The sequence below is a fragment of the Saccopteryx leptura genome, chromosome X (genome assembly GCF_036850995.1).
Source record: "Saccopteryx leptura isolate mSacLep1 chromosome X, mSacLep1_pri_phased_curated, whole genome shotgun sequence".
Taxonomy (NCBI): domain Eukaryota; kingdom Metazoa; phylum Chordata; class Mammalia; order Chiroptera; family Emballonuridae; genus Saccopteryx; species Saccopteryx leptura.
This window is the reverse complement of record NC_089516.1, coordinates 65763618-65832124: the sequence shown is the minus strand read 5'-3', so window position 1 is coordinate 65832124 and position 68507 is coordinate 65763618. Positions and strand designations below refer to the sequence as shown.

General features: G+C 49.2%; 5 protein-coding genes across 13 annotated transcripts in view; 2 read left to right on the top strand and 3 right to left on the bottom strand.

Annotated features, from left to right (window-relative positions):
• SNX12 (sorting nexin 12) overlaps positions 1–2338 on the bottom strand; it is an 11267-nt gene extending 8929 nt beyond the window's left edge. The window contains exon 1 of one of the 2 annotated variants that reach the window (XM_066356944.1): positions 2058–2338. In XM_066356944.1, coding sequence (XP_066213041.1) covers positions 2058–2222 — 165 coding nt within the window. In that variant the 5' untranslated portion in view covers positions 2223–2338. The remainder of the gene's footprint in view (positions 1–2057) is intronic. The other variant, XM_066356945.1, reaches the window with a different exon arrangement.
• Positions 2339–24167: 21829 nt separating this feature from the next.
• Positions 24168–30109, top strand: FOXO4 (forkhead box O4). Its single transcript, XM_066356814.1, has 3 exons — positions 24168–25083; positions 28567–29632; positions 29913–30109. The coding sequence occupies exons 1-3, from the start codon at positions 24631–24633 to the stop codon at positions 29918–29920; spliced, it is 1527 nt and encodes a 508-aa protein (XP_066212911.1). The 5' UTR covers positions 24168–24630; the 3' UTR covers positions 29921–30109.
• A 1626-nt stretch (positions 30110–31735) lies between these two features.
• Positions 31736–33659, bottom strand: CXHXorf65 (chromosome X CXorf65 homolog). Its single transcript, XM_066357476.1, has 6 exons — positions 33506–33659; positions 33300–33386; positions 32963–33097; positions 32580–32648; positions 32069–32172; positions 31736–31853 (listed from the first exon to the last, which is right to left on the bottom strand). The coding sequence occupies exons 1-6, from the start codon at positions 33528–33530 to the stop codon at positions 31755–31757; spliced, it is 519 nt and encodes a 172-aa protein (XP_066213573.1). The 5' UTR covers positions 33531–33659; the 3' UTR covers positions 31736–31754.
• A 525-nt stretch (positions 33660–34184) lies between these two features.
• IL2RG (interleukin 2 receptor subunit gamma) lies at positions 34185–37909 on the bottom strand. Its single transcript, XM_066356405.1, has 8 exons — positions 37729–37909; positions 37359–37512; positions 36950–37134; positions 36605–36744; positions 36019–36181; positions 35369–35465; positions 35044–35113; positions 34185–34703 (listed from the first exon to the last, which is right to left on the bottom strand). The coding sequence occupies exons 1-8, from the start codon at positions 37841–37843 to the stop codon at positions 34518–34520; spliced, it is 1110 nt and encodes a 369-aa protein (XP_066212502.1). The 5' UTR covers positions 37844–37909; the 3' UTR covers positions 34185–34517.
• A 5571-nt stretch (positions 37910–43480) lies between these two features.
• MED12 (mediator complex subunit 12) lies at positions 43481–67662 on the top strand. Of its 8 annotated transcripts, none has more exons than XM_066357599.1 (46): positions 43481–43733; positions 44215–44319; positions 44527–44718; positions 45894–46053; positions 47105–47286; positions 47812–47922; positions 48037–48291; positions 48679–48825; positions 48988–49087; positions 49208–49344; positions 49552–49683; positions 50047–50173; positions 50630–50859; positions 51640–51720; positions 51852–52022; positions 52225–52369; positions 52534–52584; positions 52866–52984; positions 53201–53344; positions 53784–53947; positions 54175–54306; positions 54721–54948; positions 55124–55268; positions 55436–55556; positions 55919–56020; positions 56119–56232; positions 56455–56630; positions 56807–56986; positions 58360–58431; positions 58855–58988; positions 59164–59325; positions 59574–59685; positions 59846–59935; positions 60409–60518; positions 60752–60887; positions 61147–61308; positions 62241–62615; positions 62817–62967; positions 63117–63322; positions 63489–63566; positions 63655–63709; positions 63785–63872; positions 66235–66475; positions 66777–66911; positions 67126–67207; positions 67389–67662. In XM_066357599.1, the coding sequence occupies exons 1-46, from the start codon at positions 43635–43637 to the stop codon at positions 67430–67432; spliced, it is 6483 nt and encodes a 2160-aa protein (XP_066213696.1). In that variant the 5' UTR covers positions 43481–43634; the 3' UTR covers positions 67433–67662. The 8 variants fall into 8 exon arrangements, with proteins under 8 accessions (XP_066213696.1, XP_066213695.1, XP_066213693.1 ...); XM_066357598.1 differs by having other exon boundaries at positions 56107–56232; XM_066357596.1 differs by having other exon boundaries at positions 63492–63566; positions 63655–63872.
• The last annotated feature ends 845 nt before the right edge of the window (positions 67663–68507 follow it).

Sequence of the window (68507 nt, the reverse complement as noted above, 5' to 3'; positions counted from 1 at the left end):
AGAGCATGGGACGGAGGGCGAGAATTCTTTGCTGAATAAAATGAAAAAGAACAGCTTCAGGAATATTTATTTATCACACAAAGAAACTAAGAGTGCTGTATGCTTCTATCATTCACAATGCCTAACCCCCAAAGTCCACTCTCTGACTCTCCTATTCCCTGTAAAGCCTACCATGATCAATCACTTAAAGTAGTAATTTAAAACCAAATGATTTATCAATTTTTCCCAAAAGAGTTCAACAAACATGCTAAAAGCCTAAATAATTATACATATTAATATAACCAACACAAATTAACTCAAATCCTCAGAACTAGGAACTGCCAGCAACCCTATATTACACTTACTATACACTTAGAAACTGTTGGAAAGGACTGATGAAAAGCCTAAGTGAGTAGAAAATCTGCACACTAAAGTTTAATAAGTAAGAAGTGCCAAAGATACTGCAGTTTAGTGGAAAGAGTAAGATGGGCTTTGGAGTCAGACAGACCTGGGTTCAAATCCAAGCCCTGCAATTTATTAGCTATGTGTATTTGGGAAAGTTACTTAAATATCATTCTTCTGCTTTAAAATGGTGTTTTTGTAAAGATTTAGAAACTAAAATGTAATTCACTGCCTGGCACATAGTAAACACTAGATGAACAGTCCCTGTTATTAGGATGCCTGAAGTAGAGAGCTATTTCATTCATACTCAGTAAGGTTCAAGATCATGTCTACAAAATGTCACAGAACAGTCCTAACACTGAACAAGTTTTGCCCAGGTTTCCTTACTTTTTTCATCTTTTGAGGGATCTAACTTCCTTCTTCCCCAAAAAGATTATTTCAAATAGTTCTTATGTAGGTAAGTTTTCTCATTTTTTTACTGTTTGCACTATGTCCTTCAGTTTGGACTTTGCCAAACTTGGAATTTGGAGAACATCATTTCTCAATTAGATTTCAATGCCCAAGTAGGAGAGTACATGCTCTCATTCAATTCATTCATTCAAAAATGAAAGTACACACATTGTTTCAGGTCTCCAAGGGCTGTTTGAGCAGCATGCTGTCCACAGAGAATATTCTGGCCCTCTAGTCTGAGAAGAAAACATGAGGCAAATTATAAAATGGTTCTTAAACTTTTTTTTTGCCTGTAACCATCTCAAATCGTAAAGAAACTGCAAACCACTAGTCTACCTGCACATTCCATCCTTGCATTGTGGACTAAGAACTAGAGAATAAAGTCCTTTGTACAACACACTGAAGAAGCCAATTCTGGGGGAGTCGTGAAATGTCACATATTAAAGTAACTACAGACCAGGGTCTGAATCCAAAGTTTAATCTAGGACAGAAAGGGCAAATAGCCACCAAAAGAGAACCAATAAATATTGAAATAAACACTCTGGATACGTCCAAATCTAAAGGATAGGCACAGCATGAGAGCAGCAGCTGACCACCAGTCCCCACGAAAGGCTGTGTTTTGCAATGAGACACGGCATGCAGAACCTGAGAAAACTTAAGCAGAAAATACTTTTCTCCTTCAGATGCTCATACTGTACAAGTCTGGGGCGCACTCGGGCTCAGGGAGGCTCCCTTTATTACTTCTGCTCCACCGAGCCCAGTGTCCCTTTCCTGGAACCCTATCTTCCCTCGAATCCCGGCTTTGCTTAAGTCCACCGTGCCAGGGAGACCGCATTAGGAAGTCGCTGGGGCCTCCCTGGCCCTGGCTTCCCGCGTGCTAGTTTAGCAAGGGTCCCGGAGACACGTCGCCGTGCCTTTCCATTCCCTGCGGCTACAGCCGGATTCCTGTTTCTGAGTGGCTCACACGCTGCTCCGTCCTACCCCCAGTCCGACCTGCTTCACTTCTTGCTCACGGGTACTCGCTCTCTCCCAGCCCGCTCCGCTGTCCCCCTCCGGAGTTTGCTGTGCCCTCGGACCACCACTGCACCCGCACACCTCCGTCCGAACTTGAGCAACCCTGAACCCCCGCGCGCCCCTTCCAGCGTCTTCCCACCGTTAGGCGGCCCTCCCCGCCCAGCCGCCAGCCAGGTCCTGCCCTCAGCTGTCGCCCTCACCCCGTGACTCACCCGCATGCGAACCTCATAGGTGGTGAAGCGCGCGCGGCCCACGCCCACCGTCTGTGGATTAAAGATGTCGATCTCCAGGAAGTTACTTGGCGGCCCGTAAGCGTCGGTCAGGTCCTGCGGCTTCGAGTTAAGGCGCCGAGTGTCCGCGACGGCAGTGTCCGACATCTTTCCGAAGGAGAGACTGGGACCAAGGGAGGGGGTGGGGGCACACAGGCCGGAGGCAGGAGCGCGCACGGCCCCTCCCGCTTGCAAAAGAACCAGCCAACCCACAGACTGCGGCGCCGCGCACGCGCACGCACGACGCACGCACGCATGCGCGCGCACGTCGCCTGCTATGGCCCGGCGCTCTGAATTGCGGCCATGCTGACTGCTGGGAGTCTTGGGCGAAGGAGGCTTCATTCAGGCTTCCGGGCGCTGTTTGTGGAGCCGCCTCGGAGCTTGCATCCCCGGAATGTACCACCCAGTATCCTGGGAAGCACTACAGGCGGGATCGGCCAATCGCTGCTCCTAAACCCCAGATACACGGCGTTTATCAATCAGCCGTGGGCACTGTCCCACACCTAAGGGTCCTGCAGTGATAGGCTGAAGCGACGGGACCTAAGTCAGAGTTCTGCGCGAAAATAGAAGGGTGGTCTCCAGAGAGCGAGTTCCAACAATAGTATTGAGAACCTAGAGTGCAGCTCGCCAGTCGTGCCGCTGATAGTTTCAAATACCGCCACGCGCAGTTGAGCACGCAGTGAACACTATCTATGTTACCAGGAAAGCAGCGAGGATAGGGTAAACAAAGATGATTTCTCATTCTCACTTTTCAGAAAAATTTGCGCATATCTTCGTTCTCCACTTGGGGCCACATGAGAGGGAACCCAGGGTGTACACAGATATGTTTCTCAGCAAATTGAAGGCATTTATTTCATATACCTTCTATCTCTACTCTGCAGAACTCCATACTTGGCACTACTCTGAGGTTACTTGCCAGCCCATAATGGAGATAGAATACATGTCTACATGAGAATGTGTATAGAAATATGAATATTTATATGACTAATTTACACAGGCCCACATGAAGGAGTAGTGCCCCACATTAAGAATGGCGATTTTAGGTCATCTTTTTTCCCTCCCAGCACCTGCCTTCTGCTCACATAAAAATACCCGTATCACTGATGGCTGAAATTCTTTCAACAAAGTACAAGGCCCTATGATTTCAAAATTAAGTTATTTGATTCAATTTAACTGATATCTGAGTTTGACAGACATGAAAGCACTTAAAGGACAAATAGGAGTGGAAATGGGGAAAGGTAATTTTCTGCATAGGCAGTAACATGCAAAGTCATTGGGATAAGCTATACAGCATGATATGTTTTTTAAATTTATTGATTGCTTTTAGAGAGGGGAAGGGGAAGAGACAGAGAAACAGAAACACCTATCTGTTCCTGTATGTGTCTTGACCAGGGATCAAACCAGCAATGCCTGCGTATTGGGACCATGCTCTAACCAATTGAGCTATCTGGCCAGGACTACAGTATGATATATTTTTTAGATTTGTTTACTGATTTTTGAGAGAGGAAGGGAGAGAGAGACAGAGACATTGATCTGTTCCTGTATGTGCCCTGACCAGGGATCGGACTCACAACGTTTGCATTTCAGTACAATGCTCTAACCAACCGAGCTAACCGGCCAGGGCATACTATTTTTTGTTTTGTTTTGTTTTGTTTTTACAGAGACAGAGAGAGTCAGAGAGAGGGATAGATAGGGACAGACAGGCAGGAACAGAGAGAGATGAGAAGCATCAATCATCAGTTTTTCATTGTGCCACCTTAGTTGTTCATTGATTGCTTTCTCATATGTGCCTTGACCGTGGGCCTTCAGCAGACCGAGTAACCCCTTGTACAAGCCAGCGACCTTGGGTCCAAGCTGGTAAGCTTTGCTCAAACCCGATGAGCCCGCATTCAAGCTGGCGACCTTGGGGTGTTGACCCTGGGTCCTCTGCATCCCAGTCCGACGCTCTATGCACTGCGCCACCGCCTGGTCAAGCATTATTTTAAAGCAATGTAATGGAAGTTCTTAGAGAGGTAGACTGGCTAGGGATGGACAGATGGGGGTGATTCTATATCAAGCAAAGTATCTCTGGTTTTATGATGTGGGCAATAGGGAGCCACTGAAGCATCTTCACAGGAAAAAGACATGATCAGATTTGTGTTTTAAAAGGATTATTTTGCAGGCAACATAGAAAATACATTTTAATTGAATGGGACTATGACAGTATTGCCAATAACACTCGGAATAGGCAGTGACAGGGAATGGAGTAAAGGGAAGAGATAGCCTGAGATGGAAGAAATAAATAGGACTTGTGTCAGATTAGATATAGTATAGGACTTAAGCATGTGAGCTATGGACTTAAGCTATCTGACCAGTGGTTTATAGCCCTGCTTCCTAACTGTATAACATTGAGCAAGGTGTCCAGTTTTCCTCATCTGTACAATGGAAATGATAAGACTGAAAGCTACCTCTGGAGCTCATATAAGAATTCAGTGAAATAAAATATGTGCAAATAATAAGTGCTCAGTAACTACTAGCTATTATTACTATTTGAGAGGAGAGGCAGGAAACTGAAAATGACCCCTAGGTTTCTGACTTAGGTAACTAGGTGGATGCTGGCACCACCAATGAACATTAAACGTTGGAATTACAGAAAGAAAAGTAAGTTTGGGAGGGAAGAAAATGAGCTCAGTTTAGATAAATCTGGGGTGTCTGTAGGACATCCAGATAGAGATTGTCCAGCGGGCAGCTGGAAATGCTGGCCTGGAGCTCAAGGGTGTGATAGAGATTTGGGAGTCAGCACACAGTGTGGAATAAAAATGTGAAGAGGCAAGGAGAGAAGATTTAAAAATTGGTGAAGGACCTGACCTGTGGTGGCACAGTGGATAAAGCGTCGACCTGGAAATGCTGAGGTCGCTGGTTCGAAACCCTGGGCTTGCCTAGTCAAGGCACATATGGGAGTTGATACTTCCAGCTCCTCCCCCTTCTCTCTCTCTGTCTCTCTCTCTGTCTCTCTCTCTCCTGTCTCTCTCTCTCTGTCTCTTTCTCCTCTCTAAAAATGAATAAATAAAATAAAAATGAAAAAAATAGTTTAAAAAAACTGGTGAAGGAATAAAGGGGCAATGAGAGTGTAAATCTGTACAATCTTTCTGGGGGGCAAATTGGTAGTATGTAGTTTTAAAAACCTTTGACCTCAAGAATCTTGTAATACTGGTTGTCTCTGGAGAGCAAAACTGGAAAACAGGAGTCAGAGACAGCAAGGAGAATTGTTCTTCATTTTCTTTTCATTTGTGTTTCAGTACTTTTTCTATTTTAAAAATATTTTCATATCATCAAAACTTTTGATTTATAAATTTCACTTTCAATAATTCATCCTGAGAAAATGACCAGATATTCATTTAAAGATACCAAAATACAGATCTTGTCTTTACCAGTAAATAATTGTTCATTTCATACAGTGTAATACTTTTGTAGCCATTTTTTCTAATTGGTTAATTTGTTTACATGACAAGTCTTGTGAAGAAGTAGAGAGGTCGCCCTGGCCGGTTGGCTCAGTGGTAGAGCATCGACCTGGCGGGCAGGAGTCCCAGGTTAGATTCCCAGCCAGGACACACAGGAGAAGCTCCCATCTGCTTCTCCACCCCTACCCCTCTCCTTCTTCTCTGTCTCTCTCTTCCCCTCCCGCAGCCAAGGCTCCATTGGAGCAAAGTTGAACCGGGCGCTGAGGATGGCTCTGTGGCCTCTGCCTCGGGCACTAGAATGGCTCTGGTTGCAACAGAGCAACGCCCCAGATGGGCAGAACATCGCCCCCCGGTGGGCATGCTGGGTGGATCCCGGTCAGGCGCATGCAGGAGTCTGACTGCCTCCCTGTTTCCAACTTCAGAAAAATACAAAAAAAAAAAAAAAAAAAAAAAAAGTAGAGGGGTCTATGAGTCTCATATGAGACTTTGTATCTCAGTCACTTCCATCATAAAACACAGTCTCTCTTCTGACCAGGTGGTGGCACAATGGATAGAGCATCGGACTGGGATGTGGAGGACCCAGGTTCGAGACCCTGAGGTTGTTGGCTTGAGCACGGGCTCATCTGGTTTGAGCAAAGCTGACCAGCTTGGACCCAAGGTCGCTGGCTCTAGCAAGGAGTTACTCAGTCTGCTGAAGGCCCACGGTCAAGGCACATATGAGAAAGCAATCAATGAACAACTAAGGTGTTGCAACGAAAAACTGATGATTGATGCTTCTCATCTCTCTTTGTTCCTGTCTGTCTATCCCTCTCTCTGACTCTCTCTGTCTCTGTAAAAAAAAATACAAAAAAAAAAAAAAACCCAAAAAGTCTCTCATGTAAATAGTCAAATTTGGAGTTCTCTTATTGATATGAAATGTTGCACATGAAAAAATGTAAAAGGTGCCTGACCAGGTGGTGGCGCAGTGGCTAGAGTGTTAGACTGGGATGCGGAAGGCCCAGGTTCAAGACCCCAAGGTTGCCAGTTTGAGCGCGGGCTCATCTGGTTTGAGCAAAGCTCACCAGCTTGGATCCAAGGTCGTTGTCTCGAGCAAGGGGTTACTCGGTCTGCTGAAGGCCCGCGGTCAAGGCACATATGAGAAAGCAGTCAATGAACAACTAAGGTGTCGCAACGAAAAACTAATGATTGATGTTTCTCATCTCTCTCCATTCCTGTCTGTCTGTCCCTATCTATCCCTCTCTCTGACTCTCTCTCTCTGTCCCTGTAAAAAAAAAAAAAAGAAAACAAAAAAAGAAAAAGGTGGTAAAAATATTGTAATATGATACCATTTGTATTACTGAGTATGTTGTATATATTATAATTTTTAAAGACTAGAAGTTTATAAGTCAAAATATTAGCAGTGGTTACTAACCTCTTTGTGGTGAGGTTATAATTGGACTTTTTTGTGTGTGACAGGGACAGAGACAGAGAGAGGCACAGATAGGGACAGACAGACAGGAAGACAGATTGCTTTCTCATATGTACATTGGCCGGGGGCTCCAGCGGAGTGAGTGACCCCTTGCTTAAGCCAGCAACCTTGGGCTCAAGCCAGTGACCATGGGGTCATGTCTATGATCCCACGCTCAAGCCAGCGACCCCGCTCTCAAGCCAGCGACCTCGTGCTCAATCTGGTGAGCTGACACTCAAGCCAGATGAGCCTGCGTTCAAGCTGGCGACCTCAGTGTTTCAAACCTGGGTTCTCTGCATCCCAGTCTGATGCTCTATCCACTGCACCACTGCTTGGTCGTGGATTTTTTTATTTATAATTTTTTAAACATTGAACTTATATTTTTTAATTGATTTTAAGAAAGAGGGAGAGAGGGAGAGGAGAGAGTGAGAAGCATCAACACGTAATTGCTTTGTTTTAGTTGTTTATGGATTGCTTCTCATATGTGCCTTGACCTGGGGGCTCATGTTGAGCCAGTGACCCCTTGCTCAAGCCAGCGACCTTGGGCTTAAGCCAACAATCTTGGGCTTCAAGCTAGTGACCTTGGGCTTCAAGCCAGTGACCTTGGGCTTCAAGCCAGTGATCTTTGGGCTCAAGCCAGTGAACCTGCGCTCAAGCCAGCAACCTCAGGATTTTGAACCTGGGAACTCAGCATTTCAGGTCAATACTTCATTCACTGTACCACCATCGGTCAGGCAACATATATTATTTTTAATAAGAAAATAAATAAAACTACTTCCCTTGAGAAAAAAATATTAAAGTATAGGTCCAGGAAGAGAAGCTTGTGAAGGAGTTCAAGGAGTGGTCAGAGAGGTAGAAAGAAACAACAAGGAGACAAGAGGAAGCTGAGAGGAAGAGATAAAAATTGTTTCCAAAGGGAACAAGTCAACAGTGTTTAATATAGTAGAACAGTCAAATAAGGCCTGAGCAACTCCACTAAGTTTAACAATTACCTAAATGAGAGCAGTTTCAGGAGAGCACTGGAGGTAGAATCCATATGGTAGTGAATTAAGAACTAAATTGGGGGAGAAGTGGAAACATCTAGCAGTCACCATTCTGTTGAGAAGCTTGCCTAAGAAAGGAATGCTAGAGGGCAATGCCTTGTCAAAGGATTTCTTTGTTAGTGAGGGGAGAGACATAACTGTGCTTAATAGTGGGAGAGGAAGATTTCATAGAAAGTGAGAAGTTGAATATACAAGTAAGTAAAGGAATAAGGCTTAAAATCAAATAGCTGTAGGAGAATTGTGCAAGTGAAATTCACAATGAGGTGTAAATATACAGCTTTTGTTTTTAAGAGAAAGATTTCATAGTGTGGAGAGAGGAAAGTAGAGGGTACTGGGCTAATTAAATCCATTGCAGTAATAACAAAATAACAGCTGTCACCAGCTGGTACGTGCGCGCGCACGTGCATACACACACACACACACACACACACACACACACACACACACACTACTTTTTGCTTTTCATGAGAGTCAGGGAGCTGCACAGTTACCAAGTGAGGCTGGCAAAGCGCAATTATCCTCTGTACCTCAACTATCACAACAAAAAAAGAAAAACATAGTTGAGTCAAATCTCTTGGCAAACAGGTAACATCAGAATGTGAGGTAGGCAATGCCCATTTTCCTCTCTTGGGTTTCCTTGACCACGTTCATTCTTTGCCAAAAGAATCCAGAGTGAAACAAAATATATATGAGATAGAAATTTAGTATCCTTAAAATGGAAGAAGTCTCACTCGTCCATCCTCTTGCCCACAGGCACTACTGTACCTTAATCAGACACCTATCCATCTTCCTGCCCTTACATTTTTTTCCAAAGGAGGTTGCACAACCTCCAACTCAATGTTATGCAACCATACTGACAAGAACTTTTAGTCTCTATTCAGACTGTCCTAAAGAAATAACAAATCAAAAGCCCCTATAATCTTGTTTTGTGTTCTTGGGAGCAGGGGCCTGGAGCTGCAGGGAGAGAATAGGGGAGGGTCTGAGTGTAAGAGGCAGTGCTGTGAGGAACACCAGAGAGCAGCACTCATGACATACAGCCTGTACTACAGGGAATATGGATCCAGAGTTGAGCAGCCTTTGTGTGGAGCGCACTCTCTTCCATGCACATCATCCAGCTGCCTACTACCATTAGGGGCTTCTTCCCTACTTGAAGTTCATTTCAACCCTAATTTCACCTGGCACCTCCTTTGGGATAGTCTGTACTTTAAACTAAACCCCTTCTGAAAGTTGTCAGTTCCCTCCCTATTTAATGAAATGTTCTTCTACTTAAGTTAGTGATTGATTTCTTTTACTATAGTATCTCTAGATTGCCTAGGGGTCAGGGCAATGTGGGAAAAAGTGGTGTGATCTAAGTTTGTCAGTGTCTGTGCATGCTTATCAAGGGTTGCTAAAGACCTAACTCTTTAGTTGACAAGAGTCTGGCCTCCAGCTTCCATATAGGTTAATTATATACTGAATTATCTAGTAACAATAAGACCTAGAAAGATAATAATGTTGTAATTAGCCAGTCTTCCTTTCTTAATAAAGGCTAACATTTATTGAACACTTACTATGTGCCAGGCACTCTTTTAAGTAAGCACTTTATATATTTTAGCTCAGTTAATCCTCAGGACAATCCTATGATATTGGTGCTATTTTTATATCTACATTTTATTGATGAGGCACAGGCAGATCAAGCAACTTGCTCCAAATCGCACAGCTAATAAGTGGTAAAGTCAGGATTTGAACCCAGACAGTCTGGTATTGGAATCCAGGTTTTTAATTTGCCTCTGCAGAAGATTCCTTTAGCCTTGTATGCCACCATAAAGGAAGCAAGATGGGAAAATATTAGAAAAAGAAAAAGGAAAGAAAGGAAGCCCCACCAAAGAAAAAAAATGCACAGGGTGGAAATGAGTAGAATGTCATTACCAACTGCTCAGTAACATTCTAGTGTAGCTTCCTTCTCCTGCCTAGATGTTCTTCATCTCTTTGGTCTTTAGTCTCAAAGCCCAGCATAGGTCCTACCTCCACCATAAGCCTCCATATCCATCCAAATGTACAGTGATCTGTACTTCAATAACTTTTTTACAGATTTATTGTCTGTAATGTTCATTTGGCTCTGACTTGCATTCTAAATTAGCTTTTTATGCATTTATGTCTCCTCTTACCAACCACACTGTAAATTCTCTAAGGGAAGAGAGTAAGACTTCTAGTATTTCTCTTGCATCTTGCTTCCCCTATAATGCCTAGCACTGTGTTTTGCAAATAACAGGCACTCAGTAAATATTTGTTGGTTTACTGATTGATTGAAAAAGGTCAGAAACTGCATCAAATTTTGTTAACTCTGTATCATTTAGTGAAGAACTATGCACTCAAGGTGTACTCAATAAACATTAATAATAATTATCATTCCGAAAGTCGATGGAGTTTCGACAGTGTGTAGAGAATAATGGTGCTTTGAAGAGCTTAGCTTAGCCTTCTCTTACTACTTCAAGGTACACTCTTTTCTCTGAGTCCCTGATGCATTTGAAGTCAGGACTAGTTATCTCTCCACTGTTTTCTCCCCCAATTTGATGGTGATCCCCTTGAAAGAAATGGCTAGAGCTGTGCTGGGAACATAACAGAATCACAGAATTTGAAGGGACTGTAGAGCTTTCCCTATTGTCAGACTTCCCACCCAATGCAAAAAATCCTTTTTGCAACAGCCATGATCAGTTCTTATTTAATTATATGTTTCCAGTATCAGGAATTAACCAAAATAGGACACACAGGAGGAAGAGTAGGTTCAGGGGCTAGATAATGAGTTGAATTTTGACTACGTGCAGTTTAGCGTGACTGCTAGCCAACCAGTGTAAAAAAAAAACAAAAACACAGCATAAATTCAAGTCTCAATCTCAGGAGAGAGGTCAGGGCTGAAGATAAAGACTTGGGAGTCTTGGGTGTGGAAGTTGTAGTTGAAACACTAAGATTGAGTAATACTTCCAAGGACAAGAGAAGACAGAAGCCAAGGACAAAGTCTTTGAGAATTTCTCCACTTGAAAATGACAGGAGAAATCAATGAGGTCAGAGAACTGGTAGACAAAAGAGAATTTTAAGGAGAGGCTGCTCAGAGTCTATGGAGGTTGGAGCAATGAAGTTAGCATAAGAATGAGAAAAAGTTATTTGATCTGGTGAATAAGACGCTAGACTTTTGATGACCTTGGAAAGAGCAGTCTCAGTGAAGTAGGGTCTTATTTTTACTTATTCTTATCGCTAATGACTACCACAATGCCTATTTTATACACATTTGTTGAATAACTGAATGAATGGATGGATGAATAATAATCCCTGCCCCCAAAAAGAAGGTAATGGGAAAAAGGGGAAAAAGTTTAAAAAAAAAAGGCACCTCCCCCTCTCTGAAGCAAGAGGGAAATATGGGGTGATAATGCAGAGAAATGTTAAGGTAAAAAGAGAGAAGTTGAGGGTTATGATTTTCCCCAAAATAGATGAAGTAAGATCATCTGAGAATCTATCACAGGTTCTGTTCTGTTTGATGCAGTAAACTCTCAATAGATAAGAACTATAAACTCTTGACAAAATACACATACACACATGCACACATGCACGCACAGCCCTGAAAGCTCCAGAGAGTGAACAAAAGCAGGCAGATATTGGAGGGAGGTTGGAACTTGGAATAAGGGAACAGCATGGGGCAAATATCCTATTTTTATGGCTTTAGCCTGAGGGCAGGCTGCAGTCACAAGCCATACTTATTTAAACTATATTAGAAAACCTTCATCTTTTTAGCCTGAAGAACCAGACAACAGGGCCTGTGGCAATCAGGGTCTCAAGAAAGTGAGGGGATAACTCAGAAAAAATCCTGAGAAAATGAGCCCTAAATGATTTACATAGATTCTCCCCAAGACTTCTCTTGAATGACAAATACATCGTGCAGACTCAAAGCAGCTTCCATCTAAGACTAAAAGAATGGAACAGAGATTTGAGCCGCCACCCATCATAGGAAAGACAGTTTTTAGTTTTAATCTAACCAAGTGAATTGCTTGCTGAAATAAATATATCCACACTCTTGAGGAATATAACAGCATCTGGAGTTTCTATAGCATTCATGATGTCCAGGAAACCCTCTAATTTATTCAATATATGAAGAATCAGGAAAATGTGACCCATTTCCATGGGAAAAGACAATTAATAGAGGCCAACTCTGAGATGATGATGCTCCATAAGAAGAGAAAAATACACCAGTTATGAATGAAAAGATAGGAAATCTCAGCAAAGAAATAGAAAATATAAAAAATAACTAAATGGAAATTCTAGAACTGAAAAACACAGTATCTAAAATTTTTAAGTAAATTAGATGGACTTAACAGGAGGAGTCAGTGAATTTTAAGATATAGCAACAAAAAGTATCCAATTGAAAGGGGGCGGAGTTGAAAAAAATGAACAGAGCCTCACAGACCTGAGGGACAATGTTCAGGTCTACAATACATGTAATTGTAGAGAAAGAGGGAAAAGAGAATGGAGTCAGAAACATCACTGGAAGAAATAATGGTTGAACACTTCCCAAATTTAGTGAAAGGCATACATTTAGAGTTTCAAGCTCAGCAAAGCCCAAACAGGATAAATATGGAAAAATCTGTACCTATGTGTATCATAATCAAACTGCTGAGAACCAGAGATCAAGAGAAAATCTTGAAAACAGCAAAAGCAAAACAACACACTGCATATAATGATTCAAATAACAATAGACTTTTTCTCAGAAACTATGAATGCTAGAAAACAGTAGGAAAACAATTTTAGATTGCTGGGAAAATAATCACTGTCAACCCAGAATTCTATGTTCAATAACAATATTCTTTTAAAACAAAGGCAAAATAACCTGACCTGTGGTGGCAGAGTGGATAGAGTGTCACCTGGAATGCTGAGGTCCTGGGTTTGAAACCCCAGGCTTGCCTCGTCGAGGCACATATGAGAAGCAACTACGAATTGATGCTTCCTGCTCTTCCCTCCCCTTCTCTGTCTCTCTCTTTCTCTCCTTCTTTCCAAAACAATCAATAAAATATTTAAAACGAAGGCCAAATAAAGACATATTCAGATAAAAGGGAGTCTCTCTCATGCTTATAAGACTTTATTCTTAACGTATTTTTTCTTATTTATTTATTCATTTTAGAGAGGAGAGAGAGACAGAGAGAGAGAAGGGGGAGGAGCTGGAAGCATCAACTCCCATATGTGCTTTGGCCAGGCAAGCCCAGGGTTTTGAACCGGCGACCTCAGCATTTCCAGGTCGACGCTTTATCCACTGCACCACCACAGGTCAGGCTAAGACTTTATTCTTGAGTGATGTTCCCTCTGTCTAGAACACACAGCATCTCTTTCAGACTTCAGCTTGCTAATTCCTCTTCATCCTTCATACCTAAGCTTAGATGCTACTTCACCCAGGAAGCCTTCCCAATCCTTTAAGTCTGAGTTAAATTTTCCTCTTTTATACACCTATAGCCCCCTTACTTCCCTGACCACAGCATTTATTACAGTGTATGTAATTGCTTGTTTGATTGCCCGTGAACTCCACTATACTCTATGCTCCTTGAGGGCATGCACTTTCTTTTTCTGATTGGTGTATTTGCAGTTTCTGACATATAATAGGCACTCAATTAATATGTATTAAATAAAAGGAAAGAATTCTGGTTCCAAAGTATTTTTTTTTCTTTCTATTACACTAGGCTGTCGTCACGTAGAGGGAGGTACTGACACTACTGTAAGATTCACTGCTATTATACTCTCTTAAACCTGATGGAGAAATCTACTGTCTCTGAAAAACTGCAGCTTTCATTGAACTATTATTTTCCTGTGATTCTATGAGCAATTACTGTTTTGGGACAAAAACATAGATCCCTGGCAATGAATGCTTGTGAAAATCATTTTAATACTACTTCAAAATAAATGGCTAGTTTTTTTGGGGGAAATGATTAAACTATGGTACATCCAACTGATAGAATGTTATGCAGGAACTAAAGTTATATTTATGAACCTGTGTGATCATTTGAAAACATCCTTATACGTTAAGTGGGAGAAAAAACCAAAAATACAAAATTATACATACAGTGTGATTATAACAATGTTTTTTAAAAATATATGTAGAAGGGAAAAATAATACTGGAAAGAAATATAGTAAAATGTTAACTGTAATTTTTATTGGGTGATAGAACTGTTGGTGCTATAATTTTTTCTGTATTTTATAATTTTTCTTTCATAAATATGCATTATTCTAATAAGTGGGTTGGGGGGACTTTTTTAAAGGTTTAAAATAGAAAGTCTCGAGGTAGGTAAAAGTCACTGGTATACTAGACCACAATCACAAGTAAAACAGGACTGTTTTTAAGTCTCCTTTCTCTTGAACTTACATCTCAAAGACCTGATACCAGTCGTGGATTAAGTGAGTGCATGACCATGTGGAAGGATGCTGGGAGGATGACCTCAGGAAAAGGGGATCAGCAGTGGAGACTGCCAGAGGCAGAAGGAGAGACTAAGCAGAGATCAGAGAAAGTAAACATAAAAGAACAGGAAATGGGAAGGGGGAGCGAAAGACAAGAAGATAGGTATGTATCTTTTCATACACTGGCGCCCATATGAAAAAGAGGAGATAGTCGTGAACTTTTATAACAGGCATAGCTAACATATTTTTTATGTTACTTTATTATTGTCTGTATTAAGTGCACATTTGCGCCTTATGCCTCACTATTTCTCCCGGGGGCCAGATGTGTATTTCTTCAGCTCACATGTGCTGTCATATCTGCCTGACCCTGCCAGGGAAGATCAACTGGACACCAGATCTGGACATTCTGGAGCCTACTCTTGAAGCAAATTGCATAACCATGAGCCTATCTATGTGAGTTAAAGATTTAGCAGGCTATGTGGGACAGTCAGGAACCTTCTGAGTGATAAAGGGGATCTGGATGGGGATTCAGGGAGCCCAGAGGCATTTATGGTAAACAAGAAAGTAGATAAGTTCTCTTTGGGTCTAAACCCCATTTATGACATACAACTCAACTCCCTGAACAATACTGGCTCATAGCCAAGACCATTTTTGTAAGATGTGTATACTATTCTTTTGACTTTGTGTACTACTTCTGTCATCCTTGAAACTTTTACTGGGCTAGTAGGATGGCTGATGGGGGATTTTAGTTTATTAAATGTCAAGTGAGGGTGTTGGGATTAGAAATGAATTTCAACATGGTTCGGTTTGAGTACGGTCATTTCCCACAAAGACAAGCTTTCTAGCAACTTTGTTTTTTTCTGTAAGATAACCCATATTTTAACCCATCTGGAAACCAGGAACAAGGAGACTTAATCTTAAAAGAAGAACATGTAAAAGGACCAATACAAGATCTTAGCATCATCCATTGACTTTTATAGGGTAGGCACAATCATCTTAGAGCTCCCTCCCAATCATGTAACTTGTAGTGTACAAGATTGTGGCTTCCATTACCCCGTGCTAGAGTCTTGCTCTGCCCAATACAGTAGTCACCTATAGTAGTCACATGTGACTAAATTTAAATTAATTTAAATCAAATTAAACTTCATCTCCTAAGTTGCCTGGCCACATTTCAAATGCTCAACAGCCACGTGTAGCTAGTGGCTACTGTATTGGACAGTGCAGATATAGAACATTTCCTTCGTCACAGAAAGTCCTACGGGATAGCACTGTTAAGTCTAGACTCACAGTGTTGTTATTTGGGACCAGGCATCTCTGGATCTGCATCTAAAGTGACCTACTTTTTTCTTATTTCAGGTGTCTCTTTGCATTAATGTGCCCAGTAACATCCGGAAGTTGAAGCAGTTTTGCAGACTTATTAGCCCTCTTCACACACACACACACACACACACACACACACACACACACTTCTCCTTCAGGGAATGGCTAAATGTGGTTTATCCATTAAATGGAATACAGTGCAGCAGTTAAAGGGAATGAACTAGATGTTTTGAGAATAGATCTCAAAAACACTTTTGCGTGAAAAACATCAGTTGCTATCCTGGCCAGTGGTATAGTGGATAGAGCATCAGCCCAGAGTGCCGAGGTCACCAGTTTGAACCCAGGTCAGGGCATATATGAGAAGTAATCAATGGCTGCACAACTAAGTGGAACAAGTTGATGCTTCTCTCTCTCTTTCTCTCTCCTTTCCTCTCTCTCTCTCAAAAAAAATATTTTAAAAAAAAAGAAAGAAGTCAGTTGCTGAATGTAACAATTTATTGCACACAAAACAATACTACATTTTTCCTATGTAAGACTACTTTTTTAAAAAGGTCTGGGCCCTGGCCGGATGGCTTGGTTGGTTACAGCATTGTCCCAATGCACAGAGGTTGTGGGTTTGATACCCGATCAGGGCACATACAGAGCAGAGCGATGTTTCTCTCTCTCTCTCTCTCTCCTCTCTCTCTCTCTCTTTCTTCTTCCTCTCTCTCTCTCAAATCAATAATAAACTGAAAAATATGTAAAAATAAAAAGGTCTGGAAGAATACATACCAAACTTATGACCATGGTAAATTCATGGAGGTGAAAAGGGATAAATGGGACCTTTAGATTTTTCTGTAATAGTCTAAGTTTTTTAATGAATATATATATATTCACATTTTACCTGTATAATTAGAATTTTAAAATAGGATTCAAATTATATATACAATATGATTATAGATATATAAAAATATGATGGTGAAAAAATAAGGGAAGTACAAGAACCCTGACAATAATTGTGTTAAGGTAGTTGGATTGTGGATAATTATTTTCTTCTATTTTTCTATTTTTTCTATGTTTTTGTCTTGTGGCTATAATGTTAATAAAATAAAAAATGTTAAATAAAAACAATGAATTCACCTTGATGCTGTTAACTAGTTTATCACATATGAAGTATAGTTATTAAGAGGCAATTGGTTATGGTATATAATTTGTGTCATAAATAACAGCTCAACATCATTTCTGTAAAAGTTTTTAATTGTCCTTAGTGACAGTGTCCAAAATTCAACTTCCCAATATAAAACCCCATTCTGCAACCAATTCATACCAGCAGGCACACAAGGAGCCTACAATTCCTAAAAGCAGAGGTTCCTTCGGAATATTTACGAACCTTCCCTTTTTGTTCTCAGGCCACCTGACTGGTGATGACTTTTGAAAACTGTTTAGACCCAAAAGCTGCTTCCTAGGAAAAAGCAGGCGTCACCTGCACCCTACCTTCGTGGGAATATGGACTAGACTTCCATGCAGGCAATAGCCCTGGTCAGGCTTCTCAACTTTCAAGACAGAATGTAAACCCTGTCACCCAACCACCTGTTCATCTGGCTTCCAAAACATATGGATCCCGCCTCAGTCAACAACAGAGCATACCAATATTTCTGGCCTTCATCAGAGAATAAGTATCATCAGCCTCTGAGGGTCTCATCAAAAAACTGGCTATGAGAAGAGATATTTATGGAATATATCGTAAGGGACATTCTATCCATCCACTCCTTTAGGTGGCATTTTAAGTTGTGTCTCAGATCAAGTTAGAACACCAGAAAGTTACACTATGCCTGAGCCATATTAGCTCAGCCCCTGCAGAAAAGGCTTTAATGTTACACCCTTGGCTTTCAGCCAGCGTAGTTACAAGAAAGTAATATGAAAATCTCTTCTGTGTGTGCTATGAAACTTACTGAGGACATTGTTCCTTATGTTAATCCCACATGAGAAATTTTTTTATGGAATTCAGTGCCAGCAATGGACCATTTTGTAGCTGTTAAAATTATAATTCTGGAAGACTAAATATGAAAATGTGTTTAGGACATGTTCATTGAAAAAAAACAGAACACGACACAGCATACAGACTATAACTGCAGCCATGTAAAATTATTTGTGTCTGTGGACAAGAACTGAAAGCCGATAGGCAAAATTGAAAATTGAATGAGGGCAATGGGGTTAGAAAGGTTTTACTTGTTCAAAAATTTTTGTTTGCTGCAGCCCAGTCTTTTCAATGGGGGAAGAAAGACTTTAGTGACAGGAAAATCTGTCTCTGTTGAGGAATTGCTACATATCTTTCTTTCTGATAACAAGAGTTCTGTATTTTACTTTGTTTCCCTTTTCCCCTGGCTGCCCCAAAAGGTGAATTTAGTTTTCAGAACATTAGCTTCTTCTTCTTCCTTTCTGTGCCTCTGATGTTTCATTTCTACAATCTCATGACATTTGTACTCTTTGCCGGGGGGGGGGGGGTGTAAAATGTCTCAGATCCCTTATAGAACGAGACAAAATATAAAGCGTTCTCCCGGTTCAAAAGTTATACACAGTCATATTAAATTGGAGAACTATAAGAAAGTTAGAAAATAAAAAAAGATAAGCACTGTTAACAGTTTTTGGCATTTCTCCTATCTTCTCTCAATGTATTTTAAACATAAGCATATTTTCATGTAGTGGAAATTTTTTGGTTAATAACTCCAGTAACCATCTTGCCAGTACGACATTCAATCGTTGGAACCATGGAGGCCTGTTGGGAGAAGCTCAAAGGTCAGTTCGGAGGAGGTCAAAACCTGAGAGATGGGGCCTTGCGGCCCCTGTTCCTACAGGGGCCAGGAGCCATCAGCATGGGGGCGAGTGAAAGCTCAGAGCAGCCTAAGGCCAAAAGATCACAGGAGATAGCTGGGCCTTTGGAGCTAGGAGAGACTTCAGAGATATCGAGTACAACAGTCTCAGTTTACAACTGAAGCAAACAAAGCCAGCAGAGGTGAACTGACTCATGGAGGCTCCGGAGTCAGCCTGCCTGGATTTGTAACTCTGATCTACCGCTTGGAGCTCTGGGCCTTCACTAGGTCCCTTCACCTGTGCGAAACAAAAATGGTAACAGCATTTAACTCACATGCTTCTTGTGTGGCCTAAATCAGATGATTCATGTAAAGAACTTAGTACAGTGCCTAACACATACTAAAAACTCAATAAATGTTAGTTATGAATAGTAGTGTCATTTTATCATCATTCAACTAGTCAGTGATGGGAGCTATGAGAATGACTCAGATCTCCTGACTCAATCGAGTGCTCTTTTCACTGCATCCGAAGGACTTCCAGGGCCCAGTAGGGACTGAATGTTGCCTTGAGCTGCGTAATGGTGCCAAACCAAATCTCACTGGAGCTAAACCCAAGGCTTCAGTCCACTTCAGTGCACTTGACATAAAAGCACTTAGCCTGGTGTCTGGAAAAAAATCAGTAGGCTCCTAAGAAGTATTTACTAACTGAAAAGATTTTTAAAAAACAACAGAGTTCAAGCCCTGGCTGGTTTGCTCAGTGGTAGAGCGTCGGCCTGGCGTGCGGGAGTCCCGGGTTCGATTCCTGGCCAGGGCACACAGGAGAAGCGCCCATCTCCTTCTCCACCCTTCCCCCTCTCCTTCCTCTCCGTCTCTCTCTTCCCCTCCTGCAGCCAAGGCTCCATTGGAGCAAGGTTGGCCCGGGCGGTGAGGATGTCTCTGTGGCCTCTGCCTCAGGCGCTAGAATGGCTCTGGTTGCGGCAGAGTGATGCCCCAGATGGGCAGAGCATCGCCCCCTGGTGGGCGTGCCGGGTGGATCCCGGTCGGGTGCATGCGGGAGTCTGACTGCCTCCCCGTTTCCAGCTTCAGAAAAACACAAAAAGAAAAATAAATAAATAAATAAAAACAACAGAGTTCAGAGGGTGGTACTGGCTTCTAAGAGAAGAACTAGAAATCTTCTGCAGAAACACATAAGGAAGGACTTAGAAAAGAAGGTTACTAAAAATATGCATGGCCCTGCCTGGGTAGCTCAGCTGGTTAGAGCATCGTCCAATACATCAAGGTTTTAGGATCGATCCCTGTCAGGGCACACACAGGAATCAACCAGTGAATGTCTAAGTAAGTGGAACAACAAAATCAATATTTCTCTCACTCTCTCCCTCTTTCTCTAAAATCAGTAAATAAAAAAATTAAAAAATGTACGTTTTTATACATGTCTGTGAAAACCAGGCACAAGTAGAGGTGGTGCTTTCTGAGATTCCTTGAACTTTCTCAGTGCTTTTTGTTAACTTTTGCATCTTTCCTTGTAGGCACTAGCAAAAATCCTGTACAAACCCTAGGTGGGGGTTGTGTGTTTTTTCAGAGCTGGGCAGGGTAAAAAAGAAGCGGGGAAACGTCTGTCTCAATTCAAATTAATAAAGCCAGTTTGGCAGCAGGCTTGGGGGGTGGCACCCAGGTAGAAGAATGGGCGGTGGCAGTAAAGAGGCAAGAAAGCCAAAAGCCTGTGCCCTTCAAGAGGAAGGAAAAAAACAAGTGGTGAATGGGGAGCCAGTTGAGACCACAAACTCTGGGACTGCGACTAGGAAAAAGGCCTGTGCCCACTCCGCCATGTCCTGCCATATCTGTTCATAATTTATGACTACAGTGGTTTCGGGAGGACTTCTACTAGTCCTCTTTATCACTATTGTCTCTTCTATTCTCTAAGGCCACCTTGCTAACTCTTTTTCTTGACTAATGTATATGCTAGTACTCCCACAGTAATAAGGGGAACAACCCTGACCTCTCCAGGCACATGCTTTTAAGTTGTAGTGTTTTTACCATTCCATTGCCCTTTCAACTCAATCCTCTGAAATCATCTGGTCCTATGGCTTATGGTCATTTTTATCTGTCCAGAGTTTCAAGGTATATTCTCATCTTTACAGTAAAAGCTCAATAACCATCTGTTGATTGACTGCAGCATTTACAATCTAGCTGGGGAGACAATTATGCCCTCATGAAATGAGAAGCCATGTTAACCACAAGCACAAAATGAAAGAATACAAACTGTGAGTTCACAGAGGTTCAGGAGATACAAAGTAGATAAGTGATCTGTCAAGTTGGACCAGTCTGGGAAAGTTTCCAAGAGCACCTAAGTTTTGAGCTTTGAGTTGGAAATGTAAGGAGGTAATGGACAAGAGGTGGTGGAAAGGTGGACATTTTCTAAAAAATGCACAAAGGGCGACAGTGCAAGATATAACTCAAGCCAGGGCAGGTGCCTGCCTTGCCCTGCCATTTCCCTGTCTCAGCAGCTCTGCGTGATCTCCCACCATGCCTGTTTCAGTTAGAAGAGAGCTCCTTGTGACTCAGTGCCCACCAGGGTCTCTCCTAACCAAATTCACCACTCATGCAGCCTTTACCAAGTACTCCAGGCAGGAGGGAGAGGGATACAGAGGAAATGTTTGTAGGCATTGTGAACAACTATGTCCCATCTCTTTAGTCTGGAGCTCAGATAGAAATACACGGTCTGGTAAGTCTTTACCCTCTTCATGACAAAGGAAGGACCATTGCATGTTGGAGTACAAGGAAGCAGGAATATGTAAAGCCAAGATGATTATGTTACCATGAGTAGACTAATATGACTTTGAAGGCCCCGTGTGCTGCTGCCTCTGAAAAATTCCAGGTTGTGTGGAAATCCTTCCCGACAGGAGCAAAGCCTGGTCACCACAACGCAGTACGTGTCAAGCAACACTGCAAATAATGCTAGGAGTTAAATTGCACACCCAACCCCTATGAGCTTGCCATGTAACAGGACAATTTGGGCTTGGACAGGCATAAAATACATATGATACATTTATTAAAAAGCTGTCGATGTTCAGGATGCAGGGACCACACCGAGACTCTGGTCACAGCCCATGCAAAGGTCTCTGACCCTGCTCCTCTGTGGGGGAAGGGGGAGGGGGAGGGGCACAAAGAAAACTAGATAGAAGGTGACGGAGGACAATCTGACTTTGGGTGATGGGTATGCAACATAATTGAATGACAAGATAACCTGGACATGTTTTCTTTGAACAGATGTACCCTGATTTATTGATGTCACCCCATTAAAATTAATAAAAATTTATTTTAAAAAAAGCCATTGAATGTACAAGTGCAATGTCATTCAGTCCCTGATCCCATTCATTTGAACATCATTTACTAAATGTCTACCACTGTATGTGACCCCAAGCTGGCATCACAGAGCTACATAAAACTGGTCTGAGCTCTCAAGATCAGTTAAGTGGAAGAGACATACATATAAGCAAATAATTACAATACAGTATGGTTTGTGCTATATAACACAAGCCTGTATGAAATGGTTGAAAATTCAGAAAAGAAAGAGCTAACTGCACCTGACAGAGATAGGAAAGGCTGAATAGAAGTTTTCCAGAATAAGAGACTTGGGATGAAGGTGATGAGAGGGAGAACAGCCCAGGAAAGGTAGAAAGGGGGTGGCATTTCCAGGAAACCAGAAAATTCTGACTGGTTGGAACTTAGTGAGCCCAGGGAAAGATGCAGCAAGAAAGTTGGGAGGCCCTGGCCGGTTGGCTCAGTGGTAGAGCGTCGGCCTGGCATGTAGGAGTCCCAGGTTTGATTCCCGGCCAGGGCACACAGGAGAAGCGTCCATCTGCTTCTCCACCCCTCCCCCTCTCCTTCCTCTCTGTCTCTCTCTTCCTCTCCCACAGCGGAGGCTCCATTGGAGCAAAGATGGCCCGGGCGCTGAGGATGGCTCTGTGGCCTCTGCCTCAGGCGCTAGAATGGCTCTGGATGCAACAGAGTGACCCCCCAGAGGAGCAGAGCATCGCCCCCTGGTGGGCAGAGCATCGCCCCCTGGTGGGCATGCCGGGTGGATCCCGGTCCGGTGCATGCGGGAGTCTGTCTGACTGCCTCCCGGTTTCCAGCTTCAGAAAAATGCAAAAAAAAAAAAAAAAAAAAAAGTTGGGAAATGGCCAAGCTCTGAAGAGAGCTGTATGCCTTGTTAAGGAGTCTGAACTTGAGCGCACAGGCAATGGGGGAAATCAAAGGAAGTGTTAAGCAAGGAAATTATATGATCACATATAAGCGATATAGTCCCAGTTCTCCCTCCTAGCTGTGTGACTTTGGGCAAGTCACTAAATCTCATACCATTAGTGCCTTCATCTATAAAGTGAGGATAATAGTGGTACTATCTCACAGGATTGATGAAGAGTAAATGAGCTAATGTGCATGTAAAGCGATCCGGACAGTGCCTGGCACATAGCACACCATACATTTTAGCTATTATTATCCAGAAAGTGTCTTAGAAAGGTAATTTTGTTGGCAGTATTAAACATGCACTGTAGTGAGGAAAATATTGGTGAGGGTAATTAGTTCGATTAAGATGACGTTGGATTTTAATCCAGTGATAAATAAACTCTTGAAAAGGGATTTGGATGTGAGAAGCTAGGAAGATGAAAAGGTGAGGGGTAAGTCTAGCTTGGGAGACTCGGTGGGTCAGGGCAACCATTTACCAAATTTAGAGATAAGAGTAGCCAGAGAAAGGATAGGGGTGTGGGTGCAGAAACAAAGAAAGGAGTTCAGTTTGGGGCCTGTTGGAAGAAGTGAAGCCGCCGGAGGTGGGTACCTTAAAGATATCAATCTTTACCCCGAGGCCAGAAGAGCCAATGGAGAACACTGATTGGTCAGCGACCAAACCGTCAGTGTGACCTGAGTAAGGGGGGATTAGGAGGGGTGGGGGACGCACTACCATCAACTAACCATTTGTTTACGTTACACAAGGCCGCCCCCAACTCCCCGACAGGCAGAACAGCCTGTTTCCTGGTCAGTTCTTCGCTTCTGGTTTCTCGGTTTTCTGCCTCGCGTAGAGGCTGCATTTTCTCCTTCTTCCCTCTCTTAACTGAAAGAAGGAAAAGTCTAGCATCTCTCCACCCGGTCACCTAGGTGACCCTGAGTCACAAGGAAGGAGGTGGAAAGGGGGGAAAGGAGGGGGGAAAAAGATTTTCAAGGAAAGATAAAGAGTTCGCAACCACCTTTGATAAAGTTCCACCTCCCGATATCCTGCCACGCCGTTCCCCTGCCGCCCTTATCGGGCTTCTGGCCGCTAAGCACGACGGGAAACGCAGTCCCCAAGCCTGAACGGGGTGGCACGCCTGATGAACTCGGTTTCCCAACTGGCTCTCCAGGCGCGTGCGCAGATGGCTGCCCCAGCGAGTGGTAAACAGAGACGTCAGGACGGGGCTGCAGCTCCGAGCAAAACAAAAGGAAGACCCGGGGGGCGGGGGGTGGGGGGATTGGTAGGGGAATTGGCTCTGGAAAAAGAGAAGCTGGGGTCGAGGGGACGTGGACCCTCCTAAGAGTGGAGGGAAGGGAAGAGACGGAGGAGGGGGAGCCAGGGGAGGGGCAAGTGACGCGAGGGAGCGGGGCGTGGGGGAGGGCAGTGATCAGGGTGGAGGAAATTTGGGAGGAGTGTCCGGGGGACAGCAAGTTAAAAGGGGGTGGGAACTGCAGCAAGGGGACGTTCGCAGACGGGAGCGCCAAGTATGAGGGGCTCCGGTGGCTCGGGTTTAAAAGAGCAGGAAGCCGAGTGAGAGGTCGGAGGAGAAGCGCCTTCGCCAGGCGGAGGTTACAGGTGGTGTCTCGCGCAGAGCTCTGGGGCTGCAGGCTGTAGTCACGAACAGAAGCAGACTTGTGTGGAAGGGACAGACGGGGGGACTAGGGTCCGGGGACTCCGGGGAAGTTGCAGACTTTCTGAGGACTGGCAGGGATGTGCCTCCTGGCCCTGGGTGCGTCCCCCCTGGGGGGAGGCATCGTGAGGGACTGTGGCAGGCTCCTCTGAACGCAGAGGCGCAGCTCCACGTATGGATCCAGGGAATGTGAATTCAGCCACAGAGGCTGCCGCGATCACAGACCTCGACCCCGACTTCGAACCCCAGAGCCGTCCCCGCTCCTGCACCTGGCCCCTGCCCCGACCAGATCTTGCTACTCAGCTGCCCGAGCCGCGCGAGGTGGAGCCAGGTCTGGGAGAGAAGGTACACACGGAGGGTCCTTCAGAATCAATCCTGTTGCCCTCCCAGCTCCCAGAGCCGGCAGGGGGCCCCCAGACCGGGATCCTGGGGGCTGTAACAGGTCCTCGGAAGGGAGGCTCCCGCCGGAATGCCTGGGGAAATCAGTCATATGCAGAGCTCATCAGCCAGGCCATTGAAAGCGCCCCGGAGAAGCGACTGACACTCGCCCAGATCTATGAGTGGATGGTCCGCACTGTGCCCTACTTCAAGGACAAGGGTGACAGCAACAGCTCGGCAGGATGGAAGGTAATTCTGACCCCCTCACCTCTGTCCCAAAACTATCTTACCTGCCCCTGGGCCCCCTACCTCCTTACTGCTATTCTGGGACCACTTTTACCCCACCCCCCACCCCACAGATTCACCTTCAATAGTCAGTTAGACAAACACTTACTTAGGGCAGAGTACAGTGCCTGATGCTGGATGATCACAGATGAATAAGACACTGTCCTTGCCCTGGAGAAAATGGAATTCTCTGCTCACTGCTCAACACTCCCAGCACAAGTGTTGGCTTGGGCTGCCCCAAACACTTATTCCCACAGAGAAGTCTTTATCCTATGTACTGCAGGAGCTGTGTGGGTTCTCCACATAAACCTAGTCTTCCCTCCGCCCCCACCTCCCACCCCAACACCTTTTCTCCCATTTCTGTGGGATTACTTAGATTCCGTCCTTGCCTCCCAATCCCTAAGGGTAGAGCTTCTGTTCTAGAACTCCTCCACCCAAGGAGACGGAGTGGAGTTGGCAAAAGTTGAAAAGAGTGATACTCATGAGGTGAAGTAGCTTATCTTACTCACAATTGAAAAAAGGGCTGGGAGCCGCTACCTGCCTCCGTTTATCTGATAATGCCAAGAAACTCTCTCTAGTAAGAGGCTATCCAACTTTGGGAGGAAAGTTGAGGAATACTAATCATGAAGGAAAAAAGAGGGGGAGAGAGGGCTGTGACTTTAGAGTGTGAGGTTGAGCGTTCCTTTGGCTATCCATGAAGACACTGTAGGAAAGATCTCGCTGAATGCTTCGAAAACGTGTCTTAAGAAATATGGGTCTCTAATCACGGAATCGGGGAGCTTCAACCCCTCTGAATGTCTTGTACGCGCCAGAGGTGGTGAGGTCAGCATACAAGGAAGTCCAGAGGGTTGAGAGAGGAGAGGGTCTTCCCTCGGTCTAAGAGATCAAGGGATCAGATCTGTAGTAGCCCTAGGGCTTGGGTAGAACAGAAAACAGGACAGCTGACTGAGACCCTTGGCACTATTTCTGGGTAGACTGCCACACCACAGCCTCAGCTCATAAAGAGCTCCCTTCCTTGGACCCAGCCTACACAGCTGTTTTTCTTTTCCCTTAGGTTCATTTTCCAGGGTAGAAGAAATAACCGTGAGTTGTTGGTTATACTGTGGGAGTGTCATCCCTCCTTGTAATTCACTCTTATACGGGGCTTTTAGTTTACAAAGTGTTTTTTTTTTAATTTTTAATAGTTGATTAATCTGCACAGCAATTCTGGGATTCCACATTTTACATATTAGGAAACTAAGGTTTAGAAAGGTTAGAAAATTCGCTTAAAATCAGCAGATTGAGGACTTGAACTCAGGTCTAACTGTAAATCGTATGTTCTCGCTGCTAGTCCATGCTGTCCAATTTTCTTCATTGGAATGGTGGCGAAGCCAAATTACACTGAGCCTGGGGCCTCTGGGCCCTCAGCCCGCAGTTCCCATCCCCACCCAACTCCAAGGAGACTTCGTGCCTGAACTGGCTTAACTGGTGACTTGCCAAGGTTACTACCACCCCACCAGGGGGCGGCACCCACTTAGAACAAGAAAACTTAGTTTAGGTGGCCTGGGTAGCAGTTAGCAGTCACCCCCCTTCCAACAGGTAAGAATGATAGGCTCCTAGGGAGCTGGCCTCTCCAGGTAGGTGGCTGTACTGTGCACCACTTCCAAGACCTACAGAAGAGGGGATGAAGAATTGGGCCTCATGTGTACCGAGTAGTAGGGAAAGGAATGGGCCTTCTCAGTAGACCCAGAGTTAGAGGATGTAAAGGAGGAATCATGGTACCAGAGGTCTTGGTGGTCCTCAGTTGCTAAGAGTCCAGGCTGCATGGACCAGTGTGGTTCCTTGAAGGAAGTAAGAGGGTTAACGTAGCCAGAGTAGGCGAAGTGCCATTACTGTAGGGTCCCAGGAAGATGAGGAGTTCTTTAGCTAGAGAGCCTTGGAACAAGAAGCTTCTTAAGCATCTTTCTCTAGGCAAAGGGTCTCCTTATGTAGAGGAGTCAGGAACACATGAAGTGATTTTTCACTGTCCATGGCCTCAGCCTGCTAGTTGCTCCAAGCCCTTCTGGGCTTCTCCCGAGTTTTGGAACTCTAAGGAGCTCCATGTGGGAGGTCAGGTGTCCCTAAGGTTGGAGATCACACGCACAAATTCCTGAGAAGTGAGGGAATGGAGGTAGGAAAGAGAAGGGAGGTCGGGGGGCACAAAAGGATGGCGTAACAAGCCTGGGGCAGCCAGTAGAAAAAAGCTGCTCTAGAGGCTCAAGAATTGGCCAATCTCCATGCCTTGGGCCACTGGGGGAAAAACTTATCTCCAGCAGAGTATCAGCAGCAGAGAGAGGAAGGGCCAACATGTAACTCCTAATATCCAAGGTACTCAGGAGCCAACGGGGCCTCAAGGGAACTTGCTAGCACCTGGGGACCATCCACCGATCAGGCGAGAGATAGTCCGTTCTGTACTGGGAGCTTGATTATGTATCTGGAGCCAGGCACTCTGAGAGGCACACAACTGGGGGGCACCGCCTCAATAGATGACCTGATCTGTGTCCTGTGCACTTACACTTGTCGGGACTAATTCTGTGAAACTGTCAAAGACACAATAGAGATTGGGGGAAATTGTGTGGAAGAGATTTAAAATACTCTGCAATAAATTTGGCTGCAAGAGAGTCAAGCAAGCACTTTGTTAAAGAGAGGAGACTTAGGCTTGGCTTGGGCGGACCAGAAGAACTTACAGAGGGAAGCTCTTGCCCTGGACAAGGAGGGAGGGAGGAGGAATGTGCCTCGTGTGTTTGAGGCACAGTGAGAAGCCTGGCCTGAATGTAGTTGAGGGTGTGTGTCTGGGAATTGGGAGAAATCAGAAAAAAAAGGAATCTTCGAATCTTCTGGAGAGTTGGGACCCAAATGCCCTGCGGGGAGCGGAGCTCCAGCTGCATGGAAGTTCCAGCCCCTCAGCCTGTTGGGAGAACTGGCTCAGGACAGGGTGGGTCAGTCCTGGTCTGGGGTTGCGCCACTGTCCTGAGAACTCCACCCAGGCCTGCACTCAAGGAAAGGGGTGGAGCCGTGGAATGCGCTTTCCCATCCCAGCCTAGTGCTTGCTGAACCAGGAGTGTGTCTCCGTGATGCCCCCCAGCCCCAGACAGCCCCCCAGAGACCGGGGAGGAGTTCCATGCTCTGAGCTTTTTCAGGGTGGGCACCCTGCGGTCTGCCGCCGCTTGGTGCTCAGGTTGGGTCTGGCGCCCTGCACAGAGCAGTCTGGAGCTGAGGCTGAGCAGCTTGTCTTCCCGCGGGAGCCGCGTGTGTGGTCTCCTCCCCACCCCCACCCGAGCCTATTTCCCCCCCCTGTATGTGAGTAGGTTCAAGTCTCCAGGAACGCTGTGGCTGCGGCCCAGCATCCTTTGAGACCGGACTGCGGGTCACTGACCCCCCCCCTGTCCAGGACTCATGTCCCTTTCCTGCCGCCTCTGCCCTCTCCAGAACTCCATCCGCCACAACCTGTCCCTACACAGCAAGTTCATCAAGGTGCACAACGAGGCTACCGGCAAGAGCTCGTGGTGGATGCTGAACCCCGACGGGGGCAAGAGCGGCAAGGCGCCCCGCCGCAGGGCCGCCTCCATGGATAGCAGCAGCAAGCTGCTCCGGGGCCGCAGCAAGGCGCCCAAGAAGAAGCCGGCCGTGCTGCCGGCGCCACCCGAAGGCGCCACCCCGAAGAGCCCCGCTGGCCACTTCGCTAAGTGGTCAGGCAGCCCTGGCTCTCGAAACCGCGAGGAGGCCGATGTGTGGACCGCCTTCCGTCCACGAAGCAGCTCCAACGCCAGCACGGTCAGCACCCGGCTGTCCCCACCGAGGCCCGAGGCCGAGGTGCTGGCGGGGGAGGAGATGCCTGCCTCCGTCAGTGGCTATGCGGGCGGCATCCCGCCCCCTCTGAAGGAAGATCTGGAGCTGTTGGATGGGCTCAATCTAACATCTCCCCACTCCCTGCTCTCTCGGAGTAGTCTCTCTGGCTTCTCTTTGCAGCATCCTGGGGTCCCGGGCGCCCTACACACCTATGGCAGCGCCCTCTTCAGCCCAGTGGAGGGGCCCCTGGCGGTGGGGGAAGGGTGCTTCTCCAGCTCCCAGTCCCTGGAGGCCCTGCTCACCTCAGATACCCCCCCGCCCCCCGCCGATGTCCTCATGACCCCGGTGGATCCCATTCTGTCCCAGGCTCCCACGCTTCTGCTGTTGGGGGGGATACCTTCCTCCAGTAAAGTAGCCACGGGAGTTGGCCTGTGCCCCAAGCCCCCAGAGGCTCCGGGCCCCAGCAGTCTGGTTCCCCCACCTCCAATGATAGCACCACCTCCAGTTATGGTGGCTGCTCCTGTCCCCAAGGCCCTGGGGACTCCCATGCCCACACCCTCTACTGAATCTACATCTACAAGCCAAGCCAGAATGCCTCAGGATCTCGATCTTGATATGTATCTGGAGAACCTGGAGTGTGACATGGATAACATCATCAGTGACCTCATGGATGGGGGCGAGGGCCTGGACTTCAACTTTGAGCCAGGTACTGCATGCCCTGATCACTAGCATCTCAACTGTGCCCACTGCTGGCTGCCCAGCTGCACGTGGAACAGGGGGAGGGACAGCTCCTGGGAGTTAGAGGGAGAATGCCATATCACAGTTGCAGTTTCCAGATAGGACCCCCCCCCCCGGGCCCTTCAGCAGTGTCCACCCCTATGGGTAGCGTGCTGTTCCTGTTATCCTGAGTGGTGGACGGTGATGATGGGACGTAGTCACGCCCCAGATGAGCCTCTTACCTTCTCCTCTGTTTCTTTTTTTAACAGATCCCTGAGCCATGGCTGGAAGCTTTGTCCCCTGCTTCAGAGGTGGAGCCAGGGGCACCCATATCCACTTTTTACCCTTGGCCCCATCCTGGGAATTTGGGACCCTACTGTAGAGCTAGAATGGGGTCTACTCACACAGGTGTTGAGGAAATTAATAAAGTTACAGCTGCCCCGTATGGGAACTGTGGGGGGGAGGGAAAACGGTAGGGGGGGGAAGGGAGGGGATTTATCCTTACTGTGCCAATTAGGGAGTTAGATCCCCTCTTTAGAGCCATCTCCTAGGTTTTGTAATGGGCAGCAATGCTGTTGGAAATGTGAAGTCACCAGTGGCCTTACCCTGCCTTTGGGAGCAGGATTTTTTGTAGTGTCTTATCTGAGCTGGTCCAGGCGAGGCTGAGCCTGGGGTTTTTATGCAGTGGCCTCTTAGGCCAGTGGGGGGGAGGGGGGACCTGGAAGGGCCAAGGTCTGAGCACTGGAGTGTCTCGCCAGGCCAAGTGACCCTTGGAAGACTGCAGATAACAGAAAGGCTTTTTATAAACTTTTAAAGAACTATAAACACAAATATAGAGATTTTTACCAGTGGCAAGGTGCTAGTGATGGAGGGAATGCTTTTTCTTTTTTTTCTTTCTGAAGGCTTTGTCCTAGTGACATGTTGCAAACACTACATAATGTCTGGGGGAGACATGGGGAAAGGGGGCGCAGCAGCGAGCAGCAGGACTGGCTCAGAATTTCCCAAAGGAAAGAACCACGCCAGGCCCCCCACATTCTGCCACTTTGTGCCTAGGAGCATGCAGTGCTGGGATGCATCCACACTCTCCCGTGACCTGCTGTGGGTTAGTCCTACGGTGGGAGCCATGGAAGGCCTGGAATTAGTTTGTGGCCAGGGAAGGGGGTGGGAGGGGGAGGAGAAGGAGGGAAGGATTTAAGTGGTAAAGTTAGGCACAGAGACCTCCCTGTTCCAGGCCCCTGACAGCTGTCCCTGCCCTTCTTCCCCTTGCCTGACTACAGGGGTTATGTGGAAATGTGTGTGGTGGCAGGCAGGGGTGGGGAGGTGGGGGGGGTAGAACAGGGAAGCAGGAGCTGGGGAGCTTGGCTGAGGGTCTGGGAACTGAGCGGGGATGGAGGGGAATGTGGATCAGGTTTACTAGCACCTGCCAGGGAGGCCATCTGGGGCGCCTCCACCCCAGCCCCCAAAGCAGCCCCTCCTCCAGTCCCCCTTGCATTGTCCCCTCCCCCAGCCCTGCTGTGGGTTCCCATCATTTCCTGTGTCAACGCCTGGCCTATCCAGATTGTATCATGTGCTAGATTGGAGTGGGGAAGTGTGTCAAATCAATAAATGAATTCAATAAATGCCTATAACCAACTCTGGTTTCTGCTGCCTTACTGCCCCCCCAACAAGGGGGAAGGAGGGAGAAAGGCAGGGCTTTGGGGGGAGGGACTGCCCAGAGGCTGAGAGGTAGGTGGGGGAATTTTGGCTGGGGAGTGTGGGGGTTTGACGTGAGGGGCGGGAAGTGGCCCATCACCCACCTAATTAATCCAAGTAGGAGTAGGCAGGCTGTGATAGGCCTCTTCTGGTACTCTGGCTAGAAAAGACCCCACCCCCTACTCTGTCCCATGTCCTCAAAGGTTCATTGTACTAGACTTCCCAGACTTTCCTCACATCCCCCCATGTGCATGCCCCCACCCTCTCCTGCCACTCCAACCCACCCCAAGCCTCCAGGGTGCCTGAGGCAGACTCCAGCCTCCGTTGCTGATACTGGGAGAAGGAGTTTCTTGAAAAAGGAACCTCACATTAAATTCCAGTAATTTCATACCTAGTGTTGCTGCTCTCACGTGGTCATTTTATTTAGTTGGTCTCGGTCTCCCCCTCCTACTGGTAAAGCCTTCCCTGGCTTTATGGAATGCACTCTTGCGAACTGGCTTGTCCTTACCGGTTTTGGACTGGAAAAGGCAAGGGGCAGTCAGATGAAAAAGTTCGTGCAGGGAAGCTTTCTACAGACTAGGGCCAAAGGCAGGACAAAGGAAGTGGAAGGCAGGTCTTGGGCGTGGGTGTTGGATTTGGAAAGGAAATCGACCCCAGAGGGCCATCGTGGAGGAGCCTGGTTAGCTGGTGGGGAATGGGGGCGCCGGGACAGACCAGATTTGGGGAGTCTTACCGTGGGGTGTGCAGGGACCTTGATTTTGACTTTCTTGGCCTGTCGGAGTTTAAGCAGTCTCAGCCTGTTCTTCTCCATGGTGTCACATTGTATGTGCAAGGCCTCTGTACCAGGAAAAGGCACCCCTACTTCTGAGGACTAGAGACCTTACCTACAGGTCCTGTCCCTCCCATTGTTCAAATGACCATTTGGAGCAACCCAGCCTGAAGTTAGTCTGCAGAGTGGTGTGAAAGTGTCTAAGCTCCAAGAAAAAAAGGACAAAAGGAAAGTTGGAAATGACAGGGAGATATACAAAAAAGAGGGCTGAGAAACAGAGAAAAGGTGAATGACACAGAAACACTCCACCTGCTTTGAACTAAACATCCTCCTAAAGTGGACCTTGACCCTATTCCCCTTTTCCTAGGATTTCTGTGATCCTATTTGCTGCATGACACCAGTCCCACCCTGTAGCCTCCATCCTCAGCTGTGTGCAGTGCGCTCTGTGTTTCTACTTTCCTCCCGTGCTCCTTACCAAGTAGCGCGTGGTCTGGATTCTTCAGGATAGGCACAAAACCCAGGTACGCATGCGCAAGCCGGCTTCCTGTGGATACAGCAGTGTGCTATCCCCAGCCCCTGTCACCCGGTCTCCACCCTTCCAAAGCCCAAGATTTCAGGACCCTAACACTCAACACTACCTTGAGCTGGTTTACCTTATTTCCTCCCATAAGATCGATTTCTAAGATCAGGTGGGGGCACGGTATGTGTGAACCCAACCTATTTTCACAGGCAGTGCCTCTTGTTAGGCTGACTGGCAATGGTCATTTGGATCTGGCTGAGGGTGCCCTATTTTAAAGAGGTCCACAATTCATCCTAAGGGCCTTGCTCTAGCTCTGGGGAGTGCTCCCAAGCATGTACCTGGTGCCCCACGTGCCACCTTACAAACGTAGTAGGTGTCCCGAGGTGTAAGGAATTTGATGGCATAGTCTCCAGGCTTCTTCATCAGGAAAAACAGCTTCATTGTTCCTGCTTCATCACACAAATCAATGGTGTCTGGAGGGAGACCACAGGGGTAATTTGGGCAACTAAGGAAGGAGAGTAAGGGTAAAAGGAGCCAGTGATCCTATCCAGAACGGGCTGGAGGAGGCTGGCAGAACTCAAGGGGCTCTCTTCTTGCCAGAAGGAGGGCTTGGGGGCCAGAGATGACCCTCCTACTTTGACCCTTGGCCATTAGACCCCTCCCCAAACTCCTCACCTTTTTCAGGCAACCCCACTTTTTTGCGGATGTAATTCAGCATCCGGTGGACAGCGCAATTGGTATTGACAAGAAATTCCTCATTATCTAAGAAGAGATGGATTGGAACATGTGACCCTCCTCTAGTTACACCGTCCCTGTGATCTCCCCTGCCCTCAAACCTTCCCAGCTTGACACGCAGACTCCAGCTCCATGGTGCCCCTTACCTCCATGTTTGATGTAGATGAACATGTTCTCAAGATGTTACTTTTCAGGGAGAGGCCTGATGACTCATGATGAAGGAAGGTGTTGTGGAGACCTTGGGGGATCCATGGGGTAGGTAGGGGGTGGGGGGACCAGAAAGGCAGATGGATTACATTGCCCGAGGAAGCCCAGACCAGGCAGACAGGAGAGAGCCACTGCCAGTCTGGATAACCAGCATCTCTAAGGGTGGGGCCTGAGGCTGCAGTTGAGGGATTATGAGGTCAGAGGTGGTATCTGTGACAGAAGGTGGAGCTAGGATAAGGAGAGGACTTGAGGGAGATCTGTAGAAGATTCACTGGGAATGTGGGCAACATGGTCAATCTAACTCTAAACTGGAGCCCAGACAGACACCTTAGAGAAAAGTGAAGTTTCTGAAACACTACTTTTTTCTAGTTAATTTGTGGTACAGCAGGAGTCCGCTCCTCTTCTGTACCCTCAGTGCCATGCCCCACCCTTAACTGTACCTTGTGTTTCTCCTGCTCCCTGCCCCAACAACAGACATTTTAAAAAGATTGTATTTATTGATTTTACAGAGGGAGGTGGGGATGAGAAGTAGTTGCTTCACTCTAGCTGTTCATTGGTTCCTTATTGTTAGCACCCTACCAGGCAAGCCCGGGGTTTCAAACCGGCAACCTCAGCATTCCAGGCCAGGCAGACATTCTTGATGATTATCAATAGAAACTTTATTTCTCATTGATTCGGGAACAACTGAAGGGCAGATGGAAAGAGTGAGGAAGGAAGGGAGGGAGAAAGAACTTCGCGCAGAGGAAGGGCTGGATTGAGGGAGATGAGGAATACGTATAGGGCAAAGGAGCAATTCTTAAGGAGGAGATATTGAATGAGGGGACAGTTAAAGGGGACACAAAATTCAAAATCAGCCACAGTGGGGTGAGGAGAGGATTGGACGCAGGCTGGTTGGGTGAGGGGGAGTTGGTACAAACTAGGGCTATAGGACCCTGGGGTTCGGTCAGAATGTCAGGGTTCAGGTTTCAGGGTATACGAAGGGGGCGCCCAGTAGGGGCTCTGCTGGTTGCAGGGGGAGCCTCCGGGCCCCTCCCACAGAGCCCCTCCTTTCGGGGGGATCTCACTGACGTGGCAGAGCCTTTCGCTGTAGTCTGGCTGCAGGCTCTCCGCCAGTCCCTTAGACACACCACTCCAGGCCTAAAGACAGATATCTCCAGGTCAGGGGTCAATTAGGGGCAAGAAGCAAAAGCCCCAGGCTCTGTGCCGAGGGAGCTCTCATAGCGTCAGCACCACTGTGATTATAGAAGGGACACACAGACTCCTGGGCTCCCAATACACTGTTCCCATCCACCTCAAACAATCTATAATCAGTTCTTCTGTGTGTCTCTCTCTGTCTATCCCATCCCCCAATGGGTCAGCCACTTCCTGACAGTTAGTGCAGGTCCCCTCCCCTCCCCTCTACCCCCTCACTGCGTCTGTCTTGCTGCAGGAAGTTGGCAGTTGACAGACTGCAGTCTGCCTATGACCATGTTCTCACCAAAAAGTTCCCATGGTATTCCGTAACCAGATCGTCTAGGCTCTTGAGGGCAGGAATTCGGGGCATCGTCCTGGGGTAGGGGAGAAAGGGGGGGCAGGAGCATGTTGGTGACGCTCTTTTATTGCCCTCTTCTCCCAGTTCTCCCATATGGAGTGAAGAGATTCTGCGTTTGCTGGGCCTGCAGCTTCCTTCTATCACCGTGCCCACTTGGGTGACCCCTCATTCCTTAGCTTCCAGCTCTCCTCTTCTGGAGACCCTGTGATAAGCCTCCTCCCCTATTCCCAGCCACCCCACCCCTTTTGTTCTGGGATTCCCGAAGTCTCACCGTTCCAACCAGCAGTACACACAGATGAGGCTAATAATCAGCCCCATGGAGCCAAGGGGGATGAGCATCACTTTCAGCGCAAACTGTAACAGGGTCTCTATGGAGAAGAGGAAAGGAAAAGAGCCCTAAGAATTGTCACCTTAAGACATGCCAACACTGGCAGAGCTCCAAATAGGTGCCAGGCACCGTGCTAAAACACTTTCCGTATATTTAATGCTCACAACTCCTGAGAGGGGGGACCAATTAGTACCTCCATTTTTTACAGATGAGGAAAGACAAAGAGGTTAGCGATGTGCTCAAGATCAAAGAGGCAGTAAATAGCAGAGGCAGGTTCAAACCTGCGGCTTGGCTGGTTCCAAAGCCATCTTAACCATGCAGCTTTCCTGGAAATGTAGGGATAGCTTATACGTTCTCCCCTTTGAGCGTTCCTTGGCCTCCCTCTCAATCTATTTCCCTTACTCTAACAACACATCGACCCAAACCTACACACAAGAACCCTGCTTTCTGCGGGTTGGGTTGAACAGTGAGGGGGAGATGAGCCACCAAATTTGGGAGCTTAGGGGTAAGAGAGTAGAGCCAAAGACAGTGGTGGTTACAAAGGTTGGGGTGCTGGACTCATGATTTGGGATGAGGCATTAGGTTCACTTTACCCTTTGAAGTATGACTGCCCCACTGGATTGGGTGGCTCCATTCACTCCACCTCTGAGCGCTTCCACAGAGTGGGTTATAGCGGCTCCGAACACGAAATGTGTAGAGTTTCTGCCCATCTACACTAGGCAGGGAGAAGCTACGTCTCTGGTCCACTGATTGTTCCTTAGGGAGAAAGAGGCTGACATAAAGACAGTTGTCTATAAAAGAAGGGAGAATTAAAACTGCTGCCCCTCCCCCAAGTCATCATCTGGTTTTTTCCCCCTTCCTCCCTCCTCCCTTGACTACTCAAGCTACACTGCTCCCTTCACTGACTAGAATCAAATGCCTCTCTCCAGATCCCCTTGAAGGCTTCCTTTGGTTTACTTGTCTGCCTGGTGTTGGGAAGAGTACAGGTAGAGAAACCCTAATGAAAACTCAGTGGTGGTGATAGGGAAAGGAGTTTGGAGGAGGAGGGTGGAAGTTGGGCAGAGGAACTGGGAGGCTGAGAACAGAAGCTTGGGATCAGGCCCTCCTGTTTGGCTGATTTAATCCTTTATCTTCACTTCCTTGGTGTTAGCTACTATGTTCCCATCCCCAGTCACTCACAGTCCAGCTGTGGTCCCGGTCGCTCCGGTACTGCACCAGGTGCTCCAAGCAGTGCTCCAAGTGTCTGTTGCTCCAGCTTAGTTCTAGCTGGGATTCACTCAGTTTGCGAATTGTTAGGTTCACTGGAGCCCAGGGAATCACTGGAGATATGTGTGTAGGTGTGGTCATTCCCCTGGCCTAGACAAGTCAGGATCCTGAAGGTAGTGCTCCTGACCCCTCCTCCCTTCCTCATCCCAAACCCTCACCTCCTCTTCTTTGCCCAGGTACCCTTATGGGCAAAAACTGTTCCATATACTCCAACAGCCCCACAAGATCCCTGGACTCTTGAGCCCCTTTCCAAATTACCCAGATCCTGCAGTTTTAACATCTGGATGGCCTCCCTCCTAGGGTCCTGTGGGTCCTGTAGCTGGACAACAAATGTCTTATAGAGCTGGATCTCCTTTTTTTGCAACCAACAGCCAGAAGTGATGTGTGAAGAGAATAGATAATGGCCACACTCCTGGGCTTTGTCAGGACCAGCATTCTTGTACCTGGGGAAGGGTCATAAGGAAGAAGAATAGTGGGGTGAAGTTGGGTACCACAGACATCCACAGCCCAGCCTCAGCTCCCCTGAACTGACTTATGACTTACCCCATGAAAAAAGAGTAGAAAGCCTGGAATGCTGGCTACCCTCTTTCTTGATTCCCATGCAGCCTCTCACATCCAGCCGACCTCCCCTTCCTCCCCTGTACTATCCCCTCTCCCTTTCTCCTACCAGTAGTGCATAGTCAGGTTGGTGGGCCGGGGTTCAGAGCTGCTGTTCCAAGTGCAATTCATGTACTCGACATTGAATACAAAACACTGAACTTTTGGGAGTGGCAGGCTGGAAACATTGTGGGTCCCAGGGGGCGTAGAGGTCAGGAAGAAATCTAGATTGGGGAGAAAATGAAGTGAGGAAGGGGAAGAGAAGAAATGATAGTCAGAAGAAGCAGCGTGAGGCAGGGAACCCTTCCCCTGCCCTCCCCACAGTACTCTTAAATTCTGCCGGGATCCTTGTTATGGCCAGTGGTAGGATCCAGATTTCTGTATGGCCCCTTCCCACAGCCTCCCTTCTCACCGACCCCTTCCAGTCCCAGGTTTCCCACCAGCTGTGATGTCTTCATTCCCACTGGGTGTGAGGAGTGTTGTGGTCAGCCCCACCCCCAGCAGAGGCAGCTGCAGAAATAAAAGGAATCTCAGTGGCAATGGCTGCTTCAACATGGCGCTCTTGCTCTTCGTTCCCTGGGTGTACTGTGTCAGGAACCTGGGCCCCTTACCCCTGCCTCTCCCCACCCACACATTTCCTCTGTCATAGCTTCCGGTGGAAAGAACCTTTGAAACCAGGGCTTTACAGAGGGTGTGGCAAAAGTGAGCTACGACACAGGCTGTCTTCTGGGAAAGTAGGTGTTGATATAATCTGTAGGTGTAACACCACCCAGCTGCGAAGTGGCTGGTGTTAAGCAGGTTGGGTATACGATATTGCCACGGACTCAAGAGTTGTTAGACCACCTAGATCCTGGGAAGGGTCTTATCACCACCACCATCACCACCATTCCCAATCACCTTCTGATCAAAATAATTTTATCCTGTATAGCGAAGGATCTGAACCTCTTCTCCATCCTATGCTATGCTCGTTCCTTGGCTTAGCCACCTTGAAACCTCTGTCAAAGCTTTACCTTCTTGGCTGGATGGAAAATACAGTCTTGACTTCTGTGGGCACATATATAGCTGTCTTTCGTCTGACCTAATCCAAATCAAAATATCCATCTTTAGCTCCGGGCTGTGCTGCTGGGCCCTTGTTGAGACTGGTGAGGAAGTCTGACTTAGAAGTAGATTCTAGAAATGGAGGAACAACAATACTAACTTCAAAGTCCTCATCTTCCCTCAAATCTGCTTTCTTTCCTGTGTTCCTTTTCTTACTTAATGGTATCATCACCCTCTCGGTCACCCAGACTTAAAACCTCAAAGTCATCTCCAATTCCTTCCTCTCTCTCACCCTGAGAATCCAATCAGCTCTACTCTCTGTGGTGTTTCTCCAAGTTGTATCCTTTCCACGAGCACAACCACTGTGTAAAATCACCCTTTCATTCCATCTAGTCATGATTCTTTTTTTGTGTGTGTATGACAGAGACAGGAAGAGAGACAGAGAGAGGGACAGATAAGGACAGACAGACAGGAAGGGAGAGAGATGAGAGGCATCAATTCTTCGTTGAGGCTCCTTAGTTGTTCATTGATTGCTTTTTCATATGTACCTTGACCAAAGGGCTACAGCAGACTGAGTGACCCCTTGCTCAAGCCAGCAACCTTGGGCTCAAGCCAGTGACATTGGGCTTCAAGCCCACCACCTTAGGCTCAAGCCGCCAAACATGGGATCATGTCTATGATTCCACGCTCAAGCCAACGACCTCGTGCTCAAGCCATATGAGCTGGATGAGCCCGTGCTCAAGCTGACAACCTTGGGGTTTCGAACCTGGGTCCTCCAGGTCCCAGTCTGATGCTCTATCCACTGCGCCACAGCCTGGTTAGGCTAGTCCTGATTCTTACCAGAACCCACCAACTGGCCTTCCTGTCTGTTTTTTAAAAATGTTTATTGTATTGATTTTAGAGAGAGAAGGAGACAGGAGCGTGGAACTGCTCCTGTATGTGCCCTGACCGGGGATCAAACTGGCAACCTCTGTGCTTCAGGACGATGCTCTAACCAACCGAGCTATCCGACCAGGGCTGGCCTTCCTTTCTAAAGGACCCATGCACAGACTTACTCAGACTCAGTCCTGCTGAGCAGCAGCACCGGGGCAGCAGCTCGAGAGGAACCAGGGACGTACAGGGAAGAACTGAACTGTCTAGCATCAGAGAAATAGCTGGGGCCAGCTTTCTACCTGACAAAAGTGCTGGCAGACATTGTTACTTTTCTGAGACCTCCTCCTTCACAGAGTTGACAGACAGGCACCATATCTGAGTTTCCATTAACCTGGCTCCTGTTCCCCCATCCAGATGATTTCTGAGACCCCACCTCACACAACTTGCAGGCCCATCCAAACCATTTCCAGTGGCTTTTCTGTACAATTGGCCTCTCTTCCTCATGCTTCAGACATTCCTAAAATCTCTCAAACAAGCAGCCTCTGGCCTCTGTGTACCCTGTATCCCTTGCTAAGTGGCCCCAGGCCCAGCACTAGCAGCAGATGGCCTTGGTTCATATCTTAGTCTGTCCTGGGAACCTCCAAGTCCAGCACAAGTAGCAGCCATCTGCATATTGCTCTGTAGCTTGTGCTGGGTGACCCCAAGTAGGGCACAGGTGGTGGCTGACCTCACATCTCCCAGAAGGCCCCAGAGCCAGTGCACCTGGTGGGCAGCTTCAGACCACGCCAGATCACCCCCCTACCACCTCCCGAGCAACACACTCCAAGGGCAGACCCGGTGAGCACCAAAGCCCCACTGAAGCAAGCTCTGCTCCATAGGGTCAACTCCTGCACAGCTGCTCCTCATCTGTAGTCACAGCTGATTGACCTTGGGGTCAGCCCCCCCAAATGTTGCCAAGAGCAATCAAGGCTCAACTACAACAGGACAGTGCACATAGTCCACACAGGAGTTGTAGCTGGAGCTCTCAGCTTGGGTGATTAGGGAGGCTGTGCCACTGGGCCCTACAGGACAGCTACCACACAAGGCCACCTTATCAAATTCTGGGAGATGTAGCAGTTCTGCCTAACACATAGAAACAAACATAGGGAAGTAGCCAAACTGTGGAGACAAAGAAACATTTCTCAAATGAAAGAACAGGAGATGCTTTCAGAAAAAGAACTAAATGAAATGGAAGTAAGCAAACTAACAGATACAGAGTTCAAAACAATGGTTATAAGGATGCCCAAGAAACTTAGGACATAAAAAGTATAAAAAAGAACTAGTCAGAAACAAAGGATACACTAACTGAAATGATGACTCATTTATAGGGAATCAACAGTAGAGTAGATGATGCCAAGAATCAAATCAGTAATTTGGAATATAAGAAAGCAAAAACCACCTAATCAGAACAGCAAAAATACAATAAATAAATAAATAAATAAATAAATAAATAAATAAATAAGGATACTGTAAGGAGCATCTGAGACAACTTCAAGTGTACCAACATTCACATCGTGGGGGTGCTGGAAGGAGAAGAGAGAGAGAGAGAGCAAGAAACTGAAAACCAATTTGAAAAAATAATGACAGAAAACTTCCTTAACCTGGTGAAATATATAGACACCCAAGTCCAGGCAGCACGGAAAGTCCCAAACAAGATGAACGCAAAGAGGCTTATACCAAGACATATCATAATTAAAATGCAAAAGGTTAGCCTGATCAGTAGTTGTTCAGTGGATTGATCATCAGCTTGGAACGCTGAGGCCCCTACTTTGAAACACCGAGGTCATGGGCTTGAGCATGAGTTTGCCAGCTTGAGTGCGGGGTTCCCTGCTTGAGCATGGGATCATCAACATGACCCCATGGTTGCTGGCTTGAGCCTAATGGTTGCTTCCTTGAAGCCCAAGGTCTCTGACTTGAGCTTAAGGTTGCTGGCTTGAGCGACAGGTCACTGACTCAGTCTGAGCCCCTGGTCAAGGCACGTATGAGAAAGCAATCAATGAACAACTAAGCAACGCAAGTACGAGGTGATGCTTCTCATCTTTCCCTTTTCTCTCTCTCTCTCTCTCTCTTGCTGTCAAATCACTAAAAAAAAAAAAAATCTTTTATTTAAAATGCAAAAGGTGCCTGACCAGGCAATGGCGCAGTGGATAGAGCATCAGACTGGGATGCAGAGGACCCAGGTTCAAGTCCCCAAGGTCGCCAGTTTGAGCACGGGCTCATCTGGTTTGAGCATAGCTCACCAGCTTAGACCCAAGGTTGCTGGTTTGAGGAAGGGGTTACTCTGTCTGCTGAAGGCCCGTGGTCAAGACACATATGAGAAAGCAATCAATGAACAACTGATGATTTTAAGGTGTCGCAATGAAAAACTGATGATTTTCTCTCCATACCTGTCTGTCCCTATTTATCCCTCTCTCTGACTCTCTCTCTGTCTCTGGGGAAAAAAAATTGCAAAAGGTTAAAAAAAGGCACAGTGGATAAAGCATCGACCTGGAACGCTGAGGTCACCAGTTCTTGCCTGGTCAAGGCATATATGGGAGTTGATGCTTTCTGCTCCTTCCCCCTTCTTTCTCTCTTTCTCTCTGTCTCCCTCTCCTCTCTAAAATGAATAGATTAAAAAATCTTAAAGTGCAAAAAGTTAAAGATACAGAGAAAAATTTAAAAGTAGCTAAAGAAGAGCAGTTAGTTACCTACAACAGAGCTTTCAGAAGACTGCCTGCTGATTTCTCAACAGAAACTTTCAGGCCAGAAGGGACTGGGAAGAAGTATTCAAAGTGATGAAAAGGAAGGACCTACAAACAAGATTACTGTATGCAGCAAAACCATCATTTAGTACTGAAGGATAGATGAAGGGCTTCCCAGACAAGAAAAAGCTCATCACAACCAAACCAGCATTACATGAAATGTTAAAGGGTCTTCTTTAAGGACAAACAGCAGGAGAAGGAGGAGGAGGAGGAGGAGGAGGAGGAAAAAAAGAAGGAGGAAGAGAAGGAGGGGGAGGAAGATATAAAATATGAATAGTAAAATGACAATAAATATGTATCTATCAACAATTGATTCTAAAGAACAAAATGAGCAGGTGAGCAGAGCAGAAACAGGCTCATGGGTGTGGAGAACATTTTGAGGGTTTCCAGATGGGAGGGGGATGGATGGAAGAGGTGAAGGGAATGGCAGGTGCAGATTGGTTGTTGCAGAATAGTCATGGGGACATGGAGTGCAGCAGAAGGAAGAAAGTCAGTAGTGTTCTAATGCCTGTGTGTGGTGTCAGACGGGCGTGGGACTAGTCGGGATGATCGCTTAAGTTGTGTAATTTCTGGCTACTGAGTTGTACACCTGTAACTAGTGTAATATTGTATGTCAACGATAACTGAAAATAAAAATAAACAATAAAAATTTTTAAAAATTCATCAAAATAATATTGGCTCAAAAGTCAAGAAAAAAAAATCCTAGTCTCATCTCTGTTACTCAGTAGCTGTATGATATAGGGCAAGTGAACTTCTACTCTTTGAAAGTCAGCCTTCTCATCTACAAAAATGAAGACAGTAATCCCTATCTCATGGGGCTGTGTGCAGAACAGGGGAGATAACGTCTGGAAAGCATCTGACACTTAGTAGCGCCTCTTTGGCAAGAGAAAATGTTATTAACCTGAAATTCATGGACACTTAAAGATGCATACAGGAGCTTCAGGGGTGTAACAGTTTCCTTGTAAAGTAACTTTGTATGTTTCTATGTTCATTTTTCTGGGAGCAGGGCCACAGCTCCATTAGCATCTCAAAAGGGTTTTGAATCTAAAAAAGGTTAACAATCTCAGTGTTAGACCAAAAAGACCTTGAGGGATTAGACCCGGCCTTCCAGGGGTTTAATGAGTGCTTGCTTTGTCAGCACACAGAAATTCTAATCTTCACATGGGTCCTTTGAAGGTGATATCAGTACATCCATTTTTTCTGATGCGGAAACGAAGAAAGGAAGACTGGCTTGTAAAACGCAGAGTTCCCAACCAGTTCAAATCCTCTGGAGCGCCCGTCCCAGGCCAAGCACCGAACGAGGCGCCCGGAAGCCAGCGCCAGTTAGAGCTCCGCAGCGCGGCTACCTCCCGCCCCGCCCGGCAGGTTCGCAGCCACGCGCGGTTGAGCGGCTCAGGCTGTGTGAAATCCATCTCCGGCGGAAAGCTCCCAGGCGCGGAGCTCCGCCCCACGCTGGCCCGGCCCCGCCTCGTCGAAGTCGATATTGTCCGAAGGTTCCCGGCGTCCCTCGGTAGTTTCCGGCAATGATCGAGAGTTTCTAACGTGCCCCTTGCTGTCTCTCGGCCGCCGTCCTCGCCACCGCCGGTACCCCCGCCCCCCCCCCCCCCCGCCCCGGCCGGCCCGGCTGGCGCCTCCGGCACTACGGGCTGGGCAAGATGGCGGCTTTCGGGATCTTGAGCTACGAACACCGGCCCTTGAAGCGGCCGAGGCTGGGGCCTCCCGATGTGTACCCTCAAGACCCCAAACAGAAGGAGGTGCGTTCACAAACCGGGGCTCCCGCAGAGCCAGGGGCCGGCGATCGGCACTGGAGGGAGCATTGAGGGTTTGGGGAAGGGGGGGGGGGGGGGGCGGGTGGGAGCGAAAGTCCCGATAGGGCAGAGAGTGAAGTGGGTGCGGGAGAGGGGGATCTGGGGGCAAGGGGCGGTTCCTGGGTGTGACCAGGGAACGATGGAGGGGCTAGGCGGAGGCGTCCCCCTCTCCACAGTCCCCTCAGAAAGTTGTCTGGGTCGGCTTGGCCAGCTTGCAGAAAGAGTGATGTTGAGTGAGCTCTGATAATGGAGGACCTTAGGGAGGGTGGGAGTGGGAGCCAAATGATATCAGGGCCTAGCTCTAAATAACAGTCTGTGCTACTCCGAATCTTCCTGTTGCCTTATCTCTCCTTATTCCCTTCTGCCCTCCTCTCCCACCACCACCACCCAAGGGAAAAAACGCTAAAATGTCATTTTCCTGCCTCAGGATGAGCTGACGGCCTTGAATGTGAAACAAGGTTTCAATAACCAGCCCGCTGTCTCCGGGGATGAACATGGCACTGCCAAGAATGTCAACTTCAATCCTGCCAAGGTGAGAAAACCCTGCCAGGCTGAAGGAAAAGTCTGGAAGAATCTGAGAAGGAGCAAAGGACGTGGGTTGGGAAGACTTAAAGGGACGACCTAAGTGGCTGAGTATTCCTTCATAACCTAATGCTACCACATTGGCATTTGCCTGTCAATGACACAACCACCTCTCTGCTCTTTCTTCACACCCTGATGTATCATTTTCCTCCCTCAGATCAGTTCCAACTTCAGCAGCATTATTGCAGAGAAGTTACGTTGTAACACCCTCCCTGACACTGGTCGCAGGAAGCCCCAAGTGAACCAGAAGGACAACTTCTGGCTGGTGACTCCACGATCCCAGAGTGCCATTAACACCTGGTTCACTGACCTGGCTGGCACTAAGCCACTCACACAACTAGCCAAGAAGGTGAGATACTGTTTACTGTTCTTCAGGCGGAGGTGGGGAGCATGGGTACCAAGTACAGTGGTACCTTGACAGACGAGTTTAATTCATTTCATGGCCGAGCTTGTGACTCACTTTTCTCATGTGCCAAATCGAATTTCCCCATTTAAATTAATGGAAATGCAATTAATCCATTCTGGCCCCAAAAAACCACACAGATTTTTTGTTTTATATGCTTTTAAATAAGAAAATGTACTTTATAAATAACAAATACATACATACACACATGCACACACTCACACACATATATACATAATAGGAGAGAATGTAAAGAAATAAACTAGTTTATGAAATGTTATTTATCTTCAAAGTCAGGCAAAGATGCAGGCAGAGGGGGAGGAGACTGGTGGAGGAGGTTTTCATTTCATGTGCTATCCCTTAACATAACTTACTCTCTACACACACTTAATGCTACATTTAATTACAAAATTGACCTTACACACTATGTATGATACTGTGTATACATTTTATCAATTTACTCGCTACACACTTAACACTACATTTATTGCAAAAGGTAACTTACACACTAGGTATGATATGTAACTTTATTGCTAAACTTAGTTGCTATTTTTTTACTTTGGTTAATCATCATTTTCTTCACTGACTTTTGGCTTTTTCACTACATACTTTCCTTGCTTTCACTCCCAGGCAGTTTCAACAAAAGCCTTTTCATGGAACTTTGTTTCTTCCTTCTAGAACATTTTGATAATGTGTGAAGCAAGTGTCATTACACAGCTCCAATACACGACCTGTTGCAACTTTTTCTGGGTGTGTTTTTTTAGAAAACTGTTTAATTTTTTCCTAATTCCCCAACATTTCCTTAATCTCACTTGTACTGATTACTTCATCAGTACAAGTGAGCCCACCTCGGGTTCCTCCCTGCTAATTTTCTGCAAAACCTTACGCTGCTGCTGCTGCTGTAATCTGTGAAACCCAACATTTGGCAGGCTCTCTAAGGGAGGGTGGCAGAAGCTTGTGATCCAAATATTCGCTCATGACTTAAAGCAAAAACTCCCATGAGTGACTGCTCATCTCTCAAATCGATCGTGATTTAAAGTGCTCATGTGTCAAGGCATCACTGTACCCCCTATTCTCAGATTAGGCTACAAGTGGTCTCACTATTTGTGATGTCCATCCAGGTCCCCATTTTCAATAAGAAGGAAGAAGTGTTTGGGTACTTAGCCAAATACACAGTGCCTGTGATGAGGGCTGCCTGGCTTATTAAGATGACCTGTGCCTACTATGCAGCAATCAATGAGACCAAGGCTAAGAAGAGACAGGTCGTTGACCCCTTCACAGGTGAGTGACTCCTAAAACTGGTGGTCCCAGCACTGATCATTTCAAGGAGTGATAATACCCTTGGAATTATTCTCCTTATCTGTATTCCTTGCTTTTTCATGTATGTTGCAGTCTCTTAATTACTAAACAGGCAGTATCTTGAGTATCTACTGTGTGCGTGTACTGGGCTATAAAGATGACCAGTACCTAATCCTTGCCTTTAGCATGCTTATAGTCTAGTCAGGATGCCAAGGCATGTGTACAAATGACATAATTAAATATAGAAAGTAGTAAGTGTCAAAGAGGAGACAGACGCTTCTTTGAGACTTTAGTGGACAGAAAGATTACTCTCTTTTGAGGACACCTGGGAAGGCTTTAGGAAGGTGGCATTTGACTAGAGCCGAAGAGGATGAATAGGATTTAGAAATACAGTAGTCCCTCCCCACCCTTATCTGAGGGGGATACATTCCAAGAGCCCCAGTGGATTCTTGAAACCACAGATGGTAGCAAACCCAATACTTACTATTGTTTTTTCCTATATGTATATACCTGTGATAAAGTATGATCTATAAATTGGACACAGTAAGAGATTAGCAGCAGTAACTAAAACTAGAACAATTATGACAAGATACTGCAGTAAGTTTTGTAAGTGTAGTCCCTCTTTCTCAAAATATCTTACTGTACTGAACTCGCCCTTCTTGTGATGATGTGAGCTGATAGACCGCCTGCGTGAAGACATGGAGTGAGGTGAATGACGTAGGCATTGTCATGCAGCATTCCGTAGCTATTGACCTGAGGATACATCAGAGGGAAGGTCACCTGCTTTGAATGATCCTGGATCATAGAGCCATGAATAACTGTCTATGGTTGGATATCAGAAACGGATGATGTTGATAGTTGGGAAATTTATTTTACTTTCAGACTACAGTTGACTGCAGGTTACTGAAAAGACTGAAAGCAAAAGCATAGATAAAGGGGGACTGTGTATGGTGGTGGGTGGCAGGGTGGGGAACAGAAGGTGTTCTAAGCAGAGGGACAGAATAAAGTAGTCCTTTCCCTATCTCTCCCTTAGAGTGGACTCAGATCATCACCAAGTACTTATGGGAGCAGCTGCAAAAGATGGCTGAATACTACCGGCCAGGGCCTGCGGGCGGTGGGGGCTGCGGTTCCACTATAGGGCCCTTGCCCCATGATGTAGAGGTGGCAATACGACAGTGGGACTACAATGAGAAGCTGGCCATGTTCATGTTTCAGGTAGGGCGTGTTGTGGGGGACGTTGCGTCGGGCCTGATCTCACTCTGCCAGTGGAGAGTGGAGTCTGCCTGCCACTTCGCCCCAGATGTGGCTCTCTTCATCCTGTCAGTGACTTTTTCAGCCTCATCTGTAGTAGTCCCTAGGCCAGGGGTCCCCAAACTACGGCCCACAGGCCACATGCGGCCCCCTGAGGTCATTTATCCGGCCCCTGCCGCACTTCCGGAAGGGGCACCTCTTTCATTGGTGGTCAGTGAGAGGAGCATAGTACCCATTGAAATACTGGTCAGTTGGTTGATTTAAATTTACTTGTTCTTTATTTTAAATATTGTATTTGTTCCCGTTTTGGTTTTTTTACTTCAAAATAAGAAAATCTGTGCAGTGTGCATAGGGATTTGTTCATAGTTTTTTTATAGTCTGGCCCTCCAACGGTCTGAGGGACAGTGAACTGGCCCCCTGTGTAAAAAGTTTGGGGACCCCTGCCCTAGGCTAAACGAATCCTCCCCCCCCCCACCCCGGTGCACATAGGACGGAATGCTGGATAGACACGAGTTCCTGACCTGGGTACTTGAGTGTTTTGAGAAAATCCGCCCTGGAGAAGATGAATTGCTTAAATTGCTGCTGCCCCTGCTGCTTCGAGTAAGGCCTAGGATTTTGAGGTGGGGGGCGGCTCGGGAGGGTTAGAGGAGGAATACGATGTGACAGCAGGGTCCCTTGGAGGGAACTGGGGTTTTGCTCATTGTGTCTTCACAGTACTCTGGGGAATTCGTTCAGTCTGCATACCTCTCCCGCCGCCTTGCCTACTTCTGTACCCGAAGATTGGCCCTGCAGCTGGATGGCATGAGCAGTCACTCGGCTCACGTTATGTCTGCCCAGTCGACAGGCACACTGCCCACCACCCCTGCTCCTCAGCCCCCAACTAGCAACGCACCCTCTACACCCTTTAGTGACCTGCTTATGTGCCCTCAGCACCGGCCCCTGGTTTTTGGCCTCAGCTGTATCCTTCAAGTAGGTACTAGGTGGCCCCAAGGAAATGTTAAGTGATGTCCTAAAAACAAAAAGGCATCCTGAGAGAAGTTGGACTCCTGTCCTGCAGTGTGGGGGTGCTTCTGAGTTGGGAGGTGGGAGTCGGCACTGAGTACTTGGTTGGAGATGATCACTTCTCATTCATGGGCTGTTAGTTCTTTTTCAGTTAGTTAGTTCTCTTCCAGGGCTAAATACTATGCCAAAGGCTTTTAGGAGAGTGGATGAGGGAAGGGGTTTAAAGATTGAGGGGTGCTGCCCCAGGGACTTAGAATAACTTTGGATTGGAACTCTAAGGGTTGGGTCTTATAGTGGGATTCTAAAGAGGTAGCTATGGTAACTGAGTGTGACGCAGTGGCTCCTGTTTGGCAGACCATCCTCCTGTGTTGTCCTAGTGCCCTGGTTTGGCACTACTCACTGACTGATAGCCGAATTAAGACTGGATCACCACTTGACCACCTGCCTATTGCCCCCTCCAACCTGCCCATGCCAGAGGGCAACAGTGCCTTCACTCAACAGGTATGTTGGACCAGTTGCCTAGTACTCCCAGATTTGGGAGGTGAGGCTCAATTGTTTTCTCAGAAATAGTGACTTGGAGCCTGGCACTATTCTCTTCACCTGGAGACCTGGCCTTTTGTGTGCCTTGGTATGTCCCTGAAGTGTCCCTTGTCAATACTGCAGGTCCGTGCAAAGTTACGGGAGATCGAACAGCAGATCAAGGAGCGCGGACAGGCAGTTGAGGTCCGCTGGTCTTTTGATAAGTGTCAGGAAGCTACTGCAGGTGGGTGCCGGACAGTGGAGAGGAACACGGAGGTTTGTGGGAAGGACGAGGTTGGGAGGGACGACACCTGAGAGTGGGACTGCCCGGGCAGGTTACCCCTTCGCTGCTCTTCCTCCTTAGGCTTCACTATTGGACGGGTGCTCCACACTCTGGAAGTGCTGGACAGCCATAGTTTTGAGCGCTCTGACTTCAGCAACTCTCTTGACTCCCTTTGTAACCGAATCTTTGGCTTGGGGCCTAGCAAGGATGGCCATGAGGTAAGCAAGAAGGAGCAAAAGCCATTACAAGAGCAATAGTATATGAGGAGGAGGCGTGGTGGTGAGACCTGAAAATCGGGATGTCCGAAGAGGCGGTCTTACTGGGTCTCAGGTGTTTTAAGATGGGGCCCAGTGGTTAAGAAATCGGAGCTGGGTTCTCAGTCCTCAGCCCGCCCCTGCTCCCTCCTGTCTTCCTTTGGTCCCCAGATCTCCTCAGATGACGATGCCGTGGTCTCTCTGCTGTGTGAATGGGCTGTCAGCTGCAAGCGGTCTGGCCGGCACCGCGCCATGGTGGTGGCCAAGCTCCTGGAGAAGAGGCAGGCGGAGATCGAAGCTGAGGTCAGGGAGCAGAAAGGAGCGAGACCACCTGGCCAGCAGGGCAGGGGCAGCTGGGGGTGGAGACCGACGGGGCGCTAGTGGGACTGAGCTGAAGTGGGGAGAAGATCGAAGTGGTAGAGCCGATGGGGAAAGCTGAGGACGTAGCAAGGCGAAAGTAGAAAGGGGAGTGGATTGAAGACCGAGTTGGAGAAGCAATCAAGGCTTCCGCTGGGAGGCAGTAAAGAAAATTGAGGTCGGAGGGGAGCATGGGATTGAAAAGCTTGGGAGGAGTCACAACAGGTGGTGGTTCCCGGGTTCCGCAGGGAGGAAGGAGTGAGGAACCAGGGAGACACCAGTCCTGCAGTTTGCTGTCCTCTCTTACAGCGCTGTGGAGAATCGGAAGTCGCAGACGAGAAAGGTTCCATCGCCTCTGGCTCCCTTTCTGCTTCCAGTGCTCCCATTTTCCAGGACGTCCTCCTTCAGTTTCTGGATACACAGGCTCCCATGCTGAGTACGGACCTCTGCCACGTCTGCTTATCTCGGCCTAGACTCAGTTACCTGTTACTGTCATCAGAAAGCATAATCTAGGGCCCTCTGGTATATTTTTCTATCTGGGGGCCTATGCTGAATGACTTTTGGACATCATTGTAGTCTTTCATCATCTTATAGTTTTAACAGAGTAGAGAAATAAAAAGAAGAGTAGAAACCAGAACGAACGATCGAAGCATTGTCAAATATACCTAGCAGCGGAGATGCTGTGCTCCTTTCTGAGACGGTGTGTGGGCACGGGGTGGGCGCCCAGCTACACTTTGTCCCTCAGCAGTTTCTGTTTATCTTGGTCTTGATCCATCCTCTTTCTGCCCACCTCAGGCACTCTAGGAGGAGCATGCCTGAGGTGTGGCCCCCTCTCTTTCAGCCCACTTCTGTCGTGCTTCTAACGTGTCTCTTCTTCTTCCCTCCCCTCCAGCGGACCCCCGAAGTGAGAGCGAGCGGGTGGAATTCTTTAACTTGGTACTGCTGTTCTGTGAACTGATCCGACATGATGTTTTCTCCCACAACATGTATACTTGCACCCTCATCTCCCGAGGGGACCTTGCCTTTGGAGCCCCTGGGCCACGGCCTCCCTCTCCCTTTGACGACCCTGCTGATGACCCCGAGCGCAAAGAGGCTGAGGGCAGCAGCAGTAGCAAGCTGGAGGTGAGCGAACTTTTCCTGGCCCTGGGGGGTCTCTTCCTGCGTTTCCCTGAGAGCCTCTTGCCCAGTAAGGAGGGCAGTATGTGCTTAGTGCTTCCCGGTTAACATGGCGTTCTTTTTTTTTTTTTTTTTAATTTTTTTTTTTTTTTTTTTTTTTTTTTTTTTTTACAGAGACAGAGTGAGTCAGAGAGAGGGATAGACAGGGACAGACAGACAGGAACGGAGAGAGATGAGAAGCATCAATCATTAGTTTTTCGTTGCGTGTTGCAACACCTTAGTTGTTCATTGATTGCTTTCTCATATGTGCCTTGACCGTGGGCCTTCAGCAGGCCGAGTAACCCCTTGCTGGAGCCAGTGACCTTGGGTTCAAGCTGGTAGGCTTTTTGCTCAAACCAGATGAGCCCGCGCTCAAGCTGGGGACCTCAGGGTCTCGAACCTGGGTCCTCTGCATCCCAGTCTGACGCTCTATCCACTGCGCCACTGCCTGGTCAGGCTAACATGGCGTTCTTGCATTGTTTTTCTTTTTCATTTGATCCTCACAACTGCCCTGTGAGGGTAATCCTACCCCCATTTTGTTCTTTTGTCGCCTTCTCCCTATTTTAAAGCTGAAGGAAATACTGAGGCCTATGGTGGCTAAATGACTAGTCAAGGCTCAAATCTGTAGCAGATCCAGTGCTTTCCCAATGTAGTCTCCTGTCTCCGACTCCGCTGCCAACTCTTCTAGATGGTGGGGAGCAGGTTTCTGGTGCCTAAAGCAAGTCCACTTGTGTTCTGTGCCCTCAGGATCCAGGGCTTTCGGAGTCTATCGACATCGACCCGAGTTCCAGCGTGCTCTTTGAGGACATGGAGAAGCCTGATTTCTCAGTAAGTTAGAGCCTGGTGTGGAAGAATGCAGCTCCTGCGGGACCCCCATGCTTCCTCTTTTGGGGATTTCTTTATACTCCTCCACCTCCTTTTGTTCTTCTAAACGTTCTGTCCTCTCACCTTTCTCTCAGTTGTTCTCCCCAACCATGCCCTGTGAGGGGAAGGGCAGTCCTTCCCCCGAGAAAGCAGACGTTGAGAAGGAGGTGAAGCCACCAGCCAAGGAGAAGATAGAAGGAACTCTCGGGGTTCTTTACGAGCAGCCGCGGCATGTGCAATATGCCACCCACTTTCCGATACCGCAGGTACTCTTCTGCAGTATCTGGCCACCCTCTGCTTCGAGCCCAGGTTCTGCCCCAGGACCAGCGGAGGGGTTGGAGCTGCCCGCGAGGGTGCGCGTGCTGGGCAGGCCTTGAGCGCTGGGCTGCCCAGGGGCGTGGCGCATGGCACATGCTGTTAGAGGAGGGAGAGACCCGTGTGGAGTCTGACGGTGCTGCTGGGATACAGGAGGAGTCCTGCAGCCATGAGTGCAACCAGCGCTTGGTCGTACTGTTTGGGGTGGGAAAGCAGCGAGATGATGCCCGCCATGCCATCAAGAAAATCACCAAGGATATTCTGAAGGTTCTGAACCGCAAGGGGACAGCGGAAACTGGTGGGTTTGAGACTCCTTAACCAGATCTCCCCCCACGGAGCACCCTAGTCAGTCTTCCCTTCCCAGCCTAGGGTGCCCCAGTCACATCCCCGTGTCCTGTCTCTTGGAGTCTCCTGAGAGCTCTAGTCCTTTTGAAACTTCGCCCCTCGTTCCCCCCTCTGCAGACCAGCTTGCTCCTATTGTGCCTCTGAATCCTGGAGACCTGACATTCTTAGGTACCTCACAGTAAGCCCTGTCTGCCTGCCCTCCCCCGGCACCTCCCTGAATGTATTCCTCCCAAGGCCGCAGAGTCTGTGGGCCTTGAACCCTCACCGCCCTGTCCCCGTCCCTGCATCCCTCCCCCAGCCCTTGGCCCTCCCTTCCCATTTCCCTCCCGCCCTCCCTCCCCTTCCTTCCCCTCTCCCTTCCTCCCTCCCACCCACCCACAGCCTTCTCTCCATTCCCTGTCCCACCCTAGTCCCCTAGTTCACCTTCCCTGACCTCGCTGTCCCTTCAGGTGGGGAGGATGGGCAGAAGCGGAGGCGCAGCCGGCCTGAAGCCTTCCCCACAGCCGAAGATATCTTCGCTAAGTTCCAGCACCTTTCACATTATGACCAACACCAGGTCACTGCTCAGGTGTGGGCCTCAGTGCAGCCCTTCCTACATTCTGGCCTCCTGTGCCCCCCTCCGCTCCCCTCCGCTCCCCTCCCCTCTTCTCCCGTCCCCTCCCCTCCTTTCCCCTCCCCTCCCCAGGCCAGTTAAACCTCCCAGTTTCATCTCTTTCCCCCAGTATCTATTTTTGCTTCCTCTCGCCTCTCTTCACTCCCATCTTGCTCCCACTGCCCTTATCAGGTCTCCCGGAATGTTCTGGAGCAGATCACAAGCTTTGCCCTCGGCATGTCGTACCACCTGCCCCTGGTGCAGCACGTGCAGTTCATCTTTGACCTCATGGAATACTCGCTCAGCATTAGTGGCCTCATCGACTTTGCCATTCAGGTGGGAAGTTGGGAAGATAAGGGTGGAGGAAGGAGTTGGTGCTGTGTGAGCTCCTGAGGGTGGGAGTAGGGGCTCAGGTCAGAGCACCAGACTGGAGGGGCAGAAAACCTAGCATGGGGAGGGGGCGTGGACCATGAGCGAACAGGCAGGAATAGAGACTCCAGTGCTCCCCGGGGAGGCTCGAGACACAGATCAGGGCATCAGGCATAGACTCTGCTCCCACCATGGACCTCACAGAATGGTATTCTGCAGACTGCTTGGATCTTTGATGTGGCTGATGGCATTAAAAGAACAAATGGCAGTGGCACATGGCACTGGGGTCCCTGTAGACTGAGGGCTCCCGCAGGAAGGGGCTGGAGTCCGGCTTTGCCAGTTCCTTCAAAGGAAGCGGGGCATGTGCACCATGCAGAGCCCCTTCTCACTTCTTCCACTCTGCCAGCTGCTGAATGAGCTGAGTGTCGTCGAAGCTGAGCTGCTTCTCAAATCCTCCGACCTGGTGGGCAGCTACACGACCAGCCTGTGCCTGTGCATCGTGGCTGTCCTGCGGCACTATCACGCCTGCCTCATCCTCAACCAGGACCAGATGGCACAGGTCTTCGAGGGGTAAGCAGGGCTCAGACTGGCCGGAATGCACAGCGCCCTGCTGGATGCCACCAGAAGTGGCCTGCAGAGAGCATGCGGGGCTCTCCCTGGGGGACGTGCACACCCTGCAGGTGGGGTGGAGAGAGGATTGCCAGGAGACTTGAATCAGTGTCCAGGGACCTTGGCGCCCAGGCCCCAGCTCCGGCACATGCTCTGCCTCCCCTCCTGACCTTGCTTTCTCGTGCCAGGCTGTGTGGCGTAGTGAAACACGGGATGAACCGGTCAGATGGCTCCTCCGCCGAGCGTTGTATCCTAGCTTATCTCTATGATCTGTACACCTCCTGTAGCCATTTAAAGATCAAATTTGGGGAGCTTTTCAGGTAAGAGAGGTGGGAGGTATGGGGTAGAGAGTGGGGCCTCATCCTGTCTGCTTGCCGGCGCTGCCCGTTTCAGGAGCAGGGCACAGCCCAGGAGCCTGCAGTTTCTGCAGGGTCATTTGGGAACTGTGTCGTCCTCATGCCTTTGGCTCCCAGGAATGGGCCTTCCTCCTCCTTGGCCGGGGCTCTACCCCACCTCTGTGCGGCCCACCCTCCTCCTCCCTGCCTCCGGATGCCCCTGTGCCTTCTCACTGGCTTACTTTCTTGTCCACTTAGCCTTGTCCCATGTCCCTTTTTCTTGTCCCAAGGCCCCTGCTCTCTCACGCTCTCCTTTTTTTTCTTTTCTGCCCCTTTCTGACCATCCATCTGCTTCACCAGACCTTCAACACTACCATCTCGTTTCCCCTGCCTCTGCAGCGACTTCTGCTCCAAGGTCAAGAACACCATCTATTGCAACGTGGAGCCATCAGAATCCAATATGCGCTGGGCACCTGAATTCATGATTGACACTCTGGAGAACCCTGCCGCTCACACCTTCACCTACATGGGGCTAGGCAAGAGTCTTAGTGAGAACCCTGCTAACCGCTACAGCTTTGTCTGCAATGCCCTTATGCACGTCTGTGTGGGGCACCATGATCCCGATAGGTATGGGGTGTACTGAGTGAGGAGTGGGCACTGCACTCCAGCCCCACATTGGGAGGGATGAGATGCCCGGGAGGTACTTCAACCCTAGTTATTGCCGGGGTAGAGATGAAAAGTTAACGAGTCTGAGGTTTTGTGAAACAAGGTTTTTCCTGAGGGCATTTGTCCTTTTCCCCAGGGTTAATGACATCGCAATCCTGTGCGCTGAGCTGACTGGCTATTGCAAGTCACTGAGTGCGGAATGGCTGGGAGTACTGAAGGCCTTGTGCTGCTCCTCGAACAATGGCACTTGTGGTTTCAACGACCTCCTCTGCAATGTGGATGTGAGACTTGGGCGAGGTCCCGCTGGGGCCTGGGCCCGTTCTGGGGGCGGGGGTTTGCTCACTGGCGTCAGGGCCATACAGAGAGTTTTGGTGCATACCATTTTGAGTTGGGAGTCGGCACCCTCTTTCCACACTGAGTGGTGGTGTCTGTCTGCTTTTTCCTCCAGGTCAGTGACCTGTCTTTTCATGACTCCCTGGCCACTTTTGTCGCCATCCTTATCGCTCGGCAGTGTTTGCTTCTTGAGGATCTGATTCGCTGTGCTGCCATCCCGTCACTCCTTAATGCTGGTAAACAACCAATCCAGGTCCCCTGGACTTTCCAGAGCCCAGACTTCACAGCACACTCCATCTGCACAGTCAGTATTTGGTGTCGGGCTCTGGTGTTGCCAGAGGCATCTTGCACTGTGCCTCAGGCTCAGAGAGCCTCTTCCTGAGCCTGCATTTGCAGCCCTGGTCTGTCCATTTTGTGACTCTTCGAGGGGCTCCGCATATACAACAAAATAGCTGGCTGCCCCACCTGTCCTCCAGCGTTCTATTGTTTTTTACCTTTTGCCTGACCTTGTCTCCCTTTTTCCCACCCCTCCACACACCCATGTGCACGTGCGGTCCACCTTCGTCCTGTCCGGTCCACTCTGTCTTCCTTTCCACAGCGTGCAGTGAACAGGACTCTGAGCCGGGGGCCCGGCTTACCTGCCGCATCCTCCTCCATCTTTTCAAGACACCTCAGCTCAATCCTTGCCAGTCCGATGGCAGTAAGTGACCCCATCTGAGGCAGCCAGCGGTAGAAAGTGTGGCTCCCCTATCCCCACCGTTTCTGCATCTGCTCCCCTGACCTTAGCTCCCTCCCCAGACAAGCCTGCTGTAGGAATCCGCTCCTCCTGTGACCGCCACCTGCTGGCTGCCTCTCAGAACCGCATCGTGGATGGAGCTGTGTTTGCTGTTCTCAAGGCTGTGTTTGTACTTGGTATGGGGGGAGGAAGGGACGAGTGCTAGCTAAACTACAGAGGACAGTCTTTCTCTCTCCTGAAGGTGGTCTCCCCAACCTTTAGGAGGGGAGGGAAGGAAGTGTATTTCTGTCCCAGAGGGCAGGGTTTGAGGAGGTGCTACCTCTGTGGCTGTGGGCTGGGTCTCCGCACCGTGTTGGGATCTCACTCTGCCCTTCCTATCTCCCGCCTGTGGACCACAGGGGACGCGGAACTGAAGGGCTCAGGCTTCACTGTGACAGGAGGAACGGAAGAACTTGCAGAGGAGGAGGGAGGAGGTGGCAGTGGCGGTCGGAGGCAGGGTGGCCGCAGCGTCTCTGTGGAGACAGCCAGTCTGGATGTCTATGCCAAGTACGTGCTGCGCAGCATCTGCCAACAGGTCAGTCTCAGCTCCCCCCGCACCTCCTGAGTGCCTCTGTGTAATGTGGTCCTGGGTCCAGTGATGAGCATGCCACCTCTGCTGTCCATCACGTCTCTCACTGAGCCCCAGGCTGTCCTCCTTGTTCCCGGCCCCCTCCCCGGCCGCCCCAGTCCACTGATGGTCAGCTTCCGTAGGAATGGGTAGGAGAGCGTTGCCTCAAGTCGCTGTGTGAGGACAGCAATGACCTACAAGACCCAGTGCTGAGTAGTGCCCAGGCCCAGCGGCTCATGCAGCTCATCTGCTACCCACACCGTGTGCTGGACAGCGAGGACGGGGAGAACCCGCAGCGCCAGCGCATTAAGCGTATTCTCCAGGTAGGCCAGGGCTATGGGGCCTTGGGCGGAGCAAAGGGGCCTGAGCCTGGGGTCAAATCCTGGCAGCCTTGAGAGAAAGGGAGTTCAGCAGGAAGACAGACAAGGATGTAGGTGAGTGGTGGGGAGAGAAACAACCCCAGCGAGGATTTAAAAGTCAAACCAAAATGGTCTGGACTGGAGAGGAAACTGTTAGGGAAGGGCACAGCTATCTGGATGGAGTAGGGCTGTTGCTTATCAGTGGGAGGCATGGCGTCTGGGAGGCCTAGTTCTTGGCCTCGTACACTCAGCACTTTGGCCGGGGCTCAGTAGTGAGCAGTGATGCTACTTGGTGCTACTGCGTCAGACTGTCTGCTTCGAACCTGGTGCAGTGCTCAGTGCTCTGTGCACGTTTTCGCATTTAATCTTTACAACTCTGGGAAGTAGGTGTGAGTATCTCTGTTCGACCAGTGAGGAAACTAGGGCTTGAAGGCTAAGTAACTTGCGCAAGGTCGCACAGCTAGTAAGCTGAGAGATAGTTTGTGGCCCCATATTTGCTTGTGCCCTTTTCACTTAGCTACGCAGCCATGGACATTCAGGTGAGTGGTGGGTAGACAACTAAAGCCATTAAGGAGAAGTTAAAGGAATGATGTCACTTCAGCCCAGAGCAGATAATGCCAAAGGGAGATTAGCTAACAGTAGCCTTGAGGTCTGTAAAGGACTTTGAGCAGCTGGCTTGAAACAGGAGAAGCAGGCTTCAACTTTAACATTCAGGATTTAGGTAAAGTTTTAGGCAGAACTTCCTTGTGTGAAGGAATGTGAGGCCCTGGAATGGGCACCTGGGGAAAGGTGTGAAATCTTCCCTGAACCTTTTGAGATAGGTTACATTTTTCAATCACCTTGAATTGTTTAGGTATAGTCTTGACCAGGGGTCCCCAAACTTTTTACACAGGGGGCCAGTTCACCGTCCCTCAGTCCGTTGGAGGGCCGGACTATAAAAAAAAACTATGAACAAATCCCTATGCACACTGCACATATCTTATTTTAAAGTAAAAAAACAAAACAGGAAGAAATACAGTATTTAAAATAACAAACAAGTAAATTTAAATCAACAAACTGACCAGTATTTCAATGGGAACTATGCTCCTCTCACTGACCACCTATGAAAGAGGTACCCCTTCCAGAAGTGCGGCGGGGGCCAGATAAATGGCCTCAGGGGCCGCATGTGGCCCGCGGGCCGTAGTTTGGGGACCCCTGGTCTTGACTAAAGCTGGAGTCTTGGAGGTCCTTTCAGTATGCGGTTCAGAGTTGGAAGAGATCAGCAGTTGGCCTCAGGCTGATGCGTGGCTGTGGGTGACACAGTGGTGACTGGCTTGGGGTTGGGGTCTCTGTCACAGAACCTGGACCAGTGGACCATGCGCCAGTCTTCCCTGGAGCTGCAGCTCATGATCAAGCAGACCCCCAACAATGTGAGTGGTGGCCCGGCCCTCTGCCAGGCTCACTTCTACTTCCATGTGTCAGGGAGCCGGGCACCGAAGAGCCTCGGTCCCACCCTGCGCTTCTTGAGATAAGGGAGGATGGGAAGATGGCAGATGTGTGGAGGCGATGATAAGGGAGCTGGGCTGGGAGTGTTGGGGCTCTGGGCTGTGGGGGCGTTGGCAGTGGGGGTGGTTGTGGAGGCTGGTTCTGTGGCCACAACTCTAAGGAGGTATGGAAAGGAGAAGGCTGGGGAATCGGAAAGATCTGAAGGGACCGGAGGATGTGACTCCCAGCAGAGTGATGGCCCTACCTTCCCATTAATCTCCCCATCTCCCATCTCTCCTGCCGTCGGTATTTCTCCCCCCCACCCCCAGCTACATCTTTAGCATCCCTGTGCCCTTTGTCCTCCCCAGGAGATGAACTCCCTGTTAGAAAACATTGCCAAGGCCACAATCGAGGTTTTCCAACAGTCAGCCGAGACAGGGTCGTCTTCGGGAAACACTGCGAGCAACATGGCCAGCAGCAACAAGACCAAGCCCGTGCTCAGGTTGGGTAGCCACGTGTTTCTTAGGACCCGTCCCTTAGGAGTTTCTCGTGCTGGGATATAGATGTTTCCGCTGCATGGAGACAAAGGCCAGGCCCACCCGTCAGAGAGGGGAGGATGGATTCTCCCGGCCTTGCCTGGCTCCTCTGTAACCCTACTGACTCCATCTGTCCTCCAGCTCTCTAGAGCGCTCCGGTGTCTGGCTGGTGGCCCCTCTCATTGCTAAACTGCCCACCTCTGTCCAGGGGCACGTGCTAAAGGCTGCAGGGGAAGAGCTGGAGAAGGGCCAGCACTTGGGTTCTTCTTCCCGCAAAGAACGTGACCGGCAAAAGCAGAAGAGGTAGAGTGGAGGGGGCAGGGGCTGGGCCAGGGGTGGGAAAGAGAGGAAGCGCCCTGTGCAGAAGAAGAGTGGGGCAGAAGGGTGAGGATAAAACCCACGGGAAAGGGGAAAATCCGAGGGTAAGAGTGGGCACCGTTGAGCAGGAGGCTCGATCTTGAAACAGTAGCGTCTGGGGCTTAGGGGAATGGGGTTCAAAGCTTCCTGATCTCCAAGCCCTGGTCTCTTGTTTCTTTTCCTCTCATCTTCAGCATGTCCCTCTTGAGCCAGCAGCCCTTCTTATCACTGGTGCTGACATGTCTGAAAGGACAGGATGAGCAGCGCGAGGGCCTCCTCACCTCCCTCTATAGCCAGGTGCACCAGGTCAGTCTCTGGGGCATGGAGCCGGGCCCTGGGGCAAGAAGGATGGACTCAAGAGGACACTGTGTGCTTGGAACCTTCATTTCCTTCCATGAACATTGTATGTGCTTTGCAGTGGAAACAAGGAGATCCCTGATCTGTGTTATACCTGTTTCTGTCTTAGATTGTGAATAATTGGCGAGATGACCAGTACTTAGATGATTGCAAACCAAAGCAGCTAATGCATGAGGCGCTCAAACTGCGGCTCAATCTGGTGAGAGGGAGAACTGGGAGGGGTGGGGCTAGAACTACAGAGTGAAGAAGCCCAGGCCGCCGAGGACGGGTGAGGAGGAAGGACCCAGGCTGCTGTGGGTCTACACGCATTCACCCGGCTCTCCTAAAGACAGAGGACCTGGGAGTGGTTAAGGATACCGGACCTGGCAAGGACCTTGTGTCAGCTATCATGGATTCTGGCTGGGCCCTAGGAGACCTAGAAACACATTTTGGAATGTTGGGTAGAATCCTGGACATCCTTTAGTCCGACTCCTGTCATTTAATCAGTAAGGAAACCAAGGCCCAGAGACGTCAATTACTAAGTCACTGGCCTGAGATTCTGTAGCGAGTCAGAGACACAACTGGAACATGGGCCTCAGATGTCCCTAGTCCACCCACCCCTGGTTGTGAACTGAACTTTCCTTAAGCGCTGGACCTCGCCCTGAGCCGTGACTGACGTGTCACTCCCGGCAGGTGGGCGGCATGTTTGACACGGTGCAGCGCAGCACGCAGCAGACCACGGAGTGGGCGGTGCTCCTCCTCGAGATCATCATCAGCGGCACCGTGGACATGCAGTCCAACAAGTAAGGCGCCCGCCTCCTCGAGCCTTTGCACCCAGGGGGCCCCTTTCCCCCACACCAGGCGCCCAACCCACTGTGATCGGTGTGGCCCGTACTGTGAACTGGCTGCCTTGGGTTCCCCACCTGGTTTTGATGCCCTCTGAACGACATCTTAAGCAGCGTTCTCTGCTTGTGTCCCACCTCGTGGCCTTTGTCTTCACCCTTCTCCTTGCTGCTCTCCCTGCCTGCTGTCACAGCGAGCTCTTCACTACTGTGTTGGACATGCTGAGTGTGCTCATCAACGGGACGCTGGCCGCAGACATGTCCAGCATCTCTCAAGGCAGCATGGAGGAGAACAAACGTGCCTACATGAACCTGGTGAAGAAGCTGCAGGTAAGCGGGCGGGCCAGGGGGAAGCCCGTGGGACTGGCGGTTTCCTAGCTCCCGGTCCCTGACCAAGCGGTGGCTTCCCCGCCTCTGGGACGTGGCCCTGGCCACAGCCTCCACCCTGCCCTTTCACGGCTGTTTTCTCTTGGTTATTCGTACAGCGAGGACTAAGTGTGTTCAGGCCAGATTCTGGGCCGTCCCCTGAGCACTCCATCCCTCTGTTCCTGTATTCCTGAGCTCTTTTCCCCTCTTCCTGTGCCTGCAGAAGGAGTTGGGGGAACGCCAGTCAGACAGTCTGGAAAAGGTTTACCAGCTGCTGCCACTGCCCAAGCCGACCCGTGATGTCATCACCTGCGAACCACAGGGCTCCCTTATTGACACCAAGGGCAACAAGATTGCTGGCTTTGACTCCATCTTCAAGAAGGAGGCATGTTCCATTATCTTCTGCCCTCTGTGCCCCCCATCCCTGCCTTTCCCCCCTTTGGACAAGAGCCTTTCCTGCGTTATTAACCTCGTAGCTACAAAGGCTCGGCGTGCCAGGGCATCCATTGTGCGCTGCGATGAGAGCCGCTTCTAGGGTGCTGAGCTCATCACTTAACTTTACTTACACTTTTTCTCCCCATCTTGGGGGTCTCACCCTCTTTCCTCGGTCTCTCCCTTCACTCCTACCCACCACTCACCACACCGACCCACCTTTTAACATCCCACCCACTTCTCAGCACTCACCTTCCTTTCCCCTGCCCCCTGTCCTCCACCCCTGCCTGTACCCCGCTCCTCTGTCTGGCTGACAACTCTCTCCACTCCCCCACCCCTGCACAATTTCCTCTCTCCCATCCGTCAGGTGCAGTCTTTGTTGAATAATCATAATCAACATGTGTAGTAGGGAGGGAGAGGAAGAAGAGGGTGCAGAGTTTGAAACCTGCAGTCCAGGCCATTCATGCATCCATTCTCCTCGGTTTTTTTCCTGACCCATCTGTCTGTGTCTGTCTGAGTGTCTGTATCACTCTCTGCCTGCCTCTCACTGCGCCCTCCTCTGTCTCTCTGCCTGTTTTCTCTCTCCCCATCTCTGTCTCTCTCTCTGCCCGTCTTTAGTCTCTCCCTGTTTCTGTCTTCCTCTGAGTGTTAGTGTCTGTCTCAGTCTCTCTGCTCCACACACTCATCACCCGCTCCCGTCTGACTCTCCTGTGCGCATGCGCGTGTGTCAGTGTCTGTCCGTCTGCCTGTGGTCATCTCTCCTGAATCTGTCCATGGCTTGTTCGTTATTGTTTGCCTACAGATATTTCCCTCCTTCAAGTCCTTAAAGTCTGGCTTCTATTTTCCGAGCCTCAGTCGCTTATTGTTTCTCATTTTCTGGAGCAGGGTCTACAGGTTTCCACCAAACAAAAGATCTCTCCCTGGGATCTTTTTGAGGGCTTGAAGCCGTCAGCGCCCCTGTCTTGGGGCTGGTTTGGAACAGTCCGGGTGGACCGGCGGGTGGCCCGAGGCGAGGAGCAGCAGCGCTTGCTGCTCTACCACACGCACCTGAGGCCCCGGCCCCGGGCTTATTACCTGGAGCCCCTGCCACTGCCGCCAGAGGATGAGGAGCCCCCTGCTCCCACCCTGCTGGAGCCTGAGAAAAAGCCTCCAGAGCCCCCCAAAACGGACAAACCTGGGGCCGCACCAGCCAGTACTGAGGAGCGCAAGAAGAAGTCCACCAAGGGCAAGAAACGCAGCCAGCCGGCCGCCAAGACTGAGGTGACTGCTGCCCCGCAGTGCCTTTCCACAGCCACTTTCTCTGGGGTCCTGTGCAGTTTCTGGTTTGTGGGAGGGGCAGGGCACATGGGGGGCAGGGGGGCCTTAGGAACTGTAAGAGTGAACTGTGTGGATCCAGGCCCCCGTCGTCCAGCCCAGCCCATGGAGCCCTGCCCCTCACCTCCTCCTCTGCCTTTCACACAGGAGTACGCAATGGGCCCAGGCCGGAGCGGCCCCTACGGTGTGACTGTGCCTCCAGACCTCCTGCACCACACTAACCCTGGTTCTATAACGCACGTTAGCTACAGGCAGGGCCCCATAGGCCTCTACACCCAGAACCAGCCACTCCCTGCAGGTCAGTGCCAGCGTGGAATGACAGTCTTATCCAGCCGCCTCCTGCCTGAGGGACGACACCCCTCCTCCCAGGAGCTGTGAGTGGCCAGGACACCTAGTGGGGGACGGAAGGACAAGGAGCCTAGAGGGTCAGCGTGCTCCCTTTTCCAGGCGGCCCTCGTGTGGACCCGTACCGCCCTGTGAGGTTACCCATGCAGAAGCTGCCGGCTCGACCACCCTACCCTGCAGTGCTGCCCACAGCCATGACCGGCGTCATGGGCCTGGAACCCTCTTCCTACAAGCCCTCCATGTACCGCCAGCAGCAGCCTGCTGTGCCCCAAGGCCAGCGCCTCCGCCAACAGCTCCAGGCAAAGATAGTGAGAGGGGCACTAGGGAGGGCCCCCAGGGCGAGGGGCCCCTAAGGGTCACAGGACGGAGGAGGCACGTGGGACCTTCACAAGGACGTGCAGAGTGGGTGATACAGGAAACAAGATGGCGGGAAGTGTTTCCAGAGTCTGAGCTTGTCTTTTTTCCCCCTTTTAGCAGAGTCAGGGGATGCTGGGCCAGTCATCTGTCCACCAGATGACTCCCAGCTCTTCGTACGGCTTGCAGACCTCCCAGGTAAGGGCACGGGATTGTGAGACTTGGGGGCCTGAAGCAAGTGGCTCTGCCGCTCTTGGCCCTGACGCTCTGTCTTCCTCCTGTCTAGGGCTATACTCCTTACGTTTCTCACGTGGGATTGCAGCAGCACGCAGGCCCCACAGGTACCGTGGTGCCTCCCAGCTACTCCAGCCAGCCTTATCAGAGCGCCCACCCTTCTACCAATCCTACTCTTGTAGATCCCACTCGTCACCTGCAGCAGCGGCCCAGTGGCTATGTACACCAGCAGGCCCCAACCTACGGACACGGACTGACCTCCACTCAAAGGTACCCAGGGGAGCAGGGGGCTGGAGAGCCACTGATGTGCAGAGGGGCATTTGACTTGGGAAAAGTGTGCCTGGAGGTGATGGGACTGGTCAGACCTTATGGAGACATCAAGAACACTCATCTGGCCATGTGGCCAATTGCCACAAAGTACCAAAGCTGGAAGGGACCCTGGTGACCAGTAGTCCCACACCTTCTTCCCCTGCGTTTCTTTTAGGCCCAGAGAACGGAAAGTGCTTATATAGCCACAATAAGGGGAAATCTGGGGTCAGAACTGCACTGCGTGATAAGGAGGCACCAAGCTGCTATCAGAACAGCGTAGCACGAATGGGCTAACGAATGTTAATCAGGCCTGAGTTAGGACATCATGATCACGTGTTGAGGCTCTGCAGCTAAGTCAGAACACTGAGGGGTGGACCAGAGGTAAAGCCCTTTACTTAAGGTATCAACTGCTCACTATGTGGCCAGCTCTGTGGCAGGACTGGTTGAGTTGAGGAAAGATATTTTTTAAAAATACTATGAAGTCCCTTATCACAAAGAATTGTTACTCTAGCCTGACCTGTGGTGGCGCAGTGGATAAAGTGTCGACCTGGGAATGCTGAGGTCGCCGGTTCAAAACCCTGGGCTTGCCTGGCCAAGGCACATATGAGAGTTGATGCTTTCTGCTCCTCTCTCTCTCTCTCTCTATCTATCTCTCTCTCTCTGTGTGTGTCTCTCTAAAAAAACTGAATAAAGTTAAAAATAAAAAAAAATAAAAATAAAAAGAATTGTTACTCTAGTTGGGGAGATGAGACTTCCACAGAATAACACTGAGAGAACGCTGAGGAGAAACATAATCAGGCGTGCCAGTGTGTGCCGTGACGTCACACGAGAACCCAGGAAAGGTGGGTGGCGCTCCCACATGGCCTGAGGCATCAGTGGAGGTGTCATGAAGGAGGTCAGGCTTATAGCAAAGGAGAGCTGTACTTTGGATGTGTGGAGAGGAGGGGGAGGAGGGGAGCTCCAGGTGGAAGACATAGTGTGAGCAAAGACGTGGCGACCCAAATGAGAGAGGCCAGAGGACGGGGAGGGGAAGAGCTTGGATGAAGGTGTACTCCGTGCCAGGGAAGTAGTGAGGGGTCGGCTAGGAGTGGGCTTTTGGAGAAGGGCCCTGAATGCTCAGTGCAAACTGAGATGCAGCTCCAGGAAGAGCTCTTTGTCCGGAAAGTGACATGAGGAGTTGGGCATGTCAAGAGATTAATATGGAATGCGTGGATAAGACGCATAGGCAGCCTGACCTGTGATGGCACAGTGGGGTAGAGTGTTGACCTGGAATGCTGAGGTTGCTGGTTCAAGACCCGAGGCTTGCCTGGTCAAGGCACATATGGGAAGCAAGGTGATGCTTCCTGTCCCCCTCCCTCCAGTCCTTCCTCTCTCTCCCTCTCTTCTCTCTAAAATCAATAAATGAAATCTAAAACAAAAAAAATTAAAAATCCTTTAAAGAAAAAGATACATAGGGAAGGTGCGAGAAGACTTGAGGAGAAGACTTGAGACGGGGCCTGGTCAGTAGCCTGGTGCAGTGATGTATTGACTGCAGCAAGAAAAGTGGAAGGAGCAGTAGAACTCAGTTGTCTTTAAGCCCCGGAAATGTTACGGGGGATCATCACCACCAACAAAAGCCTCAGTGAGTGTTCACAAAATGCCTATCGTGTGCTGGGACTGGTTTTTCATTTTTATAAGAGAAAAGTAGCTAACAAAAATTGAAAAATTCCGCCTGACCAGGCGGTGGCGCAGTGGATAGAACGTCAGACTGGGATGTGGAAGACCCAGGTTTGAGACCCCCGAGGTTGCTAGCTTGAGCGTGGGCTCATCTGGTTTGAGCAAAAATTCACCAGCTTGGACCCAAGGTCGCTGGCTCAAGCAAGGGGTTACTCGGCCTGCTGAAGGCCCACGGTCAAGGCACATATGAGAAAGCAATCAATGAACAACTAAGGTGTCGCAATGCGCAACGAAAAACTAATGATTGATGCTTCTCATCTCTCCGTTCCTGTCTGTCTGTCCCTGTCTATCCCTCTCTCTGACTCTCTCTCTGTCTCTGTAAAAAAATAAAATTTAAATTTAAAAAAAAGAGAGAAAAAAAAACATACTTTAAAAAAAATTGAAAAATTCCTAATCCTAAAATAAAGGTTATGAGACACTGAGCTGGGGTAGCGTCTCAGCCCCATTTTCCTTCTGAGAAACTGTCAGGACTCTAGGGGCTCTTGAAATCAGTGCCAGGGGGAAGGAATGAAGTGGCTTGCTGAAGTGTCTTTCAGGGCAGGACCAGGGGCTGCTCCTCCACCTCAGTCCCTGCCCCATGCCTTGACCTCTGGATGTCTCTTTGTAGGTTTTCACACCAGACCCTGCAGCAGACATCCATGATAGGCAACCTGACCCCGCTGGGCGCTCAGGGGGTGCAGGCTGCAGTCCGGTCAGCTGCCATCCTGCCTGAGCAGCAGCAGCAGCAGCAACAGCAGCAGCAGCAGCAGCAGCAGCAACAACAGCAGCAGCAGCAGCAGCAACAACAACAACAACAGCAATACCACATTCGGCAGCAGCAGCAGCAGCAGCAGCAGCAGATCCTGCGGGTGAGGCCTGGGGTCTCCATCGGGGACCTGGGAGCCCTGGAAGAGGAGAGGCCCAGGCTCCTCCGGGTTGTTACCAAGCCTGACGGAGGCAGTGCCCGCAAAGAGCCAGGCAGTGGGGTCTCAGAAAGCTGGTTTCACCTCCTCCCCATTTTGTTTCCTGGGGGTCCTCGTGGGAGAGAGCTGGGGCTTGTCTTTTGGGGACCCTGGGTGGGTGTTTTTCTCTGCAGCTTCCTCATCCCCAGCCCTCCATGCCTGGCCTCAGCTGCCCTGCTCCTGACAAGTATCTCTTCTGTCCTCCCAGCAACAGCAGCAGCAGCAGCAGCAGCAGCCGCCGCCACCGCAGCAAGCACACCAGCAGCCGCAGCAGCCACCGCCACCGCAGCCGCAGCAGCAGCAGGCGGCCCCTCCCCAGCCCCAGCCCCAGTCCCAGCCCCAGGTAGCTGCTGCACTACAGCCACGGGCTCAGGGCCGGCTGCTCAGCTTGGGTGCGCAGCCAGTGAATCAGGTTGGGGACCATGTGCCATGGGGTAGAGGTAGGATGCAAGTCAAGGCGTGCTAAAAAAGGACGAGGAGGTGAGGATGGAGAAGGAAGTGGAAGGTCCTGAGTCGAAGGGTCAAGTTCAGTCTTCTGCTTCCCATTTCCACCTCAGTTCCAGCGCCAGGGGCTCCAGCAGACCCAGCAACAGCAGCAGACGGCAGCTTTGGTGCGGCAGCTCCAACAGCAGCTCTCCAGTAAGCCTGCCTGCCTTCCCGGAGAGCCCCGTGCAGGCCATGGGGAGGGGGCCGGCAGCCAGGCCACTGCTTCTGGCCCAGGTGCTGGGGGCAGCAATGCTCTGTCCCTTCCTGGGCGGCTCCGTGCATACCCACAGCCCCGCGTGGCCTCTCACCTCTCATCCTCTTTGGTTTTCTGCAGATACGCAACCCCAGCCCAGTACCAACATATTTGGACGCTACTGAGCCACCTGGAAGAGCTGCTTATGACTGGATGTGGCCCTGCCCTTTTCCCTGAATTCTCAATCAGTCCCCTTCTCGGGCTAGCACCGGTAGTGGTTGAGGCTCTTCCCTCAGGCTCCATTTTTAATGAGTTTTTAGTATTTTTGTTAATGTGAGGCATTGAGCTGTTGGGTTTTGTATATTATTTATATCGAGACCCCAGAGCTGTTGCACCCAATACAGAGCTTCTTTGCAAAGGGCGCGTGTGAGTTCTGCATGTCTGGGGAACGGGCTGGAGGCTGGACGGACAAGTTGGATCCTTCATTCTGTTCACATAATCTCCCCTGTTTACCTGCTGTCCCCTAAATTTCTCAGTTTGAATTGGATTGCTAGCCTCTCTTCACTTCTGCAACCTAGCAACATATCAAGGTTTGGGCCCTTAATCTCTTCTGAAGGGCAGCTTGCCTTCTCACCTAGAAGATGCAACTTCCTGATGACTTTTCTCCATGGTTACACCTCTAGGGTTGGGGAGGGGCTGTGAGGCTGGAGGAAAAATCAACTGAACCTGATCCTCCTGCCACTCATCCCACGTGCTGGGTTTGAACATGCTTCAGGGGGGAGGGGCTAACACACGGCCACCATTTCTGCCACCTTGTGTGGTCCCCGTCATGTACCGAGTGTTATCGTGAGCAAGACCTTCCCTGAGATTCCTATTTCTGGGATGAAAAATTGCCCTGCATTAGCAAATGTCACCCTCGAAGCGTTGGTGGTGGAAGTCTGGTGGGGTTGGGGGGGGAGGAAGAGAGACCAATAGAAGGAAGCACCTTTTTCTTTCTCTGTTGCTGGATCTACTTGATTTCACATAAGTCCCTTTGGTAGTTTCCCAGAGTAACTTGGTCACTCCCATTTTAAAGTAGAGATAACTCAAAATTCGCTGCGGAGTCACATTGGGGACGTGCTCAGCCCTGTTGCCTTCAGGTCTGGGGCTGTAGCTCCGAGGCTGTCCAGGAGAGCCAACGGGTTTACTACAGTGGAGTTCCTCACGTGGCCAGCTGCAGCTCCCTGTGGGTGGGCAGCGATGGGTGATTTGACAACTTCA

Bases quoted from the DNA above. Each gene is read 5' to 3' on its own strand.
- FOXO4 (XM_066356814.1), top strand. From the start codon at position 24,631: ATGGATCCAGGGAATGTGAATTCAGCCACAGAGGCTGCCGCGATCACA. The intron at 25,084-28,566 runs GTAATTCTGACC...TGCCCTCTCCAG, and splicing joins ACAGCTCGGCAGGATGGAAG to AACTCCATCCGCCACAACCT.
- CXHXorf65 (XM_066357476.1), bottom strand. From the start codon at position 33,530: ATGTTCATCTACATCAAACATGGAG. The intron at 33,387-33,505 runs GTAAGGGGCACC...ATCTCTTCTTAG, and splicing joins CATCTACATCAAACATGGAG to ATAATGAGGAATTTCTTGTC. The intron at 31,854-32,068 runs GTAAGACTCCCC...TGCCTTTTCCAG, and splicing joins AGGTCCCTGCACACCCCACG to TCCAAAACCGGTAAGGACAA.
- IL2RG (XM_066356405.1), bottom strand. From the start codon at position 37,843: ATGTTGAAGCAGCCATTGCCACTGAGATTCCTTTTATTTCTGCAGCTG. The intron at 36,745-36,949 runs GTAATTTGGAAA...ACATATCTCCAG, and splicing joins GTTAAAACTGCAGGATCTGG to TGATTCCCTGGGCTCCAGTG. The intron at 35,466-36,018 runs GTAAAGTGAACC...TCTTCTCCATAG, and splicing joins GGGCAGTCATACTTCAAAGG to AGACCCTGTTACAGTTTGCG.
- MED12 (XM_066357592.1), top strand. From the start codon at position 43,635: ATGGCGGCTTTCGGGATCTTGAGCTACGAACACCGGCCCTTGAAGCGG. The intron at 44,719-45,893 runs GTGAGATACTGT...ATGTCCATCCAG, and splicing joins TCACACAACTAGCCAAGAAG to GTCCCCATTTTCAATAAGAA. The intron at 59,936-60,408 runs GTGAGAGGGAGA...CACTCCCGGCAG, and splicing joins TCAAACTGCGGCTCAATCTG to GTGGGCGGCATGTTTGACAC.